This window comes from Mus musculus, chromosome X (assembly GCF_000001635.26).
Source record: "Mus musculus strain C57BL/6J chromosome X, GRCm38.p6 C57BL/6J".
NCBI classification, from domain to species: domain Eukaryota; kingdom Metazoa; phylum Chordata; class Mammalia; order Rodentia; family Muridae; genus Mus; species Mus musculus.
Genome location: NC_000086.7, coordinates 25,535,550 through 25,607,638, shown reverse-complemented (window position 1 = coordinate 25,607,638; position 72,089 = coordinate 25,535,550). Strand labels below are relative to the sequence as shown.

The 72,089-nt window shown below is 38.2% G+C and overlaps 1 protein-coding gene across 1 annotated transcript; it reads left to right on the top strand.

Moving 5' to 3' along the window:
• Window positions 1-37,189: 37,189 nt before the first annotated feature.
• Gm1993 (predicted gene 1993) lies at window positions 37,190-59,138 on the top strand. The gene is made up of 9 exons (NM_001102677.2): window positions 37,190-37,326; window positions 38,782-38,904; window positions 43,542-43,608; window positions 44,148-44,182; window positions 47,253-47,378; window positions 47,691-47,754; window positions 56,005-56,086; window positions 58,531-58,629; window positions 58,949-59,138. Exons 2-9 carry the CDS (start codon window positions 38,808-38,810, stop codon window positions 59,015-59,017), a joined length of 639 nt encoding a protein of 212 aa, NP_001096147.1. The 5' UTR covers window positions 37,190-37,326; window positions 38,782-38,807; the 3' UTR covers window positions 59,018-59,138.
• The last annotated feature ends 12,951 nt before the right edge of the window (window positions 59,139-72,089 follow it).

The window sequence follows — 72,089 nt, the reverse complement described above, 5'->3', positions numbered from 1 at the left end:
CATGATTGTATCCATAGTTTCTATTACTTGGAAGACCCTATTGATGTCAATGATCTGTTTTGCTTCATGAGAACAGACTGAATTCCAAGGTTCATATTGATGTACAAAGTTATACATTGAGGTGAATGTTCTGAGCTGGCATTGGGGATAAGCTTGATGTCTGAGAGCTTACCTGATGCTGAAAGCTGTGCTGATATATCTGATACATGAATGTATTTTCTTTTTGTAGACCTTGTTGTGGGTAATATTCTTGCTGCTGCAAGAAGAGATTTGATGTAATTGATCCCTCCTGCCACCAGAGAAAAGATTTATGTCCATAATTGAATCTTTTCAATATTAGTGATACACTTGTCAGCAGACACCAAACTATATCTACAATTCTTACCCCCAATAGCAAACATCATATTAGAGATTTGTGCTGCCACTTTGGACCATGATGATATCAGTGATTCTCAACTACCTATAGTAAAATTAAGATGATAGCCATCCATATTGCTACATGTAAATCTGTTCATATCTATAGACAGTGCTGCCTCTGAAGATCTTGCTAAAATCTATTATCCCTACTGCTAGAAGACTATGTCTTGAAATTCTTGGTAAATAATGTTGCCTAAGTCATATTTACTTAAGTGTACTGTGTTACAATCAGTTATGATTTTCATGCCTGTGACCTGACTGCCTTCTGACATCAGTAATCACGACAGTGATTATTGTACCTCTCAAGATATTATGGGGCACAGGAATCTATTAAATGTCCATGATTTATGCATATAGCCCCTCCTGGTTTTTTTTTTTTAATAATTTATACGCTCTTTACTGCAACCAGAAGAACTGATCACAGTATCATTGATCCATCCTGGCAATGGAGAAGACGCTTATGTTAATACTATTTCCAGGTTCTGAATCTATGCTGATGTCAAAGATACACCTGGAAACAGTAACCATGTTTTTTTCCTTCAAGATCTGTGCTACCACAGGCAACCTTGATTTCAGTGACCCCTGTTGCAAATGAGTACCATATTAATATCAATAATTCAAAGTGCAGTTAGAAAGTATTTTGATGTCCATAACCAATGATGGCACTAGCATCTATATTGAAATGTATGGTCTGTGTTGCTTCTGATGGAATTGTTCATATCAAGGAGCCCTTTGGCCACCAGAGTCTATTCTGAAGTTTAAGGTCAATACTGCAGCTTGAGGTCATGTTGTGAAGTGTTCTAAGATATGTTATATTGATTTCATTGATATAATGTGGGAAAAGATATCATTGTTTTATGTCCACAATCCTTGATACCAGGATCATCCAGGATCATCCAGGATGTCCATGTTCTCTGCTGCCACTTGGAACATTAATACAAGCTACTCCAAATGCCACCAAAATATATACTGATATCATCAATCCACACTTCTGCCATCTGACACCATGTTAGGTATATGATGTGTACTGCCAGCTCTAACCAATTTGATGTCAAAAGTCTATCCTGCCACTAGAGTGGACATTACTGTCTATGGTCTTATATGTCCTCTGAAACTGTGTACATGCCAATGATACCTCCTGGCATCAAACAACATGGTTCATCTCAGATGATTGCTTCCATTAGCCACAAGAAGATTAGGGATTCTTGCTGTCAGTTTGGACCCTATTGATTATATCATTGATCTCAGGTGCATAGGAAAATATCTTGATGTCACTTAATACTGCTGCCTTTGGTAACCATGTTGATATCCCTAGTCAGTTTTTGGTCTCAAGAGCTTGGTGATGTCTGTGAGCCCTACTGCCAGAAGAATCTAACTTGAAGTTCATGGACAGTGCTGCTACCTACTTCATGTGGAGTGTTCTGAGTTCCACCTCAGAGATGTGTGTGATCCTACTTGCAACTTGAAGCTCTATACTGATATCAATAATACCTGCTTTTACCAGCAAAAAAGATGGTGTACATAGGTATTATTGAGATCCTACCTGCCACAAGTAACTATAGTGAATTCCTTGATGCATGTATGCAGCCCTCAATGAAGATCATATTAATTAAATACCCTTTTTGACAGCAGATTCGCTATTGATGTCAATGATCCATCTTGCCACTGGAGAAGAAATTTATTTGCATGATCTCTTTTTCCCTCTGAGTCTACGATGATATCACTGATTTATCTTGCAATAAACACCATGGAATCTATACTGATGTTGGACCTGGACTCTGCAACAAATTTGTGTGAGCCCCAGGTTCAGCCTGTGTATGCTCCTTAGTTACTAGTTCAGCATCCGAGAGCCACAGTGATCCAAGTTGTTTGATTGTGTTGGCATTCCTTTGGAGTTCTTATCCCCCTTGGGGCCCTCAATTTTCTGCCCAAATCTACCATAAGAGACCCAAGCTCCATTCAATATTTACCTGTGGGTGTCTGTGTCTGTCTGAGTCAGCTGCTGAGTAGAGACTCCTAGAGGTCAACATGCTTCTGTCTGCAATCCTATCACTGTATCATTAATGCTGTCAGGGATTGGTTGTTGCCCATGGGATGGGTCTCTAGTTTGGGCAGTTATTGCTTTGCCATTGCATTAGTGTTTTTTCTATCTCTTGTCCATGCATTTCTCATAGATAGAAAAAATTTTAGGTCCAAAATTTGAAGATGTGTTGGTGTGACGATAGCTCCACTGGAGTTCCTACATAGACACAAGAGGTGGACCATTCAGATTCCATAGCACAATATTATAAGTCACAGTTAAGATCATCCACATTGATATTTGAGTGCCTTCCCTTTCCCAGGTCTCAGTTTCATCCTCAACATGCCACACCCCTACACTCTATACCCCTGCAAATTTCAGTTTTCCCTTCATTCTCATGGTCATCTAGACATCTACCCTGCCCCTACCCACACTGGATTCTGAAGACTGCCATGTCATTACCCATTCTTTCTCTCACTCACTTAATTTTGCCCATCTGCTGCCCATGATTTTTTTTTAAGTGAGATTCAAGCATCCTCACTTTGTCCTTTCTTCTTGTTTAGCTTCTTTGGGTCTGTGAAGTACAGAAATTTTATCCTGTATTTTAAGACTAATTTCAACTTATAAGTGACTACATGCCATACATGTCCTTTGGGGCCTGGGTTAACTAGCTCAGTATGATATTCTCCATTCCATCTATTTTCCTACTAAATCCATGATGTCTTTGTTTTTAATAGCTCTATTGTACTCCACTCTGTAGATGTGTCACATTTTCTTTATGCATCTTTCAGTTGAGGGACATCTAGGCTGTTTCCAGTTTCTGGCTATTATGAATAAAGCTATGGGCATGGTTGAGCAAATGTCCTTTTGGGGAGAGTGGAATATCTTTTGGGTATATGCACGGGAGTGGTATAGCTGGCTCTTGAATAGAACTTAAATAGAATATTTACAGTTTTCTAAGAAATACCAAATAGATTTCCAAAGTTGATGCAGAAGTTTGCAGTTCTACCAGAAATTGAGGTATGTTCCCCTTGATCCACATCCTAACTAACATGCATTACCACTTAAATTTGTGATGTTAGCCAATATGACTATAGTATGATAGAATCTCAGAGATGTTTTGATTTGCATTTCCCTAATGACAAAGCACATTGAACATTTCTTTAAGTGCTTCTTGGCCATTCAAGATTCTTCTGCTGAGAATTACCTGTACCTAATTTTTCACCTAGGTTATTTGGTTTTTTGGAGGTTAACTTCTTGAATTTTTGGTAAATTTTGGACATTAGTCCTCTATGGGATGTCCGTTAAGTGAAAAATTTTCTTTTTTTTTTTTCTTTCCATTTTTTATTCGGTATTTAGCTCATTTACATTTCCAATGCTATACCAAAAGTCCCCCATACCCACCCACCCCCACTCCCCTACCCGCACACTCCCCCTTTTTGGCCCTGGCGTTCCCCTGTACTGGGGCATATAAAGTTTGCGTGTCCAATGGGCCTCTCTTTCCAGTGATGGCCGACTAGGCCATCTTTTGATACATATGCAGCTAGAGTCAAGAGCTCCGGGGTACTGATTAGTTCATAATGTTGATCCACCTATAGGGTTGCAGATCCCTTTAGCTCCTTGGGTACTTTCTCTAGCTCCTCCATTGGGAGCCCTGTGATCTGCTAGGCCCCGGCATAGTCTCACAAGAGACAGCTACATCTGGGTCCTTTCGATAAAATCTTGCTAGTGTATGCAATTTTGTCAGCGTTTGGATGCTGATTATGGGGTGGATCCCTGGATATGGCAGTCTCTACATGGTCCATCCTTTCATCTCAGCTCCAACCCTTGTCTCTGTAACTCCTTCCAAGGGTGTTTTGTTCCCACTTCTAAGGAGGGGCATAGTGTCCACACTTCAGTCTTCATTCTTCTTGAGTTTCATGTGTTTAGCAAATTGTATCTTATATCTTGTGTATCCTATGTTTGGGGCTACTATCCACTTATCAGTGAGTACATATTGTGTGAGTTCCTTTGTGAATGTGTTACCTCACTCAGGATGATGCCCTCCAGGTCCATCCATTTGGCTAGGAATTTCAGAAATTCATTCTTTTTAATAGCTGAGTAGTACTCCATTGTGTAAATGTTCCATATTTTTTGTATCCATTCCTCTGTTGAGGGGCATCTGGGTTCTTTCCAGCTTCTGGCTATTATAAATAAGGCTGCTATGAACATAGTGGAGCATGTGTCCTTCTTAACAGTTGGGGCATCTTCTGGATATATGCCCAGGAGTGGTATTGCTGGATCCTCCGGTAGAACTATGTCCAATTTTCTGAGGAACCGCCAGACAGATTTCCAGAGTGGTTGTACAAGCCTGCAATCCCAACAAAGAATTCTCACCTGAGGAATTCCGAATGGCAGAGAAGCACCTGAAAAAATGTTCAACATCCTTAATCATCAGGGAAATGCAAATCAAAACAACCCTGAGATTCCACCTCACACCAGTCAGAATGGCTAATATCAAAAATTCAGGTGACAGCAGATGCTGGCATGGATGTGGAGAAAGAGTAACACTCCTCCATTTTTGGTGGGATTGCAAGCTTGTACAACCACTCTGGAAATCTGTCTGGTGGTTCCTCAGAAAATTGGACATAGTACTACCGGAGGATGCAGCAATACCTCTCCTGGACATATATCGAGAAGACGCCCCAACTGGTAAGAAGGACACATGCTCCACTATGTTCATAGCAGCCTTATTTATAATAGCCAGAAGCTGGAAATAACCCAGATGCCCCTCAACAGAGGAATGGATACAGAAAATGTGGTACATCTACACAATGGAGTACTACTCAGCTATTAAAAAGAATGAATTTATGAAATTCCTAGCCAAATGGATGGAACTGGAGGGCATCATCCTGAGTGAGGTAACATTCACAAAGGAACTCACACAATATGTACTCACTGATAAGTGGATATTAGCCCAAAACCTAGGATACCCAAGATATAAGATACAATTTCCTAAACACATGAAACTCAAGAAAAATGAAGACTGAAGTGTGAAAATTTTTCATAATGTGTAGGTTTCTGATTTGTACTATGGGCTATGTCCTTTGGTTTACAGAAGCTTTCCAGTTTCATGAGGTCCCATTTATCAGTTCTTGATCTTAGAGCCTGAAGTATTGGTGTTCTGTTCAGGAACTTGTTTCCTGTACCAATGTGTTGAACCTATTTCCTACTATCTCTTCTATGAAATTTAGTGTATCTGATTTATGTTGAGGTCTTTGGTCCATTTGGAATTCAGTTTTGTGCATGATAGATGTGGGTCTATTTGCATTCTTCTATATACAAGCATCCAGTTAGACCAGCAATATTTGTTGAAGATGCCTCCTTTTTCCATGTATTCTTTTATGTTCTTTGTCAACAATCAAATGTCCATAGGTTTGTGGGGCCATCTCAGGATCGTCCATTCAATTTAATTGATCCACCAGTTTGTTCCTATAGTAATAGAATGCAGCTTTTAATATTATTTCTCTGTATTATAAATCAAGGAGAGGTATGGTGGTACCTCTGGAAGTTCTTTTATTGGTTAAGATTGTTTTAGCTATCCTGTTTTTTTTTTTTTTTTTTTTTTATCTGTATGAATCTTAGAATTGTTCTTCCAATGTCTGGAAAGAATTGTGTTAGAATTTTGATAGGGATTGCATTAAATCTATAAATTGCTTTTGGTCCGATGATCATTTTCAATATGTTAGTCCTACTGCCCCATGAGCATTGAAGATCTTTCCATTTCTGATATGTTCATCAGTTTCTTTCTTCAGAAAATTGAAGTTCTTCTCATTTAAGTCCTTATACATGCTTGATTAGAGTTACAGAAAGATATTTTATATTGTTCGTGTCTATTGTAAAGAGTTGTATTTTCCTAATTTGTTTGTTGGCCCATTTATCATTTATCAAAGGAGGGCAGGCTATGTATTATTTTCGAAATAACTTTATCTTCAGCTGTTTTGCTGGAGGTGTTTATCAGCTTGCTTATGTTTACTATAATATCATCTGCAAATAGTGATACATTGACCTCTTCCTTTCTACTTTGTATCTCTGTGAACACCATCAGTTAACTTATTGCTCTGGGTAGAACGTTTAATACTATATTAAATAAATAGTGAAAGAGTGGTGTGCATTCACTTGTCTCCAATTTAGTGGAACTGTTTTAAGTTTCTCTACATTTAATTTTATGTTGTCCATTGGCTTTCCATATACTGCTTTGATTATGTTTATGTATGTGCCTTATATCCCTGATCTCAAAATTTTGACATGAAGGGGTGGTGAATTTTGTTGAAGGCCTTTTCATCATATTATGAGTTGATCATGTGAATATTTTCTTTCAATTTGTTGATATGGTGGATTATGTGGATTGGTTTTCATATATTGAGCCATCCTCACATCCCTGGGATGAAGCCTACTTGATCATCATGGATGATAGTCTTGATGTATTTCTGAATGGGGTCAAAGTCACACTTAAAGAAATGTTCAAAGTTCTTAGTTATATGGGACTGCAAATCAAAACAACCCCAAGATTCCACCCTAAACCAAACAGAATGCCTAAGAACAAGAGCTCATGTGACAGCACATGCTGGTGAGTATGTAGAACCCAAGGAACACTCCCTTATTGCTGGTGGGATTGCAGGTTGGTACAACCACTATGGGAAACAATCTGGCTATTCTTCAGAAAATTGGAAATAGTTCTACCTGAAGAACCAGCTCAACTAATTTGGGCATATATCCAAAATATGCCCCACCATTCCACAGGGCCATGTGCTCCATTATGTTCAAAGTAGCCTCACATGTAATAGACAGAAGGTGAAAACAACCCAGATGTCCCTCAATAGAAGAGTAGAGACAGAAAATGTGGTTTCTTTACATAATGGAATATTATTCAGCTATTAAAAATGAGGAAATCATGAGTTAGTCAGGCAAATGGTTAGAACTGGAATTTATCATCATGAGTTAAGTATCTCAGACCCAAAAGGACATTCATAGTATGTACTCACTAGTAAGTGGATATTAGCCAAAAAGTACAGAATACCTAGGATACAACCTACTGAACTTAAGAAATTTAACAACAGAAAGGCACAAGTGAGGATACGTCAATAACATTTGAGGGTGAAGAAAATAATCATAGGCGTCGGGGGGAAGGAGGAACCTGGGTGTGAGTGGGGAGATGGAACAGAAATGGGAAGAGGATCAGTTAGGTGGGACAGGAAAGAAGCCCAGAGTGGGAGAAGAATGCGTGGAAATATGCAGTTTTCAGGGTGGGGTCGACGTACCATGGACCTCTAGAAAGAACCATGGACCTTGGAGTTAAGACTCTCAGGACTTAGTGATATGCTCAACAGTGGGGAAAGGGAACTTAAAAAGCATCCACCTCCAGTAGATACACAGGGCTTCAGGTAGAGGGATGGGGTTACCAAAACACAGTTAAAATTTCTGACTCAGAATTGTTCCTGTGTAAAAGTACAAAAATGGAGAAGAGATGAAGGGAAAGGTGGTCCAGTAAAGACCCAACTTGGAATTCCTCTCAAGGGCCGGCTCAAAGAACTGACATTACTACTGATGCAGTGGTGTGCTGACAGACAGGAGCCTAGCATTTTTTGGCCTCCTAGAGGCCCAAAGAGCAGCTGAAAGATTCAGTTGCAGATACTTATACCTAGAAATTGGACTGAAGTCGAGACCCCTATGGTGAATTAGAGGAAGGATGGAAGAAGCTGAAGGGAAGCGTGACCAATAGGAATACAAGTAGTATCAACTAATATGGATGCCTAGAAGCTCTCAGACACTGAGCCACCAGCAAGGCAGCATGCCAGACCTGGCTGGAGTACCCTGACACTCATATAGCATAGGATTGCCTAGTCTGGCCTAACTGGGAGAATATGTGCCTAATCTTCAAGTGATTTGAGACTCCGTGGAGGATGAAGGTCCAGTGTATGTGTGAGAGCATCCTTTTGGAAGAGGGGCAAGGGGGAGGAGGAATGTGATGAGGAACTGTGAAGGGGGGGACCAGGAGCAGAAGCAAAGGCTGGATTGCAATATATATATATATATATATATATATATATATATATATATATATATATATATATACATACATACATATAATATTCAAGGTCACCTTCAGCTCCATAGTTAGTTTGAAGCCTACCCTGATATACATAAGACCCTGTTTCATAAAAATAATATTAACTATACTCACGCTAATAGAAATATAATTCCAGTTGGAATTGTCCCACTTAAATCTAGGATTATTAAGACATTTGTTGGCTTCTATTTGCCTTCAACTTATGATAACTAATGTTTTTCAACCTGTCAAGAAAAAATGAGACCTCTAATGTCCTACAATCAAAAGGTGTTCCTATGACATGGACACAGAGGGAAGTAAACCTATGATAAGCAGACTGGAGTTAAAATGTTTAAACCGCCCCCCACTGTGGAGACAGTGTCTTTTTGTGTCATTCTGACTTTCTTAAAAATTGGATATTTTATTCACTTACATTTCAAATATTATCCCTTTCCAGGTTTCCCCTCTGCAAATACCCTATTCCAACCCCCTTTACCCTACTTCCATGAGGGTGCTCCCCCTCTGCCCTATCTACTCCTGCCTCACTGCCCTAGCATTCCTCTACACTGGGACAGAAAACCTTCACAGGACCAAGGGCCTCTTCTCCCATTGATGCCAGATAAGGCCCCTTCACCTTCTTGAGTACTTCCCCTTACTCCTCCACTGGCGTCCCTTTGCTCAGTCCAATGGTTGGCTGTGAGCATCCACATCTGTATTGGTTAGGATGTAGAAGACCCTCTCAGAAGACAGCTGTATCAGGCTCCTGTCAGCAAGCACTTCTTGGAATCAGCTATAGTGTCTGGATTTGGTGTCTGCATTTGGTATGGATCCCCAGGTAAGGTAGTCTCTGGATAACATTTCCTTCAGTCTTTGATCCTCTCTTTTTTCCTATATTTTCTATAGAAAGCAGTAATTATGAATTAAAATTTTGGAACTGAGTGTGGGGCCCCATCCTTCAACAATGCCAACCTCTGGATATGGTCTTTACAGGTTCTCTCTCCCCTTTCGTTGTGTATTTTGGCTAATGTAATCCTGTTGGAGTCCTGTGAGTTCCTTGCTTTTTGGCATTGGGGACTTTCTGGTTGCTACACCCAGTTCCCCATCCCCTATTGCTATACACTGCTATTCAGGTTCCTGACCCACATTACATCTCTTCCATCTCCTCTAATATATGATTCTTCCCTCTTTTTCACCTACCCCTCTTCTCTTACATCCCAGTCCCTTTCACCCTCTATTTCCCATGAGTATTTTGTTTCCCTTTCTAAGTAGGGCTGAAGCATTCACACTGGTCTTTCTTCTGCTTGACCTTCATTTGCTCCATGAGTTGTATCTTGGGAATTCTATGTTCTTTGACTAATATTCACTTATCAGTGAGTACATACCATGTATGGTCTTTTGTGACTGAGTTACCTCACTCAAGACAATAGTTTTTGTTTTATTTGTTTTTTTTTCAATTTTTAATTAGCTATTTTCTTCATTTACATTTCAAATGCTATCCGGAAAGTCTCCTATACACTCCCCTGTGCACTGCTCCCCAACCCACCCACTCCCACTTCTTGGCCCTGCATTCCCCTGTACTGGGGCATATAAAGTTTGCAAGACCAAGGGACCTTTCTCTTCCCAATGATGGCTGACTAGGCCATCTTCTGCTACATATGTAGATAGAGAAAGAAGATCTGAGGGCGCTGGTTAGTTAAATTTTTGTTCCACCTATAGGGTTGCAGACCCCTTTAGCTCCTTAGGTATATTCTCTAGCTCCACCATTGGGGCCCTGAGTTCTATCCAATAAATGACTATGAGCATCCACTTATGTATTTGCCAGGCACTGGAATAACCTCACAAGAGACAGCTATGTCAGGGTCCTTTCAGCAAAATCTTGCCGGCATGTTCAATAGTGTCTGTGTTTGGTGGCTGATTATAGGATGGATCCCTGGATGGGGTAGTCTCTAGATGGTCCATCCCTTCATCTTAGCTCCAAACTTTGTCTCTGTAACTCCTTCCATGTGTGTTTTGTTCCCTATTCTAAGGAGAAAGGAAGTATCAACCCATTGGTCTTCCTGCTTCTTGATTTTCTTGTGCTTTCTAAATTGTATCTTGGATATTCTAAGTTTCTTGGCTAATATCCACTTATCAGTGAGTGCTTATCAAGTGACTTCTTTTGTGATTGTGTTACCTCACTTAAGGTAATATCCACCAGACACATCCATTTGCCCAAGAATTTCATAAATCCATTATTTTTAATAGCTGAGTAGTATTCCCTTGTGTAAATGTACCACATTTTCTGTATCCATTCCTCTGTTGAGGGACATCTGGGTTGTTTCCAGCTTTTGGGTATTATAAATAAGACTGCTATGAACGTAGAGGAGCATGTGTCCTTCTTACCGGTTGGAACAGCTTCTGGGTATATGCCCAGGATAGGTATTGCTGCATCTTCAAGTAGTACAATGTCCAATGTTCTGAGGAACCGCCAGACTGATTTCCAGAGTGGTTGTACAAGCTTGCAATGCCACCAGCAATGGAGGAGTGTTCCTCTTTCTTCACATCCTTGCCAACATCTGCTGTCACCTGAATTTTCAAACTTAGCCATTCTGACTGGTGTGAGGTGGAATCTCAGGGTTGTTTTGATTTGCATTTCCCTGATGATTAAGGATGTTGAACATTTTTTCAGGTGCTTGTCAGCCCTTCAGTATTCCTCACTTGGGAATTCATTGTTTAGCGCTGTACCACATTTTTAATGGGGTTACTTGAATTTCTGTGGTCCAGCTTCTTGAGCTCCTTATATATATTGGATATTAGTTTCCTATCAGATTTAGGATTAGAAGAAAATCCTTTCACAATCTGTTGGGACCCTTTTTTGTCTTATTGACAGTGTCTTTTGCCTTACAGAAATTTTGCAATTTTATGAGGTCCCATTTGTCAATTCTTGATCTTACTGCACAAGCCATTGATGTTCTGTTCAGGAATTGTTCCTTTTTGCCTATAACTTCGAGGCTTTTACCCACTTTCTCCTCTATAAAATTCAGTCTGGTTTTATGTGGAGTTCTTTGATATACTTAGACTTAAACTTTGTACAAGAAGATAAGAATGGATCAATTTGCATTCTTCTAAATGATAACCTACCCATTGTGCCAGCACCATTTCTTGAAAATGCTTTTTTTCCAATGGATGGTTTTAGCTCCCTTGTCAAAGTAAGTGACCATAGGTGTGTGAGTTCATTGCTGGGTCTTCAATTCTATTCCATTGATCTCCCTGTCTGTTGCTCTACTAGTACCATGCAGATTTTATCAGAATTGCTCTGCAGTACAGGTTGAGATCAGGCATGGTGATTCCACCAGAGTTTCTTTTATTTTTGAGAATAGTTTTTGCTATCTTAGTTTTTTTGTCATTCAAGATGAATATGCAAATAGACCTTTCTAACTCAGTGAAGAATTGATTTGGATTTTTGATGGGAATTGCATTGAATCTGTAGATTTCTGTTGGCAGGATAGCCATTTTTCTATATTAATCCTGCCAATCCATGAGCATGGGATATCTTTCCTTCTTCTGAGATCTTCAATTTCTTTCATCAGAGACTTGAAATTCTTGTCATACAGATCTTTCACTTCCTTAGAGTCACACCAAGGTATTTTATATTTTTTGTAACTATTGTGAAGGGTGTTGTTTCACTGATTTCTTTCTCAGCCTGTTTATCCTTTGAGTAGAGAAAGGCCACTGATTTGTTTGAGTTCATTTTATATACAGCTACTGCACTGAAGCCATTTATCAGGTTCAGGAATTCTCTGGTGGAATTTTTAGGGTCACTTATATATACAATCATATCATCTGCAAATAGTGATATTTTGACGTCTTTCCAATTTTTATCCCCTTGATCTCATTTTGTTGTAGTATTGCTCTGGCTAGGACTTCAAGTACTATATTGAATAGGTAGGGAGAAAGTGGGCAGCCTTGTCTATTCCCTTATTTTAGTGGGATTGCTTCCAGTTTCACTCCATTTGGTTTGATATTGGCTACTGGTTTGCTGTATATTGCTTTTATTTTGTTTAGTTATGGGCCTTCAATTCCTGATCTTTCTATGCCTTTTATCATGAAGGGTTGTTGGATTTTGTCAAATGCTTTCTCAGCACCTAATGATATTGTCATTTGATTTTTGTTTTTGAGTTTGTTTATGTAGTGGATTATTTTTTAAATTGTTGCTGTAGGTGTGATATGACACGGGCTAAATTGCAATAGTTTTGACCTGGCGCTGATTCCACTAGGGGTTGACAGAGGAAAATGGGATTAGAAAATTCTAAACAGGCATTTGTCTGCAATTTTCAAGAGCTGCTTCAGGCTAGAGGAGTAGGGATTGAAAAACAACTGTTAGAATATTTTCCAGAATACATTGATAGCTTTCCGTATATTAAACCATCCCTGCATCCCTGGGATGAAGCCTACTTGGTCTTGATGGATGATCGTTTTGATGTATTATTGGATACGGTTTTCGAGGATTTTATTGAGAATATTTTCATCGATATCCGTAAGGGAAATTGATCTGAAGTTTTCTTTCTTTGATGGATCTTTGTGTAGTTTAGTTATTAGAGTATTTGTGGCTTCATATAATGAATTGGGTAGAGTAACTTCTGTTTCTATTCTGTGGACTAGTATGAGGAGAGTTGGAATTAGGTCTTCTTTGAGGGTCTGATAGAACCTAAACGCATCTGGTCCTGGGCTTTTTTGTTTTTTTTGTTTTTTGTTTTTTTTTTTTTGTTTGTTTGTTTTTTTTTTTGTTTTTCTTTTTGTTTTTTTTTTTTTTTTGGTTGGGTGACTATTAATGACTGCTTCTATTTCTTTAGGGAAAATGGGACTGTTCATATCTTTAATCTGATCCTGATTTAACTTTGGCACCTTGTATCTGTCTGGGAATTTGTGCATTTCATCCACGTTTTCTAGTTTTGTTGAATATAGCCTTTTGTAGTAGGATCTGATGATGTTTTGGATTTCCTCAGGTTTTGTTGTTATGTCTCTGGTATCTGTCTGGGAAGTTGTCCATTTCATCCAGGTTTTCTAGTTTTGTTGAATATAGCCTTTTGTAGTAGGATCTGATGATGTTTTGGATTTTCTCAGGCTCTGTTGTTCTATCTCCCTTTTAATTTTTGATTTTGTTAATTAGGATACTGTCCCTGTGCCCTCTTCTTAGTCTGATTACGGGTTTATCTAACTTGTTGATTTTCTCAAAGAACCAGCTCCTGGTTTGGTTGATTCCTTGAATAGATCTTTTTGTTTCCACTTGGTTGATTTCTGCTCTATGTTTGAATATTTCCTACTGTCTACTCCTCTTGGGAGAATTTGCTTCCATTAATTCTAGAGCTTCTAGGTCTGTTGTCAGGCTGCTAGTGTGTGTTCCCTCTAGTTTCTTTTTGGAGGCATTCAGGGCTGTGAGTTTTCCTCTTAGGACTGCTTTCATTGTGTCCCATAAATTTGGGTATGTTGTGGCTTCATTTTCATTAAATGTTAAAAAGTCTTTAATCTCTTTATTTCTTCCTTGACCAAGATATCATTGAGTAGAGTGTTGTTCAGGCTCCACATGAATGTTGGTGTTCTCTTATTTATGTTTTTTCTGAAGATCAGCCTTAGTCCATGGTGATCTGATATGTTGAATGGGATAATTTCAATATTTTTGTATCTATTGATGCCTGTTTTTTGACCCATTATATGGTCAATTTTGGAGGAGGTACCATGAGGTGGTGAGAAGAAGTTACATCCTTTTGTTTTAGGATAAAATGTTGTGTAGATGTCTGTTAAATCCATTTGTATCATAACTTCTGTTAGTGTCCATGAGTCTCTGTTTAGTTTATGTTTCAAGGATCTGTCCATTGGTGAGAGTGGGGTGTTGAAGTCTCCCACTATTTTTTGTGTGAGGTACAATGTGTGCTTTGAGCTTTACTAAAGTTACTTTAATGAATGTGGCTGCCCTTGCATTTGGAGCATAGATATTTAGAACTGATAGTTCCTTTTGGAGGATTGTACCTTTATGAGTACGAAGCACCCCTACTTGTCTTTTTTGATAACTTTGGGTTGGAAGTCAATTTTATTCGATATTAGAATGGCTACTCCCACTTGTTTCTTCAGACCATTTGCATGGAAAATTGTTTTTCAGCCTTTTACTATGATGTAGAATCTGTCTTTCTTCTCGAGGTGGGTTATCTGCAAGCAGCAAAATGTTGGGTCCTGTTTGTGTAGTCAGTATATTAGTCTATGTCTTTTTATTGGGGAATTCAGTCCATTGATGTTAAGAGAAATTAAAGAAAAGTAGTTGTTGCTTCCTTTTTTTTGTTGTTGTTAAAGTTGGGATTCTGTTCTTGTGGCTGTCTTATTTTAGATTTGTTGAAGTATTACTTTCTTGCTTTTTCTCAGGTGTAGTGTCCATCTATGTGTTGGGGTTTTCCCTTTATTATCCTTTGAAGGGCTAGATTCATGGAAAGATATTGTGTGAATTTGTTTTTATCATGGAATACTTTGATTTCTCCATCTATTGTAATTGAGATTTTTGCTGGTGTATATTAGCCTGGGCTGGCATTTTTGTTCTCTTAGGGACAGTATAACATATGTCCAGGATCTTCTGGCTTTCATAGTCTCTGCTGATAAGTCTGGTGTTATTCTAATAGGTTTGCATTTATATGTTACTTGTGTGTTTTCCCTTTCTGCTTTTAATATTCTATCTTTATTTAGTGCATTTGTTGTTCTGATTATTATGTGTCAGGAGAAATTTCTTTTTTGGTTCAGCCTATTTGGAATTCTGTAGGCTTCTTGTATATTCATGGGAATTTCTTTCTTTAGGTATTGGAAACTTTCTTCTATACCTTTGTTGAAGATATTTGCTGGCCCTTTAAGTTGAGAATCTTCATTCTCATCTACTATTATCCATAGGTTTGGTCTTCTCATTGTGTCCTGGGTTTCCTGAATGTTTTGAGTTGGGATCTTTTTGCATTTTGCATTTTCTTTGATTGTTGTGTTCATGTTACCTATGGAATCTTCTGCATCTGAGATTCTCTCTTCCATCTCTTGTATTCTGTTGATGATGCTCACATCTGTGTTTCCTGATTTCTTTCCTAGGCTTTTTATCTCCAGAGTTGTTTCCCTTTAGGTTTTCTTCATTGTTTCTACTTCTATATTTAGATCTTGGATTTTTTTTAATTCAATTCCATCACCTGTTTGGTTGTGTTTTCCTGTAATTCTTTAAGGGATTTTTGTGTTTCTTCTACCAGTTTAGCAGTGTTTACCTGTAGTTCTTTAAGGACGTCTACTTGTTTAGCAATGTTCTCCTGTAATTCCTTGAGGGATTTCTGTGATTCCTCTTTAGGGGCTTCTACCTGTTTAGCAGTTTTCTCCTGTTATTTCTTGAGGGATTTCTGTGTTTCCTCTTTAAGGGCTTCTACCTGTTTAGCCGTGTTCTCCTGTATTTCTTTAAGTAAGTTATTAATGTACTTCTTAAAATCTTCTACCACCATCACGAGATATGATTTTAAATCAGAGTCTTGCTTGTCGGGTTTTTGGGGTATCCAGGACTTTCTGTGGTGGGCTTACTGGATTCTGATGATTCCCATTGTTCTTGGTTTCTGTTAGAAAGGTTTTTACCTTTTCCTCTCGACATCTGGTAATCTCTGGTGTTAATGTTGAAGCTGTCTCTGGCTGGAGCTTGGTCCTCCTGTGATTCTGTTAGCCTCTGTCAGTACTCCTGAGAATCCAACTCTCACCTGAGTCCCAGTCTCAGATTCTCTCTGCAGGCAAGTTCTCCACTTGCAGGCAGGTGTCCAGAAGTCTGGAGCTCTGATCCATCTCCTGAGTCCAGGTGTCAGAGCCCTCGCTGTAGGCAGAATCTCCTCTGACAAGGAAGGTGCCCAGGGGTCTGGTACTCAGCTCTGCCTCCTGGCTGAGAATGAAGGCCCGAAGAGACCCTTTCCAAGAAGCTCTGTTGCTTCTGTCGCCCACATGTCCTCCAGTGCTCAAGAGGTCTTGGGTGTGCTAGAGATCCTGCAGAGTGGAGAGTTCTCTGGGGCCCTCAACACCCTTGGATGTGTTCATGCAGAAGATGGTGTGGCTGGCCCCAACTGGAAAGAATCCCAGCCTCCTGTTGGGCAGGTTTCCTTTGTCCCTGTTCCTGCTGGCACACGACCCTTTTCGACTCTTTGGAGCTGATGTTGTGTTCCACTCAACTGTAGTCCAGAGGTCAAAGGTGTGCTATGAGTCCTGTGGCATGGAGAGTCCTCTGGGGCTCTTGGCACCCTCTGGTAGGTTCAGTCAGAAGATGGCAGGGCTGGCCTGACCTGAATGGATCCCAGCATCTGTTCAGATGGTGTTTCTTTGTCCCTGTTCCTGCTGGCACAAGACCCTCTGTGATTCTTTGGAGCTGATGTTGCATTCTACTCACCCATGATCCCAAGGTGATCCCGAGTTCCTGTGGCATGGAGAGTACTCTAGGGCCCTTGGCAGCCTCCGGCGGGTTCAGGTAGAAGATAGTGGGGCAGGATGACAGTTTTTGATCTTAGCCATTCCCACTGGTATGAGGTGGATTCACAGGGTTGTTTTGATTTGCATTTCTCTAATGACTACAGATGTTTCTTTAGGTGCTTCTTAGCCCTTCATGTTTCCTCAGTTGAGGAATCTGTTTAGCTTTGTTCATTATTTTTACTAGGGTTATTTGGTTCTCTGGAGTCTAACATCTTTTGTTCTTTATATATATAGAATCCAAATAACACTTGCAAGGAAGTTGTTTTTTTGCTCCCCAACAATGTCAAGCTTGGGCACATTCCCTCCAGCCTCACTATCAGGGTTCATGGGTATGGGTTTTCCTATTTTACCCCAATTTCAATGCTATATACATTGGGAAACATGGCTTTTGAGACACAGTGGCCCTCAGTATGTGAGTTTCACACATATTTAACCAATTACACACAGGAAATATCTGTAAGAAAATAAATCATCTGTATTGAATATTTCTTGACTTTTTTCTTTCATTCCCTAAATAATATGATACAACCATTTATATAGAATGTACATTTTATTATGTATTATAAACCTCCAAGAAGTGGTTTAGATTATGTGGTAGGATTGTGCAGGTTACAGGCAAATACTGTGGTATTATAGAAGGGACTTGACCACCTAGGGACTTTATTATTTCTAGAGATTTCTGAAGCCCACCCTTGAGAGGAACAAGTATATGATGTGGTCCTGAATTTGGGTTGAACAATATGAGATAGTAGCAAATAGTTGTTGCAACTCACAAAGATAATGCACATAGTGGCCTTCCAGTGGATAGATATGTGATGGAATTGAGCCTTTAGCATAAACAACTTTGCAATTCCCTTTAAGGCAGGTAGACCATGGTTCTCTAAATGCTGGAGAATCCTGTGGGAAGATCTTCAGAGGTAAGTGCTGGAGATGAGGCAGGGATGTATTGGGGAGGAAGCAAAGTCTCTTTTATTAAGGATTTCTTTCACTACTCTGCACACACCCTTGAGTTTGCTTCCTGCCAATCATCATCAATACAACTGATAGAGAAAATACATGGATCTGAACAGAAAAGTGAGTGAAGGTTAACATCACTTTTAAATAAAACTAAAGGAGCTAGAGAGATGGCTCAGCTGTTGAAAGCACTATTTCTTTTTCTAGAGGACTCACAGTGAATTCCCAGCACCCACATTGCAGGTAACAACTGTCTTTAACTCCAGTTTCAGGGAAACTAATGCCTCCTTCTGAGCTCTGCAGGCATAAGGCACAAGTGTGGGACCCATACATATATGTGAGCTAAGCATTTATATATACAATCTTTTTAAAAGTCTCACAAATTTTAGAATAAACTAAAGTAACCAAGATGAAAGCAGGAATCAAATTTTTTAAAATCTCTTTTTCCCTTCCTTCCTTCCTTCCTTCTTTTTTTTTAAAGTAGGGTATCACATATCCTAGAAGTTACTCAAAATCATTTTTTTTTCTAAAGATTTATTTTTATTCATGTGTATATGTGTGTTATTGTTTATATAAGTGTCACATAGGTACAGCTCTCCATGGTGACTAAAAGAGGGTGTCAGACCCATTGGAGCTATGGGCAGTTATGAGCTGCCCAATATGGGTGTGTGGGACTGAATTCTGGTACTCTAGAAGAGCAGCAAGCACTCTTTAATTACCCAGTGATCTCTCCAGTCCCTCAGACATACCATGCACTCAGAGTTAGCCTTTAATTTCTGATCCTCACACACCTACATCCAAAGATCTCCCTGTACCACCATGACCAGAAGGATGAAATCTCTTGAAAACCTGGAATAAGTTTGTTAATAACAGCACATGAGCAGGAGAGAGCTAAGTGTTCTAAATAAGTCAAGCATAAAGAAGAAAGTTAACATTACATTCTCCTTAAATATCAGAATACCATTTATGATACATTTATCCACTCTATATATGATATATATTTTGCCATATCCATATGATATCTCCATTCAATCACTAAAATGACATGTATGGTATGCATTTGTTTAAATATAGATCCTAGCATTTAAGTCTTTGATAAGTCACAATCCATATAAACACAGAGATTAGGTAAAGAGTATGGAACTAAAGTAGAGGGAAGAATATTCAAAGGAGGAAAAATAGAATTATAGACTTATGGGTGGGGATATATGGGGATTGGAAGTAAGACTAAATAAAGATGGGGAAGGAACAGGAAGTGCAGTCGAGTGCCTATGGCGAGGGAGAGTTATAACTAAGGACTATTTGTGGGTGGGTGTATGCAGTTAATGGATGTAAAGACTAAATAGAGATGGAGAAGGAAGAGGAAGGGCAGATAAATGCCTATGGAGAGGGAGAGTTATAACTAAGGGCCATTTGTTGGGTCTTATGAATCTTCAAAAAATATATATGCATATGTAAGAAATGTAAATGGAATCACCAAATAAAGAGTAAAATGAACCAACTGGACACCACTCAGTTATAAATGAATCCCCACTGGTTAGAATGGGTTACATATAAGTGAGTTTTTGGCCAAAAGGGACACACACAAACCCACAAACAAAGAATCCAGGCTATTGAAAATGCTGTTTATTTGTTTTCCACAAACCAATGGTAATTCCCTATTGGTGACAATAATGCCTACATAAACCTTTGAACCAAGAGAAATCAAGCTGGTGCTTAAATAGAGACCACACAAAATGACTAGTGCTGATGGTACTGGAAGGCACTCCTCAAGCTACCAATGGAGGAAGGTAAATATCAATCCAGCTACAAAAGTTTTAACCTTTAATAGAAAAGTGTCTGCCAGATATACTTGTATAATAGTTTCACAAAAGTTCTAAGAGCAACCAACAAAATTTTTTTCTTGATTTGAAGCCCAATCTGAAACCAAGAGAGGTATCTATACTCACGAGAACCTTTCTGTGTTTGCTTGCCTGTATCCTTCCTTTCCCTCCCTGCCTCCCCTATCTCCAAACAGGGACACAGACAACACAGGTCTTTTTACACTCTGCTTCTCCCTGTGAATAAAGAATTGGGAGACAAAGGTACAAAGGGCTCCAGACCAGGTAATTCATTGATATAAAGAGAGAAATATAACCTCTTGATACTTAGAGATGGCATAAAGATTTTCTCCTCTAATAATTCTTACAGGATACTCATATTTTGTCTAACGTGGGCACAAAAGGAATTGTGGGTTTAAATACTGGTTTGACAGGCTGCCTCTTATAAGCTGGTGTAGCACTTAAAGATGGGAAATTTCACCTGTGGTTTGGGACTAGCTAGGGAGTATTAGTCACTGACTCCAAGTAGTGAGAGCAGTTATAATCACCTGCTATGAATAGGTATTAATAATAAAGTCTGTGTCTCTAGGTAAAGAGCATAACAAATATTATAATAGGTATTAGTTAAATAGATGTCTGTGGCTCCTGGTAGAGAGCACAACAAATAGAAGGTTTAAATAAATGTCTGTAGCTCTTGGTAAAGAGCACAACAGAAAACAGAAAAGATAGCTGCTCTAGGAGGAAAGTGTATTATTCAAGGGAAATTTCACCTGTGGTTCAGAACTAGATATGGAACATTAGTCACTGACTCCAAGTAGAGCAGTGATAATCACCTGCTATGAACAGGTATTAATTAATAGAAGTCTGTAGCTCCAGGTAGAGAACATAACAGATAGCTGGTATAACAGGTATTAGTGGAAGGTTGAATTAATTCCTTTAAAGATGGTATAAAGATATACTGCTCTAATAAGTATTACAGGGTACTCATATTCTTTCTAACGTGGGTTTCTAGGAAATTTTGGGGTTAAATCCTGCTTATAAGCAAATATAGAAAGGAAGGAAAGGGGAAAAGGGAAAAGGGAAAAGGGAAAAGTGAAAAAAGGAAAAGGGAAAAGGGAAAGGGAAAGGGAAAGAAAAGAAAGGAAAGAAAGGGAAGAGGAAAGGAAAATGAAAAGGATAGGAAAGAGGAAATGAAAGGAAAGGAGAAAGGAAAGGGGAAAAGAAAGAAGACGAAAGAGGAAAGGAAAAGGAAAGAAAATAGAAGTGTGAATCATTTGTTTTAAAGATAGTATAATAAAGTTTGAAGGAGAGTCATATTCTGTCTAATGTGGGCTCCATGGGAATTTTGGGATAATATCCTGACATGACAAATTAGAAAGACCTAAATAGGCTTAAATGAGTGTGGTTTTGTGTATTGTGGTTGCTTTATTGTTCCTATGGGACAGAGGGCAACCTAAAGTTTTTCTTGGTTACCAGCTGAAGGACATGCTAATTTGTGGAACAGGTTTAGTCGTCTGTTTTCGGAAAAGGTGATGAAAGTACTTACACCTTCCAGAGTTATATGGATCAGATTTGGTAGAGGGAGACACCTAAGGTGTAGATTCCAGAGAATCAAATAACAAGTTTGTCTTAGTCAGGGTTTCTATTCCTGCACAAACCTCATGACCAAGAAGCAAGTTGGGGAGGAAAGGGTTTATTCAGCTTAAAATTCCATACTGCTGTTTATCACCAAGGAAATCAGGACTGGAACTCAAGCAGGTCAGGAAAAAGGAGCTGATGCAGAGGCCATGGTGGGATGTTCTTTACTGGCTTGCTTCCCCTGGCTTGCTCAGCCTGCTCTCTTATAGAACCCAAGACTAACAGCCCAGAGATGGTCCCACCGACAAGGGGCCTTTCCCCCTTGATCACTAATTGAGAAAATGCCTTACAGTTGTATCTCATGGAGGCATTTCCCCAACTGAAGCTCCTTTCTCTGTGATAACTCCAGCTCTGTCAAGTTGACACAAAACTAGCCAGCACAAAGTTCATCTTGATGATACTAAAATTTTGTTTTGAGATTTATATATTACAGAATATACAGCCTTGGTGAATTTCATCATCAGACATGCTGAACTGACCTCCCTGAACCCCTGTTGTCTTGGATGTTCATCTGTATCCAGTCAGGACACAGACATCAGTGATGAATACAATCATTGGTATGTCCTTCATAAGGTGAACTAACTCTCACATTTCCCTACTCTTCCCCCTACTTTCTAACATATCTCAACACCCATATTCAGCTTGAAGAAGTCATGAAGAGTTGTCATCCAAGTTCCCTAAGCTTCAGGTTTGGGGGTGGTTATTATAGGTTGTTTTAGATACTAAAAATTTTTAAGTTCAGGGCTTAGACCCAGTCCTTCTATTGCTGCTATTATAATCAGATCTGAGATGTTTAAGCAGGTGAGTTAAGGGCCAAATAGGAAATCCATGGTTATGAGGTTATTGTTTGGGTGTTTTCAGTTATTTTAATTAGTAATGGCTGAGATTAGTTAACAGACAACAGTCTAGATTACTTCACATAGATAGCTGGTTTTCAAAACTTCAGAAGTCCACAGAATGTGAGCTTTAATATTATTTATTCACATGTTGTTAATACAAGTCTGCTGCTGACAGCTTTCCCTTCTTTGATTCAAAGAAGAAACTGAATATCTTTGAGGTACTCCATTTGTGACAAAATAACCACTAGGCAAGAATTGCCTCATTTCATCTACAGATATAATACAGTTCAAAGAAAGGATACAATTACAGGTTAGGACAGCTTAATTCTGATGAGACAGAGTAGGCTAGTCCTTAATATTAATGTATCTGAAAGTCTGTCAGATGACCCTGGCCAGTAGGCTGAATACCGATGCTCCAATGTGTGGAAGTAAGGGACTATCCAGGTGATCAGTTGTCTCTATAAATTGGCTAAGTTTTGGAAGCTGTTTTAGGCTTCCTATATATTTTCAGTTAATATCAGTGTTTCTTGAATTTCTGATGGGGTTGAAAAACTACATAGTCTACTAGAGAACTGAGGCTTTTTACTTTAAGAGGAACAGATTTGAGAGGATGTTTTTCAGATGGCATTGTATCTAAAGCCCAGTGATAGCCAGGCGCAGAACCTGGCTTTACGTAAGGATAGATGACAGAGGTTCTATTTAATTAACAACCATAATGAACTGGGTGTTTGGTCTCTTGTAATTTATAAATAACAAAATAGTAATAGTTATGTTCTATTGTATCTGAGATAAAATAGTCTTTTAATTGGACAGAAAGGGGGAAACGTTGTGGGTAGCCATGGAGATAATTATATTTGATATTAACTCCATTCTCCTGTGAGTGGCTGCAAACAAGGAGTTAGTCAGCACTCAGGTCATTTCCTATAAACATGCTTCCCACCTTAATTTGTAAAATAAAGGAAAGCTGATGATTGGGCAGATAAAGGGAAGGTGGAGTGGAACTTGGGAGAGAGAAGAAGGAGAAAATGAAAGAGGGAGAGGATGCAGACGTGGAGGAAAACAAAGAAAAGCAGAGCAGAAGCCCATCGCCTGGGGAACTGCAAGTTCTAAGGGGTCTCATAAGCTGTGTAAGGTGATACCATAGTGGTAGATCTGTCCAATCTTGGTGCACAGCATGTAATCATATTAACTGAGTTGTGTTTTCATTGCTGGGGCATATTTGGGAGGAGATTTACCTCAACACCATGGTGTTACCACAATGCTGTTAAAAATGACTGCCTTGTTGTTTTCCTTATACTCGGTGGTCATCCTGATAGCTGAGGGTACCAGGCAAATGTCCAGTTCTGAAGGTTGTAATCCCCTAATGAAGCATAATGCAACTATAACCCTGTTTTCAGTGCCCATGATCTTATTTCTGACATATTTACACACTTGGTGAAAAAGCAAGCTTTAAGAATCACAAGCAATTTTACATGTATATTTTGATGGATAGAGCAAAGCATCAACCGCTTTACATATATACTCATATTTGATATGGAACACAGCTCCAATTTTAATTTTCTCACACTGCTTACTTATCTGTATAAAATCTTTCAGGTAGTATAAAATGCAAGGTGGTTACTTTTTGTTTTCTTCTCGTGAATAATTATGAGTATATGTAAGGAAAAGCATCTTCCAAATATATTTCCACAATGATCTGTTTATAAATTATGGATAAAAAAACAAATTTTCTCCTAGAATCCACATATATTTATATCTAAGCAACTTGTTATAGATTAACCATGTGTAAGCAAGCAAGGTAACTTTTTTTTTTCAGCCAGTTACTCTTACTGGTAGACTGCTATTTGCTGTTATAAAAAAAAAAAGGTCAATTACTTTATTATTTATCACAAAAATTAATGCTATAAAAATATTTTTATTAATTAGGCATTTTCCTAACTTAAATTTCAAATGCTATCCCAAAAGTGCCCCATACCCTCCCCACCAATCCCCTAACCACCCTTTTTGGCCCTGGCGTTCCCCTGTACTGGGGCATATAGAGTTTGCAAGCCCAATGGGCCTCTCTTTCCAGTGATGGCCAACTAGGCCATCTTTTGATACATATGCAGCAGGAGTCAAGAGCTCTGGGGTACTGGTTAGTTCATAATGTTGTTCCACGTATAGGGTTGCAGATCCCTTTAGTTCCTTGGGTGGTTTCTCTAGCACCTCCATTGGGGGCCCTGTGATCCATCCAATAGCTGACTGTGAGCATCCACTTATGTGTATCATCGATTGCCCCTGTCACTCATGGAATGTGTACACTTCAATTTTTATATGGTTCACCTCACCAAGAATCCATCAAAGCCCAATAGTTCAGAGGTAAAATGTACAGTCCTGAGAGCCCCTCTGCCATGTTTAATTTGTTTTTCTTTGTAGTAAAATTTAAAGTAAAGTAATTTCTCATATAATATTACCCTGCTTACTGTCCCCACAAATTTTACTCCCCACAGTTCTTTTTCCACTTCCCCTCGCTTCCAAATCTACTTCTTTTCTCTCATCATTCATCAAATGCCCCTCTCTTTCAACTATCTCTCCCTGCATTCCCTTCCTCAACGCCATCTCCCTCCACCATGTCACCTGATCTCTTTCTTGTCCACCTTTGTCCACTAATAAAACCATTCTATTTCCCCATACCATGGGCATCCATGGGTTTGTGCCAGTCCCTTCCTCTATATCTAACTTCCGTGAATCTACCAATTATATACTGGTCATCACTTATGTAATGTTGAATGTCTTAGTGTTTCTATTGCTGTCACAAAACACTATGACAAAAGAGCAAGTTGGGGAGGGTAGGACTTATTTGGGTTACACTTCTTCATTGTTGTTCATCATTGAAGACAGACAGAACAAGAACTGAAATGGGCCAGGAACCTGGAGGCTGGAACTGATACAAAGATCATGGATGGGTACAGTTTAGTGGCTGGTTCCACATGATTTGCTCTGTCTGCTTTCTCATAGATAACTCATAACCACAAGCACATTGATGGTAGTAAAAACAATGGACAGGATCCCTCCCCATCAAACACTTATTAAGAAAATGCCCTGCAGTCTTGCCTGAACAGCCTAATCTTATGGACATTTTATCAAATGAGGTTTCCTTCTCTCAGATGACTTTACTTTGTGGCAAGTTGACAAAAACAATACAGCCCAGTCAATATCAACATATAAATCAATACATAGCATATCTATCTTAATTGGACTAGGTTATTTTACTCAGGAAGATTTTTTTCTATTTCCATGCATTTGCCTGCAAATTCCTTATGTCAATTTTTTCATAACAGGTGAGTAATATTCCATTGTATAGATATACCACATTTTTACCAACTCTTCAGCTTATGGACATGCAGATTGTTTCCAGTTACTGACTATTATGAATACAGCAGCAATTAACATGGTTGAGCAAGTATCCTTATGGTAAGATGAAAGCATTTTGGTAATCTTTCCAAACTATCAGGTGTCTGTTATGTCCTGCTCTTGATTTCTGGTTTTAATAATTTGGTATTATTTCTTTGTCTTTTAGTTAATTTGGATAAGAGTTTTTGATCTTAGTGATCTTGTCAAAGAACCAATACTTATTTCATGGATTTTAAAAATATTTTTCTCTTTCTATTCTATTGATTTCCACCCCAAGTTTTGCTATTTCATGCCACCATTTCTTTTGGGTGTCATTTTTTTCTTTTTGTTCTAGAGCTTTTTTGGGTGTTCTTTTAAAGTGCTAATATGAAATTTCTCTAATATTTTATTGGATATTTTCTTTATATACATTTCAAATGGTATCCCCTTTACTGGTTCCCTCTCTGAAAAACACCCACCTCTTATCCTCTCTCCCCTTGCTTATCAACCCAGCCACTCCAGCTTCCTGGTCCTGGCATTCCCCCCACATTGAGTCATAGAACACTCATAGGACAAAGGGCCTCTCCCCACATTGATGTCTATCTAGGCCATTCTGTTCTGTATATGCAGCTGGAACCACGAGTCCCACCATATGTGCTCTTTGGTTGGTGGTTTAGTGCCTGGGAGCTCTGGGGGTACTGGCTAGTTCATTTTGTTGTTCCTATTATGGGTCATCAAACTCTTCAGCTCCTTAGGTCCTTTCTCTAGCTTCTTTAATGGGGACCCTATGTGCATGGCTGTGAGGATCCACTTATGTATTTGTTAGGTTCTGGCAGAGCCTGTCAGGAGAGAGCTATATCAGGCCCCTGTCAGTAAGCAGTTGTTGGCATCCACAACAGTGTCTGGGTTTAGTGATTGTATATGAGATGGTATATTAGTTAGGGTTTTATGGCTGTGAACATAAACCATGACCAAGGCAAGTCTTATAAAAAAACAACATTTAATTGGGGCTGGCTTATAGATTCAGAGGTTCAATTCATTACCATAAAGGTGGGAGCATGGCAGCATTCAGGCAGGCATGGTGCAGGAGGAGCTGAGAGTTCTACATCTTCATCCAAAGGCTACTAGTAGAAGACTGACTTCCAGGAAACTAAGGTGAGGATTTATGCCCAAAACCACAGTGACACACCCACTCCAACCAGGTCACACCTATTCCAACAAGGCCACACTTCCAAATGGTGCCACTCCCTGGTCCAAGAATATACAAACCATCACAGATGGATCCCCAGGTAAATCAGTCTCTGGATGGTCATTTCTTCAGTCTCCATTCCACATTTTGTCTCTGGAACTACTTCCATCGCTCTTTTGTTCCCAACTTCTAAGATTCATTGAAGTATCCATCAAATAACCGCATTAAAAATGGGGTTCAGAGCTAAACAAAGAAATCTCACCTGAGGAATACCGAATGGCAGAGAAGCACGTGATAAAATGTTCAACATCCTTAATCATCAAGGAAATGCAAATCAAAACAACCCTGAGATTCCACCTCACACCAGTCAGAATGGCTAAGATCAAAAATTCAGGTGACAGCAGATGCTGGTGAGGATGTGGAGAAAGAGGAACACTCCTCCATTGTTGGTGGGATTGTAAGCTTGTACAACCACTCTGGAAATCAGTCTGGCGGTTCCTCAGAAAATTGGACATAGTACTACCGGAGGATGCAGCAATACCTCTCCTGGACATATATCCAGAAGATGCTCCAACTGGTAAGAAGGACACATGCTCCACTATGTTCATAGCAGCCTTATTTATAATAGCCAGAAGCTGGAAATAACCCAGATGCCCCTCAACAGAGGAATGGATACAGAAAATGTGGTACATCTACACAATGGAGTACTACTCAGCTATTAAAAAGAATGAATTTATGAAATTCCTAGCCAAATGGATGGACCTGGAGGGCATCATCCTGAGTGAGGTAACACATTCACAAAGGAACTCACACAATATGTACTCACTGTTAAGTGGATATGAGCCCAAAACCTAGGATACCCAAGATATAAGATACAATTTCCTAAACACATGAAACTCAAGAAAAATGAAGACTGAAGTGTGGACACTATGCCCCTCCTTAGAAGTGGGAACAAAACACCCTTGGAAGGAGTTACAGAGACAAGGGTTGGAGCTGAGATGAAAGGATGGACCATGTAGAGACTGCCATATCCAGGGATCCACCCCATAATCAGCATCCAAACGCTGACAAAATTGCATACACTAGCAAGATTTTATCGAAAGGACCCAGATGTAGCTGTCTCTTGTGAGACTATGCCCGGGCCTAGCAAACACAGAAGTGGATGCTCACAGTCAGGTAATGGATGGATCACAGGGCTCCCAATGGAGGAGATAGAGAAAGTACCCAAGGAGCTAAAGGGATCTGCAACCCTATAGGTGGATCAACATTATGAACTAATCAGTACCCCGGAGCTCTTGACTCTAGCTGCATATGTATCAAAAGATGGCCTAGTCGGCCATCAATGGAAAGAGAGGCCCATTGGACACGCAAACTTTATATGCCCCATTACAGGAGAACGCCAGGGCCAAAAAGGGGGAGTGGGCGGGTAGGGGAGTGGGGCTGGGTGGGTATAGGGGACTTTTGGTATAGCATTGGAAATGTAAATGAGCTAAATACCTAATAAAAAATGGAAAAAGAAAAAGAGCAAACTATTACAGCCACTATGAAAATCAACATAATGGTTCCTCAGACTATGGGAAACTGTTTTGTCTCAAGATCCAGATATACCTATCTTGAGCATACACCCAGAATACTCTCCATATTACCACAAGGATACTTCCTTAATCATCTTCATTGCAGCTATACTCATAGTGGCCAGAAATTGTAAACAACCTAGATGTGCCTCAACTGAATAGTAAATAAAGAAAAAGTGGTGAATATACACAATGGAACACTATTCTGTGAGGAAAAAAAAGATACCATCCTTAAATTTGAAGACAAATGGATGGAAGTAGAAAAAAATTATACTGAATGAGGTAACCCAGACACAGGAAAACACACATGGAATGTACTCATTTATATTTGAACATTCGTTTTTCTTTAAAGGAAAATAATACTACAATCCTCAGATACAGCGAGCCTAAGCAAAACATGAAGAGCTCAAGGAGATGGAACTTATTGATCTCCTTAGGAAGGGAAACAAATTTTGTAGGTAGATTTGAGTCAGGTGCGGATGAAAACAGGAGGAATGAGTGAGTGCATGAGAAAGATGGAGGAACAGAGTACTAGGAGAGAAACTGATAAAAATAAAAGAAAAATGAACACCATTGAAATCATTTGACAGTAACAAAAAATGAAATGTCATTAAGGTACTTTGAAAACCAAAGGATACTTAATACTACTCTTACACTAATAAGCACTGATGGGAAAACAATTGAAGTAATATTTATCTAAATTTAATTTTTAATAAAGATATGTATCTTATGGTAGCAGGTTCCACGAATAAATAATAAAGCTTATATTGATAAAACCAAACCAACATAGCATATAATATTATATTCAACATGTACATTAAAACCACGAAAAGAACTTCATTGGTAAATAAAATATAAAAGTTTATATAATAAAGGAGTGGGGGTAGTGGAAGAATTGGCACAGTTACACACAAATGGGCAATTTAAACATCAGAGAGTAACTCTAAAGGGAGGGTGTTTATCTTGGTGGGCAGGACATCTGGCTAAGCTCAAACCATATCAGCAGGTGGTCCACTACTCATCTTGAGCTTGTCTGCAGGATTATCCTTGCATGCCTTTCTTACCTCAAAGGCTAGTTGGTTCCTGGGATGACTTTACAGCCTTTGTTCTTTGCTCTAAGCCCAAAAAGCCCTCCTAACTAGCAAGCTGCATGAGACATGGACCTTGAATAAACTTTCTGGGTAAGGCTTTAAAGTCTTGAATTTAGTTTTCTTTGTTTCAATAGGAACCAAATTTGAGATATTAACATAGTCTTTCCTTTTAGGGTTACATTATAATTGGCTATAAAGGAGTCTCCATTGTTCTGCACAACCTTGATAAAACATTTTACCATGAACAGATGAAACATTTTTTAATTACAATTATAAAAGAAGCAACAAATATATATATATATATATATATATATATATATATATATATATATATTTGTTTGGGGTGACCACAGAACAGTATTAAAGGATTGCCAGCATTAGGAAGGTTGAGGACAACTGCTATAAATGGTACAAATAAGCTACCAGATACAAGGTAATAACAAGTGAGTTTATAGTAACAGTCCTCTGAAAATACTACAGGCCTTGATACAATGGTCAAGATATGATTACATATTTACTAATAAACAGACTTGTTTTATCTAGTTGAAGTAAGACTACACAAACTAACATTTTCTGTACCTTGCCTTTTGTCTTGTTGAGAGTGTCCTTTGCCTTACAGAAGTTTTGCAGTTCCATGAGGTCCCATTTATGGATTGTTGGTCTTAGAGCCTCAGCTATTGGTGAGTTATATTCAGGAAATTTCTCACTATGCCAATGTATTCGAGTTTATTTTCCACTTTCTCTTCTAATAAATTCAGTGTATCTGATTTCATGTTGAGGTCCTTGATCCACTTGAATGTAAGCTTTGTGCATGGTGATAAATATGAATCAGTTTGCATTCTTCTACAGGCAGACTGCCAGTTAGACAAGCACCATTTGTTGATGCCTTATTTTTTTCCACTGTATGGTTTTAGCTTTTTTTGTCAAAGATCAAGTGTCCATAGGTGTATGTGTTTATTCCTAGGTTTTCGTTTTTTATCTCATTGATCAACCTGTCTGTCTCTGTACCAACTCCATGTGGGTTATTATTATTATTATTATTATTATTATTATTAATTTTTCTTAAGTGATTCTTCTAGATATTCTTTTATTGTTCAGAATTGTTTTGGCTATCCTGGTTTTTTGTTTTCCCATATGAAGTTGAAAATTGTTCTTTCCAAGTCTGTGAGGAATTTTATTGGAATAGTGATGGAAATTGTATTGAGTCTATACATTTTCAACCTAAAATTGTTCCTATGTAAAAGAAATGCAGGGGGAAATGAAGTAACAACTAAAGGAATGGCAGACCAGTGACCAGCCCAACTTGGGATCTATCCCATGGGCAGGTACCAAACCCTGACAGTATTAATGATGCTCTGTTGTACTTTCAGAGAGGAACCTAGCAGAGAGGAACCTGTCCTCTGAGATGCTATACCAACAACTGAATGAGACAGATGTAGATGCATATATCCAACTACTAGTCTGAGGTCAGAGACATGTATGGAAGATTTAGGGGGAGGAATGAAAAAACTGAAGGGGTTGGCAACATGGAAGACCAACAGTGTCAACTAATGTGTACCACTGGGAGCTCCCAAAGACTAGGTCACCAATCAAAGAGCAAATAAGTCTGGTCTGAGGCCACCAATATATATGTAGCAGTGGACTGCCTCGACTGGCCTTAGTGGGAGAGGTTCTGCCTAATCCTGTAAAGAGTTGCAGACCCAGGGAAGGGGGATGCCCATGGTGATACCCATCTCAGAGGCAAAGTGAGAGGGAATAAGGTGAAGAACTGTGCAAGGGGGTGCAGGAGCAGGACAGTATTTGAGATGTAAATAAAACAATGATAATGGTAATAATAATAATATGCTCTTTAAATAAAGATGAAAAATAACATTTTTCTGACTTCACTGGATCTCAGAACAAAGGAAAAAAAAGGATCAATGAAAAAAGAATATGAAAATATTATGGAAACATAGAAAGACAGACTATGTGTAAAAGAGAACTTGGTTGGCACAGCTGGAGACTTTGAAGTCTCAGTATATTTCTGCTGTGTCATACATGATCATTTCTGGGGGAATCTACTCTTCACCTTTATCCAACAGAGTCCTTTGAAAATATAAAAATTATGCCTTTTTAATAATAATAATCACATAACATATATGCACAGTGTGTATAAATAGAACCAATTGATATGAAATAATGATTATTAATTTTTAGGCAGATAAGGTAACAAAAGACCAAACAGTTAAAATAGTGTGTTCCTGGAGACATAAAAGCCTGAGTATCATTGGCCTTAGGAGGATTGCATCATAATACATTGTGACTGGTGCAAAAGCTAGAAGGGGAATTGGGGTTGGTATAAAATAAAAATAGAAGATAAAAAGATAGTAGGGGATAAAGACTGAGTATCCAAATACCACTCATGCATTTTTCTTACTGAGAGATTAGACCATGATTGATAGAGATTACACATGGATTGTCAATCTTTTCCAATTGTTAAAAAGCACCACAGAAAGACATAGGAATCAGTGGACTACTCATTGATAACTTGTGAGTTTGGAGATTTGATGGAATTCACTTTGGGAGTTGAATGTGTAGTGTGCACATGCTAAGTGTATAGTTCCATGAGAGAGATAAACAAATAATGCAAGAATAAAGCCAAAGCTCCTGAACAACAAACTATATTAACTATTCTGCTTCTAAGTAACTAACAAAATACACAGGCTGGATCTAGGCCTCTCAGCTCAAAGGTAATAGATGTACAGCTTGGTCGTCATGCGGGTCCTGAAGAACTAGAGTGGGGGATATCTCAAAAGAAACAATTTGAAAATTCATTGGGAATAACAAAAAGCCTAGGATAGTGTAAACTATTCTCAACAATAAAAGAACTTCTGGTGGAACCACATTCCCTGACCTCAAGTTTTATTACAGAGCAATTGTAATTAAAAAAAAAAAAAACTGCATGGTATTGGTACAGAGACAGGCATGTAGACCAGTGGAATGGGATTGAAGAACTAGAAATGAGTCAACACACATATGTTCACGTGTTCTTTGACAAGGGAGCTAAAAATAATCCAGTAGAAAAAAGACAGCATTTTCAACAGATGGTGCTGTTTCAAGTAGAAGTTAGCTTGTAGAAAAATGCAAATTGATCCATTCTTGCCTCCTCGTACAAAGCTCAATTCCAAATGGATCAAGGACCTCCTCATAAAACCAGATACATTGAAACTAATAGAAAAGTAAGTGGGGAAGAGTCTTGGGCACTTGGGCACAGGGGAAAATTTCCTGAACAACAAGAGTTAACAAATGGGACCTCATAAAATTGCAAAGCTTCTGTAAGGCAAAGGACACTGTCAATAGGACAAAATGGAAACCAACAGAATGGGAAAAAAATTTAACAATTCTACATCAAATAGAAACCTAAAATCCAGTATATACAAAGAACTGAAAAAGTTAGATGCCAGACAAAAAATGACCCTATTAAAAATGGGGTACAGAGCTAAACAAAGAATTCTCAACTAGGGAATATCTAGTGGCTGAGAAGCACCTAAAGAAATGTTCAACATCATTAGTCATCAAGGAAATGGAAATCAAAACAACCCTGATATTCCACCTCACACCATTCAGAATGGCTAAGATCAAAAACTCAGGTGACAGCAGATGCTGGCAAGGATGTGGAGAAAGAGGAATACTCCTCCATTGCTGGTGGGGCTGCAAGCTGGTACAACCATTCTGGGAATCATTTTGGTGGTTCCTCAGAAAATTGGACACAGTACTACCTAAGGACCCAGCTATACCACTCCTAGGCATGAACCCAGAAGATGTTCCAATTTGTAATAAGGTCACATGCTCCACTATGTTCATAGCTGTCTTATTTATAATAGCCAGAAACTGGAAAGAACCCAGATGTCCTTCAACAGAGGAATGGATAAAGAAAATGTGGTATATTTATACAATAGAATACTACTCAACTATTAAAAATTAATTTATTAAATTCTTAGGCAAATGGATGTCTCTGGAGGATAACACCTTGAGGGAGGTAACCCAATCACAAAACACATGATATGCACTCACTGATGAGTAGACATTAGCCCAGAAGTTCGGAATGCCCATGAAAAAATTCACAGACCACATAGGTGTAGATGAGAATGAAGAATTTCAACTTAAAGGTCCAGGAAATATCATCAAAAAATATATAAGAAAACTTCCCATACCTTAAGAAAGAGATGGCCATGACCATACACGAAGCATATAAAACTCCAAATAGACTAGACCAGAAAAGAAATTCCTCCTGACACATAATAATCAGAACAACAAATGCACTAAATAAAGAAAGAATATCAAAAGCAGTAAGGGGAAAAGCTCAAGTAACATATACAGGCAGAACTATTAGAATTACTCCAGACTTCTAACCAGAGACTGTGAGAGCCAGAAGATCATGGACAGATGTTATACAGACACAAAGAGAACACAAATTTTAGCCTAGGCTAATGTACCCAGCAAAACAATCAATTACCATAGATGGATTAACCCAAGTATTCCATGACAAAAACAATTTCACACAATATCTTTCCACGAATCTAGTCCTTCAAAGGATATTAATGGGAAAACACCAACACAAAGATGGAAACTACACCCTAGAAAAAGCAAGAAAGTAATCCTTCAACAAACCTAAAAGAAGACAGCCGCAAGAACAAAATCGCAACTTTAACAACAATAATAACAGGAAGCAACAATTACTTTTCCTTAATTTCTCTTAGCATCAATGGACTCACTTCCCCAATAAAGGACATAGACTAATAGACTGGCTACAAAAACAGGACCCAACATTTTGCTGCTTGCAGTAAACCCACCTCAGGGACAAAGACAGACAGTAATTCAGAGTAAAAGGCTGGAAAATAATTTTCTAAGCAAATGGTCCCAAGAAACAAGATGGAGTAGCCATTCTAATATGGAATAATATTGACTTCCAACCCAAAGTTATCAAAAAAGACAAGGTGGTGGGAATCACTCTCACAAAAGATAAAATCTACCAAGATGAAATCTCAATTTTAAACTTCTATGCTCCAAATGCAAAGGCATCCACATTCATAAAAGAAATTTTAGTAAAGCTCAAAACACACATTGCACTACACACTATAATAGTGGAAGACTTCAACAACCCTCTCTCATCAATGGGCAGATTCTGGAAACAAAACCTAAACAGACACACAATAAAAGTAACAGAAATTATGAAACAAATGGATTTAGTTAATGTCTATAGAACATTGTATCATAAACCAAAAGGATATCCCTTCTTCTCAGCACCTCATGATGCCTTCTCCAAAATTGACCATATAATCAATAACAAAACATGCATCAACAGATATAAAAATATTGAAATAATCACATGCATCCTATCAGATCACCAAAGACTAAGGCTGATCTTCAATAAAAATATAAATAATAGAAAACTCACATACACGTGGAAGGTGAACAACAATCTACTCTATGATCACTCTGTCAAGTAAGAAATAAAGAAAGAAATTAAAGACATTTTAGAGTTTAATGAAAATGAAGCTACAACATACCCAAACTTATGGGAAACAATGAAAGCAGTCCTAAGAGGAGAACTCATAGCTTTGAATGCCTCTAAAAAGAAAGTGGAGAGAGGATACAGGAGCAGCTTGACAGCACAACTAAAAGCTCTAGAACAAAAGGAAGCAAATTCTCCCAAGAGGAATAGAAGGCAGGAAACAATCAAACTCAGGACTGAAATCAACCAAGAAGAACAAAACGAACTATAAAAAGAATCAACCAAACCAGGAGCGGGTTGTTTGAGAAAATCAACATGATAGACAAACCCTTAGCTAGACTAACTACAGGGCACAGGGACAGTATCCAAATTATCAAAACCAGAAATGAAAAGGGAGACATACCAAAAGAAATTTAGGAAATGCAAAAAAAATCATCAGATCCTACTACAAAAGCCTATACTCAACAAAACTGGAAAATCTGGATGACTTGTACAATTATCTAGACAGATATCAGGTACCAAATTAAAACCAGGATCAGATAAACCATGGATGGACCTGGAGGACATCATCATGAGTGAGGTAACCCAATCATAAAGAAGTCACTTGAAATGCACTCACTGATAAGTGGATATTAGCCCAGAAACTTACAATACCCAATATACAATTTGGAAAAAAAAAACACACACACACACACACACACACAAGAAAATCAAGAAGGAAAACAACGCATGGACACTTCATACTACCTTAGAATAGGGAACAAAATACCCATGGAAGGAGTTACAGAGACAAATTTTGGAGCTAAGTCGAAAGGATGGACCATCCAGAGATTACCCCACCCGGGCATCCATTCCATAATTAGCCACCAAATGCAGACACTATTGCACATGCCAGCAAGATGTTGCTGAACAGACTCTGATATAGCTGTCTTGTGTGAGGATATGCCAGTGCCTGGCAAATACAGAAGTGGATGCTCAATGTCATCTATTGGATGGAACACAGGGTCCTAATGGAGGAGCTAGAGAAAGTATTCAAGGAGCAGAAGGGGTCTGCAACCCTATAGGTGGAACAACAATATGAACTAACCAGTATCCCCAGAGCTTGTTTCTCTAGCTTCATATGTAGCAGAAGATGGCCTAGTCAGCCATCACTGGGAAGAGAGGCCCGTTGGTCTTGCCAACTTTATATGCTGCAGTACAGGGGAGTGCCAGAGCCAAGAAATATGAGTGGATGGGTAAGGGAGCAGGACGGGGAGGGGGAGGGTATAGGGGACTTTCAGGATAGCATTTGAAATGTAATGAAAAAAATATCTAGTAAAAAAATTGAAAACAAACAAAAAACAAAGAAAAGGAATACACCTTACAAGGAAGTTGTACAAGGCGTGAAATAGGACAAAAGGAGTTATAGAGAAATATGCAAATTAAAAAATATCAGTGGGTTTTGTGTGTGTGTGTGTGTGTGTGTGTGTGTGTGTGTGTGTGTGTGTTAGGTCAACATTAATTTAAACACACCAGATGCATGCCTGGTACCTGAAGAAACCATAGGAATGCAAATAAGTGCACAAAACAGTGTTTGGAAAAATGACTCTTCTGTTAAAACCACCTGTTCTATGCAGATGACCAGGCACAAAACACCCACATCGTGGCTCACAATTTATGAACAGCTAAAGTTTCAGAGAATCAGTGCACACTTCCAGCCTCTGTAGGCAACAGAGGCATAAGTGAGAGAGAGGGCCAGAAGGGTCTAGCACGTTCTTGTAATCAAGGTCAGTACTAGGAAGGTGGAGACAGGAGGGTACCAGGGGATATAGGGGATCTGGATGCTCCCTTCTGATCTCTTAGGACAGAATAAACTCTTGTGGTGTGCGTATGTACATTCAGAAAGAGTCCACACACATTCAATGTTACGCACATGAATAAATACAAACCAAAATTGCATGCAAGGGCCTCTACTGTTGAAATAAAGTAGTGCCGTTTGCAGTGTTTCATATGTTTCACATTTGTTCAAGTTTTTCAAGTATGTAAGGGCTTATAAACCTAGAAATTGTCTTAAAGCCAGTAGTAGCTCATTCCCACCTTCTGAAAACTCCCTTTGAAGCGATGGTGCCTGGTACTCCATGTACGCACGAGGAGGATATATTCAGCCAATCAGCACAGACCTGATTTCTCCAGCTTGCATCACAAAGGGTCCTCAGAATCCTCAGTCCAGGCATCTCTGCTGACAACGGTTTTTTACCATTGAGGAGTTGAGCACGGAAGGGTGCAGTTGTGAAGGTGTTCACCTCTGAGATAACCTTTAAGTGATAATCGGCTCTGCTCAGGGTTGTTGGACAGTTAACCGAGGTATGACAGGGTGGGGCATATCAGGCCCAGGTGGCCACTAGGTGAGGAAATGCCTCATGATCGCCATTTCCTATGGCTTCTGATTGTTAACTGAAGGTGGAGGACCATATTCATGGCAGAGGATTGAACAGGTCAGGGCCTTAGAAGATTGTGAACCCTTGGAGGACACTATCATAGGGCCTTGGGATAGGATCAGAGAGCTGGCTGCAGGATTGTGGGTCGGGGGAGCATGGGGCTGTGAGTGAGGAGCCTTGGCGCTTGTCCTGTGTGCTGTAAGGAGCCTTAGGGTCCAACTTGGCGCTTGCCCTGTGTGCTGTCCGGGATCCATTAGAAACACACTGAGGATTCCTCCCTCTTCATTGTCTTCTCTACGGTGTGTTCCTTTGGTATAGACTGTATGGACATTGCAGAGAGGGGAGTGACGTAGGAAGAATGAATGAAAAGAAGAAGAGGAGACATTACAAGAGATTAATACGTAATCTGGGAAGGATTCTGAACAGGGATCCTCCTGTCTAATCGCCCATGTATTGGGATTAAAGACTTGGACCACCAAGTTCAGCTTTTTCTCTCAGTTTTAGTTCTGTAGGATGGGATCTTCCTTTGTAGCTCAGACTGGTCTGGCTTGGGCTGGCCTTTAACTTACAATCTTCAGATGTTTGAAATCCTCGGCTTCCCCCAATCCCAAATTTCTCCAATATAAGAATTTTCTGTGTGGGTAGTGGTGGTGAGTGTTTGTTGTAGACTGAGCATTGGGTCTTCTTGACATGAATATATAGTTACTATGTTCATCATCTTTCTGGATGTACTATGAATTTACTTTAAAACTGAGATATACTGAAAATCGGAATTGCTGATGTTTTGTTTAAAAAGAATCTTTGGGAGATAGTACCAAAATTCAGATGCCTCAAAGTTTAAATGCAAACACATTTTGCTCATCATTTTTGGTGAGAAAGGGAGGACTCACGTATTAAAGGCTGGCCTGTTTTTGCCTTTTTTAAACTGAGAAATGGCAGATTGTTAACTTGGGTTCTAAAGAAGGATTTAAAATAAGTAAGTTAAAGAAGATTTTAAAACAAAGTTGGGAGGGAGAGGGACATGATAAATGGGATACATGAAGGAAATTGTAAGGGGAAGCACATATATATATGTGTGTATGTGTGTGTGTGTGTGTGTGTGTGTGTGTGTGTATACATATACACATACATATACACATACACACACACACATACACATGTACACGTGTGACCTTATTGAATATGTATGCAAAACTCTCTGATAAAGACAAATTATTAAAAATATAAGTGTTAAAAAACAAAAGAAACAATCTTTCAATGAGCTAAGATAATTATATAATTATTTGACTTTTTGACATTTTTAACTATTTAAATGATACCTTTGGATTTAGATAACTACATTTTTTTCTTTTTTCCTTTTTATTTTTATTTTTTAACTAAGAAGACAACTGAGCACTTAAGAGAAAAATGTCTATTAAGAAACTGTGGGTGATACCAAAGGATGGTTACTTATTACTTCTTGACTTTGATTCAGATGAAGAAGAAGAGCAGGCTCATTCTGAAGGTATCCAGTCTTCAGTATTGATTGTTTCCTGAAGTTCATTAGACCTTTCCCAACTCACCTGCAATGGAAGAAGTCTTTTCTAAGTTTTCATATACTTCATTTCTAATTTTACCTATATCTATATATTCCTATACCTGAGTTTTAGCAGTGCATATACCTACTCTTGGCACTGTAGACATAATATGTTGAGAAACGATAACTTGCTATGATTTTACCCCAGAAAAATACATGAACGTTGTTCCTATATGTTAGGAAAACATAAATTTATTTCATAATACCTGCAAATAAATTATTTCATTCCTTTTTTCTATTGTATATTTTCTTTATTTACATTTCAAATATTATCCCCTTTTCTATTTCCCCTCTGCAAATCCCCTCTCCTCTCACCTCTCCCCCTGCCCCCAAAACACCCACCCCCAATTCCTGGCCCAGGCATTCCTTAATACTGGGGCATAGGACCTTTACAGTACCAAGGGTCTCTCCTCCCGTTGATGACATACTAGGCCATCCTCTCCTACATATGCAGCTGGAGCCATAAGTCCCACCATCTGTTTTATTTGATTGGTGCTTTAGTCCCAGGGAACTCTGGGGGTACTGGTTAGTTCATATTGTTCATCCTCCTATGGGGCTGCAAACCCTTTATGCTCCTTGGGTACTTTCTCTAGCTCCATCATTGGAGACCCTGTGCTCAGTACAATGGATGTCTGTGAGCATTCACTTCTGTATTTGTTAGGCACTGACAGATCCTCTCAGGAGACAGCTATATCAGTCTCCTGTCCCCAAGCTCTTGTTGGCATCTGCCATAGTGTCTGGGTTTGTTGGTTATTTATTGGATTGATCCCTGAGTGAGGCAGTCTCTGGATTCATTCAGTCTCAGCTGCAAACTTTCTCTCTATAACTCCTTCCATGGGCATTTTGTTTCCCATTCTAAGAAGGAATGACGTATCCACACTTTGGTCTTCCTTCTTCTTCAGTTTCATGGGTTTTGCAGATTGTATCTTGGTTATTCTGAGCTTCTGGGATAATATCCACTTATCAGTGAATGCATATCATGTGTGTTCTTTTGTGATTGGGTTATCTCCCTTAGGAAGATATCATCCAGATCCATCCATTTGTCTAAGAATTTCATGAATTCATTGTTTTTAATAGCTGTGTAGTATTTCATTATGTAAATGTACCACATTTTCTGTATCCATTCCACTGAAGAGGGACATCTGGGTTGTTTTCAGCTTCTTGCTATTATAAATAAGGATGAACATAGTGAAGAATGTCATTATTACAAGTTGGAATATCTTCTGAGAATATGCCCAGGAGGAGTATTGCTGGATCTTCCAGTAGAAATATGACCAATTTTCTGAGGAAACACCCGACTGACTTCCAGAGTGGTTTTACCAGCTTGCAATTTCACCAGCAATGGAGGAGTGCTACTATTTCACCACATTCTCGCCAGCATCTGCTGTCATCTGAGTTTTAGATCTGAGCCATTCTGACTGGTATGAGGTGGAATCTCAGGTTTATTTTGACATGCACTTTCCTGATAATTAAGGATGATGAACATTTTTTAGGTGCTTCTCAGCCATTCGGTTTTCCTTAGTTGAGAATTCTTTGTTTATCTCTGTCCCCATTTTTTAATGGGGTTATTTGATTTTCTGGAGTCCAGATTCTTGAGCTCTTTATATATATTGGATATTAGTCCCCATCTGATTTAGGATTGGTAAAGATTTTTTCCCATCTATTGGTTGCTGTTTTGTCCTATCGACAGTGTCCATTGACTTATAGAAGCTTTGCAATTTTATAAGGTCACATTTGTCTATTCTTAATCTTACAGCACAAGCCATTGCTGTTCTGTTCAGGAATTTTTCCCCGGTGCCCATGTCTTCAAGGCTCTTCCCTACTTCCTCCTCTATAAGTTTCAGTGTCTCTGGTTTTATGTGGAGTTCCTTGATCTACCTAGACTTGAGCATTGTACAATGAGATGAAAATAGATCAATTTGCATTCTTCTACATGCTAACTGCCAATTGAGCCAGAACCATTTGTTGAAAATGTTGTCTTTTTTTCCACTGGATGGTTTTTGCTCCTTTGTCAATGATCAAGTGACAATAGGTGTGTGGGTTCATTTCTGTGTCTTCAGTTCTATTCCATTTATCTACCTGTCTATCAGTATACCTGTACCATGCAGTTTTTATCACAATTGCTCTATAGTAAAGCTTGAGATCAGGCACGGTGGTTCCAGGAGAGATTCTTTTATTGTTGAGAATAGTTTTTGTATCCTAGGTTTTGTTCTTATTCCAGATGAATTTGCAAATAGCCCTTTCTAACTCAGTTAAGAATTGTGTTGGAATTTTCGTGGGGATTGCATTACATCTTTACATTGCTTTCGGCAAGATAGCCATTTTTACTACATTAATCCTGACAATCAATGAGCATGGGAAATCTTTCCAACTTCTGAGATTTTCTTTGATTTTTCTTCAGAGACTTGACATTTTTATCATACAGATCCTTCTTTCACTTACTCAGTTAGAGTCACACCAACGTATTTTATATTATTTGTGACTATTGTGAAGGGTGTTGTTTCCCTAATTTCTATTTCATCCTGTTTATTCTTTTTGTAGAGAAAGGCCACTGATATGTTTGAGTTAATTTTGTATTCAGCTACTGCACTGAAGCTGTGTATCAGATTTAGGATTTCTCTGGTGTAAATTTTGGGGTCACTTATATATACTATCATATCTTCTGGAAATAGTGAGATTTTGCCTTCTTCCTTTCCAATTTGTATTCATTTGTTCTCTTTTTGTTGTCTAATTGCTCTGACTAGGACTTCAAGTACTATGTTGAATAGGTAGGGAGAAAGTGGGCAGCCTTGTTTAGTCCCTGATTTTAGCGGGATTGCCTCCAGTTTCTCACCATTTATTTTGATGTTGGCTACTGGTTTGCTGTCTACTGCTTTTATTATGTTTAGGTATAGGCTTTGAATTCCTGATCTATCCTGGACTTTTACTATGAATGGGTACTGTATTTTGTCAAATGTTTTCTAAGCATCTAATGAAATGATCATGTGATTTTTGTCTTTGAGTTTGTTTCTATAGTGGATTAAGTTGATGGATTTCTGTATATTAAACCATCCCTCATCACAGGGATCAAGTGTACTTGATCATGATGGATGATCATTTTTATGTATTCTTGGATTCAGTTTGCAAGGCTTTTATTGAATATTTTTGCATCAATTATCATAAGGGAAATTGGTCTGAAGTTTCCTTTCTTCATTGGGTCTTTGTATGGTTTGAGTATAATTGTAATTCTGGCTTTATAGAACAAATTGAATAATGTTCCTTCTCTTTAGATTTTGCATAATGGTTTGAAGAGTATTGGTATTATGTCTTCATGAAGATCTGATAGAATTCTGTACTAAACCCATCAGATCCTGGGCTTTTTTTTTTTGGGAGACTATTAATGACTGCTTCTATTTCTTTAGAGGTTATGGGAGTATTTTTACGGTTTATCTGATCCTGAATTATATTTGGTACCTGATATCTGTCTAGAAAAGTGTTCATTTCATCCAGATTTTCTAGTATTGTTGAGTATAGGTTTTTGTAGTAGGATCTGATGATGTTTTTTTTTGGATTTCCTAAGTTTCTGTTGTTATGTCTCCCTTTTCATTTCTGGTTTTGTTAATTAGGATGCTGTCCCTGTGCCCTTTAGGGATTCTGGCTAAGGGTTTACCTATCATGTTGATTTTCTCAAACAACCAGCTCCTGGTTTGGTTGATTCTTTTTATAGTTCCTTTCTTTTTTTTTTTTTTTTGTGTGTGTGTTTGAGTCCACTGATATTAAGAGATATTAAGGAAAAGTCGTTGTTGGTTCCTGTTATATTTGTTTTTAGAGATGGAATTTTGTTCATGTGGCCATCTTCTTTTGGGTTTGCTGCAAGATTACTTTCTTGCTTTTTCTAGAATGTAATTTCCCTCCTTGTTTTGGTGTTTTCCCTTCATTATCCTTTGAAGGGCATGATTTGTTGGAAGATATTGTGTAATTTTGGTTTTGTCATAGAATACCTTGGTTTCGCCATCTATGGTAAAAGAGTTTTACTGTGTATAGCAGCCTTGGCTGGCATTTGTGCTCTCTTAGGGTCTGTATGACAATTGTCCTGGATCGTCTGGCTTTCATAGTCTCTGGGGAGAAGTTAGGTGAAATTCTGATAGGTCTGCCTTTATATGTTACTTGAACTGTTTTCCCTTACTGCTTTTAATATTCTCTTTTTTGTGTGCATCTGGTGTTTTGATTATTATGTGATGGCAGGAATGTCTTTTGTGGTCTAAAGTATTTGGGGATCTGTAGGCTTCTTTTATGTTCATGGGCATCTCTTTCTTTAGGTTAGTGAAGTTTTCTTCTATAATTTTGTTGAAGATATTCACTGGCCCTTTAAGTCTGAAACCTTACCTCTCACCTATACCTATTATCCTTAAGTTTTGATTTCTCATTGTATCCTCAATATCCTTTATGTAATTATTTCATTTATAAAAGCTGTTTGAAAAACTCACGTGGGCAGTTTTTCCAGAGAAATGCAAATTGAAAATACTTTATTAACTATTACTTATATACATACTTTCAAATGTTTCCATTTTCTATTGTCAATATAGTAAAGAGGCCAGCATTTGGCAAACATGAGAATATGCCACCTCACGTAGAAGCAGATGAAGATATAAGGTAATATTTTCAATTTTTCCCAGTTCAATAGAGTACTTCAAAAGTAGTGTTTGTGATCCCTTCACTGGAGGAGTAGATTCAGGAAAATCAACAATTCATGGACAGATGCAGCTATATATTGAGTTCAAGCCCAGCTTGGGGTCCTTAAGTCCTTGTCATCAGAAACACATAGCAACTAGGACAATATACCCACCTGCATGGGATCTTCCCAGATATACACACAAACAAAAGGAGAAACAAAATAAAAATAAGAGGGGGACCATCTGGGAAGAAGAAGGGTCTCAGCAAGTGTGGGAGAGTTATGAATAAACTACTGTGTGTTGTAAATGTATGAATTGTTAAAAGTAAATAATTCAGGTTCACTTTGGTTGTCTGGCATGTATTTTATATGCATATGACATTTGTTCCAAACCAAACATTATATATTTATTCTAAATAATTAAAAGAAGTTCCTGTGTAAAGTTTTGTGTGTGCTAGGCAAATGCTCTACCAGTCCACTATATTTCTAGCTTTAAAATTTTATTGTCCTTTCTTCACAGAGATGAACAAGACAGTATGTTGGATAAATCTGGCGGTAGGAGTTTTTGGAGATATTTGCCTGTTGTTTGAAGAGGACATGAGATGGCATCAGATCTCTATAAACCCTACAGCATGAGAGGATAATTTTAGGTTTCACAGTAATTGTAGTTTTCTTTAAAACACATACAGATGACTACTCACCCAACATTCAGAAACAAAGATTAGCTGAAGGTGTACCTCAGTGGTACAGCACCATGAAAAAGCTATGAGTTTCATCTTCAGGGGTGAAAAAAACAAAACAAAACAAAACCCAACCAACACATGAAATTAACAAAACACCTACCAAACAAATAAAACACAGCAATAAGCCTCGCAAATGAAATGTTAGTTTTCCCAGTTTGCCAAATTAACTGTAAAGTGAGCAAGAAATGCAATAGGCTATTATAAGGAAACAAACAAAACCAGCATTAAGCATTTTAGGAACCTAAATTTAGGCATGATTAGAAAAATACACCCCCCCCCCAAAAAAAAAGACAGTGGCTACAGCAACATAACAAACCTTGCAGAGGGGCTAGAATTATGGCTTACTTGGTAAAGTGCTTTCCTTGAAAATATATGGACTTAAGGTGGAGGCCTAGAATCCACTTTAAAAATGCAGGCTGCAGTCCAGTGCTGAGTAGGTAGAGATAGCTAGCTGGCTAGCCAGGCTAGTGACGTTGGTGAGCTGCAGATTCAGAAAGACCCTGTCTCTGAAGATTTAAGTTGGATCAGGCAGTGGTGGCGCATGCCTTTAATCCCAGCGTTTGGGAGGCAGAAGCAGGGGGATTTCTATGTTTGAGGCAACTCTGGTCTGCAGGTTGAGTTCCAGAACAACCAGGGCTATACAGAGAAACCCTGTCTGGAAAAACAAACAAACAAAAAATGTAAGTTGGAATATGATTGAGAATACAGCCTTCTTCTGCACACATATACTGAAATGTATACACATCATTTTTGCTGAATCTCTTTTTTGATTTACAGAATCCTTTAAAATTATGTTTTTTTTTTCTTTTTCTGGAAATAGACAATATTAGGAAAGTGTCATATTTCTATAATCTCCACTGTATATTAAAAATAAACAACTATGGAGAGAAATGATCCAGCATACCTTAAAACACACACAGGACAGGGATGGAAAGATAGCTTTCAAATTAAGACCACTTGTTGCTCGAAAACCAAGGTTTAGTTCCTAGGACCCATATAATGGCTCACAACCATTTGTAATTCTAGATCCAGGGGAATTGGCATCCTATTCTAGTTTCTATGAGCACCAGACATGCATGTTGAACAAATACAAACATGCAAAAGCACGTTAGTTAAATAAATAAAACAAATCCGAAATACACATAACTAGCCCCTTCAACTGAAACAAAGTAGGAGAGTCTTCTTTGGGGTTCATTTTATTTTAACTTTCAAGTTACTATTGCAAACTTGGAAAATGGAAAGCTTCTGGGTAGTAGTGGCAGCTAAAATACTACCTCTTTTTTGCTGCTTGGATGACAGATGACTGATAGAGCCTCTCTCACTTTTGTAAGCATGTGCAAACACGGCCAGTCAGCAAGGGGCTTGGCTGAGATTGTTTTACAGCTGCCCAAACCCTGTTACCCAGTATGCTTTGTGGTGGCCACGAAGCTGAGTTCTTGAGGAAGGGAAGTTTCTTGAGGAAGCATGGTAGGGGGAAGTCTCTGTGGAGGTAGTCAGTGACCTGTTAAAAGATGGTTAATAATGGTTCAGGTGGGGGTCCGGGTGGGGTGAAGGTGGCGGGGCGGAGGTGTTACTTCCAGAGTAAGGAGAGGAGGTGACCCTCCCTGGACTCCGGATAGCACTGCTGCTGGGTTCACAAACGACTTTACCCACTTAGACCTCTGCGGTGAAAAACGGAGAACTTCACTAAGGGCAGGAGTTTGAAAAGCCTAGCATCTAGCAGAAAGCAGGAAGGCCAGGGAATTGGAGACCCAGAAAGTCTTCCTTGGGCCTGGGGATGTGAAGTGTGAGTAAACTGGAGGTCAGTTTGTGGCAGAAACAGACTAGAACCTTTTCTGTGCTGCTGCTACCCGACAGAAATTCATTAAAAACAAACTGAAGACGAGTCTTCATTTTCTTTTACCTGGTGTTGAAAGGACAGATTGCCGAAATTTGTATATATAGGATCCAAACGGCCTCAAAATCCCGAGGCTCCTCTCAGCCTCTGAAGTGCTGGAACTTCAGACATACTTCAGGCCAGGCTGTGTTTATTTATGTGTTGTTTTGGCTTAGGGAAGTAAGCTCTAACTCTGTATCTCAGGAGTGTCTGAAACCTCATGTGCAGCTTGAACTGGCCTTGAAACTGAAGTCCTCAGCCTTACAAATGTACTGGGGCCTGAGGAAACATGCTTGTTTTATTTTTTATTTTTAAAATTTGTGGGGTTTTTTCATAGTTGAAGATTGAACCCAGAGCTTCTTGCTGTAGCAGTGAAATATATGTCCAGCCGGACAGAACTTTATAATTTAGATTTGTATTTCGATGAAAAAGATTGAGGAGCTTGGTTGTGATAATAGCAACTATGATTTTATTTGGAGATTGAGATGCAGACACATTTGCTCTAACTTATCAAAAACCTTGCAGGAATGGGACCAACATGAAGATCCTCCTATGTTTAGATATAAACCCACTTGAAGTCACAGTTAAAGCCATCATAGTGTGTGTGTCTGTGTGTGTGTGTGTGTAAGAGAGAAAGAGAGAGAGAGAGAGAGAGAGAGTTTTAAACTAAAAAATAACAAACCTCTATTCTTTTATAGTAAAGAAGACCAAGATACTTTATTCAACTTAAATAATTCTTTTTAAAAATGTGTACATATTAAAGTTAAGGTTATTAATGGCTATCTTTGAAGCCAACTATTGTGTTCCATGTTTAAATACTAAAGTCTTTAGTATTAAATCAGAGGGTAATAGAAATATGGTTTTATCTTTAAACCCTTCATGCAATTATGAAGTGCTGTTTTTGTAAAAATCATTCCTTAATGTTATTTTATATTTCAATTTTATTAGTTTATGTGATTTTTTATTCAAATGGCTTGAGAAAATTGCTTTTTTTATTTTAAATCAGAAAACGTAAGTTTCTCAGAGGAATGGCAGCGTTTTGCACGTTCTGTAGAGACACCAATGGAAAACTGGAATTTGTTAAGTGGTGATCAGCAAGTTAGGAATGCTTCAGAATTGGACCTTATGGAAGGTACCAGATATTTAATGATGGGCATTGATGTTACACTTCCTTTTTTTCTCAGTTGTTCTTCTTAGGCTTGTAAAGGAGATCAAAAATCTCATATTGTATCTCTTGTCTTTAATCACAACATATAAATAAATAGCTTAAAACATATTTTTAGATGACAATTAGACATTACTTGATTTTGTTTAACTTCTAAGCAAATAATAGATCTGCTTTAAAACCTAATGTTGGCACTATGCCTGAATGATCACAAAGTATTTCATTAAAATTTTCAAAATAACATAATTGTTTTAATATCTTGTTTTATTACGAACCCAGTACAGAATCCAGTAACTCATGATGATGGGAATGCAAATCCTGAAGAAGTAGTTGGAGATACACGGTAATATATTCAAACTTACTATTTCCTTCTTAGTGTAAGTAATTCCAGAAAAGTTTAATTGATTGTATAGCAAGTAATGTATATTAATAATTGAAATATGATATATACTATAAACAATATTTCTATTAGATTAATCCTTAATTTGAATGGTTTTCTTGGAGGGTGTAATGTTGTGGGTCAAACTCTCATCGTCCTGCTTGTAGGACAAAAGCTGAGCAATCAAACAGTATCCCCAGCATCCTTACTTTTTAACCTTTAATTACTTCACAGATCTCCAGTATAAAATATACTGGGAAATTTTGAAGGTACATTTTTGGATATGTAATTTGTTTAAAACTATATCGTATTAACATAATTTATATATTAGATAATATTGATTAATATACTATATGACATCTTAATGACTTATTTATATGTAGTATTTTGTGAATATTTTTATTTTAATTCAATTTATTTATTATTCGATATTATCTTTATTTACATTTCAAATAATAGCCCTTTCCTGATTTCACCCCAGAAACTCCCTATTCCATTATCCCTCCCTGTGCTTCCATGAGGTTGTTCCCCCACCCACCCAATCCCACTTCCCCACTCTGGCATTTGCCTACACTGGGGCATTGAAACTTCACAGGGCCAAGGACCTCTCCTCCCACTGATGTGTGACAAGGCCATCCTCTGCTATATATGCACTGGAGCCATGGGACCCCCTCTTTTGTTGATGGCTTAGTCCCTGCGTGCTCTGGTAGGTCTGGTTCGTTCATATTGTTGTTCTTCCTATAAGGTTGCAAACCCCTTCAAATCCTTCAGTCCTTCCTCTAACTCCTCCACTGGTAACCCTATGATCAGTCTGATGGTTGGCTGTGAGCATCAGCCTCTGTTCTTGCCAAGCTCTGTCAGAGCCTCTCAGGAGAAAGTCATATTAGGCTCCTGTCAGCAAGCACTTGTTGGCATCCACAATCGTGACTGGGTTTGGTGTCTGCATATGGGATGGATACACAGTTTGGGCAGACTCTAGATGGTCATTCCTTCAGTCTCCGCTCTGTACTTTATCTCCATGTTTCCTCCCAGGAATATTTTGTTCCCCATTCTAAGAAGGACTGAAACACCCACACTTTTGTCTTCCTTCTTCTTTAGCTTCATGTGGTCTGTGAATTACATTTTGGGTATTCTGAGCTTTTAGACTAATATCCACTTATCAGTGAGTGCATACCATGTTTGTACTTTTGGGATTGGGTTACCTCACACAGGATTATATATTTTAGATCCATCCATTTGCCTGTGAATTTCATGAAGTAATTGTATCTGTACCATTACCATACATTTTTATCATTATTTCTCTATAATACAGCTTGAGTTCGGGAATGATTCCCCCTGAAGTTCTTTTATTGTTGAGAATAGTTTTTTGATATACTGGATTTCTATTATTCCAAATGATTTTTCAAATTGCTCTTTCTATCTCTATGAAGAATTGAGTTTAAATTTTGATGGAGATTGCATTGAATCTGTTGATTGCTTTTGGCAAGATGGCCATTTTTACTAAATTAATTGTGCCAATCTATGAGCATGGGAGATCTTTCCATCTTTTGAGATTTTCAATTTCTTTCTTCAGAGACTTGAAGTTCTTATCATACAGATCTTTCGCTTGCTTGGTTCGAGTCACACCAAGGTATTATAATTTGTGACTATTGTGAAGGGTGTTGTATCCATAATTTCTTTTTCAGCCTGTTTATCCTTTGAGTAGAGGAAAGCTACTGATTTGCTTGAGTTAATTTTATATCCAACCACTTTGCTGAATTTGTTTATCAGGTTTAGGAGTTCTCTGTTGAAATTTTGGGGGTCACTTACATATACTATCATATCATCTGCAAATAGTGATATTTTGAATTCTTCCTTTCCAATTTTTATCCCTTTGACCTCTTTTTGTTATATAGTTGCTATGGATAGAACTTCTAGTACTATAAAATACTACTATATTATATACTACTGTGAATAGGTAGGAAGAGAATGGTCTTGTCTTGTCTGATATTAGTGGGATTGCATCAAGTTTCTCTCCATTTATTTTGATTTTGGATACTGATTTGCTCTATATTGCTTTTACTATGTTTAGGTATGGGCCTTGACTTCTTGATCTTTCCAAGAATTTTATCATGAAGAGTTATTGAATTTTTGCAAATGATTTCTCAGCATCTAATGAGATCATACTGTTTTTTTTTTCCTCAAGATTTTTTACATAGTGGATTACGCTGATGGATTTCCATATATTGAACCATCCCTGTATCCCTGGGATGAAGAACATTTGATCATGAAGGATGATCATTTTAATGTGTTCTTTGATTGGGTTTACCAGAATTTTATTGAGTATTTTTGCATCAATATTCATAAGTGAAACTGGTCTCAAGTTTCCTTTCTTCATTTGGGTCTTTGTATGTTTTGGGTATAAGTGTAATTGTGGCTTCATAGAAAATTGAATAGTGTTCCTTCTCTTTTGATTTTGCATAAAAGTTTGAAGAGTATTGGTATTAGGTCTTCCTTGAAGGTCTGATAGAATTCTGTACTAAACCCATCTGATCCTGGGCTTTTATTTTTTGTGAGGGGGTTGGGAGCCTATTAATGACTGCTTCTATTTCTTTAGGGGTTATAGGAGTGTTTACAGGGTCTATTTGATCCTGATTTAATTGGTAACTGATATCTGTCTAGACAGTTGTCCATTTCATCCAAATTTTCCAGTTTTGTTAAGTATAGGCTCTTATAGTAGGATCTGATAATTTTTTTTGGGGGGGCGGTTTTCCTAAGATTTTGTTGTTATGTCTCTCTTTTCATTTCTGGTTTTGTTAATTTGGATACTGACTCTGTGCCCTCTCTTTAGTCTGCCTAAGGGTTTATCTATTTTGTTGATTTTCTCAAAGAACCAGCTCCTGGTTTGGTTGATTCTTTGTATAGTTCTTTTTGTTTCCACTTGTTTGATTTCAACCCTGAGTTTGATTATTTCCTGCCTTCTACTCCTCTTGGGTGAATTTGCTTCCTTTTGTTCTAGAGCTTTTAACTGTGCTGCCAGGCTGCTAGTGTATGTTCTCTCCAGTTTCTTTTTTGGAGGCACTCAGAGCTATTAGTTTTTCTCTTAGGAATGCTTTCATTGTGTCCCATAAGTTTGGATATGTTGTAGCTTCATTTTCATTAAACTCTAAAAGTCTTTAATTTCTTCCATGACCGAGTTATCGTTGATTAGACTGTTGTTCAACTACCACGTGTATATATATGGGTTTTGTATTATTTATATCATTATTGTTGTTGTTGTTGTTGTTGTTGTTGTTATTATTATTATTATTATTATTATTATTTGCGGGGTTAAGACAGGGTTTTTCTGTGTATCTCTGGCTGTCCTGGAACTCACTTTGTAGACCAGGCTGGCCTTGAACTCAGAAATCCACCTGCCTCAGTGTCCCGAGTGCTGGGATTAAAGGCATGTGCCCCCATGCCTGGCTTATTTATATTATTATTGAAGATAAGCCTTAGTCCGTGGTGACTTGATAGGATGCATGGGATTATTTAAATATTTTATATCTGTTGAAGCCTGTTTTGTGACCCATTATATGGTCAGTATTGGAGAAGGCATCATGAGGTGTTGAGAAGAAGGCACATTCTTTTGTTTTATGATAAAATGTTCTATGATATCTATAGATATAGATATCTGTTAAAACCATTTGTTTCATAACTTCTGTTAGTTTCACAGTGTCTCTGTTTTGTTACTGTTTCCAGGATCTGTCCGTTGCTGAGAGTGGGGTGTTGAAGTTTCCCACTATTATTATGTAGGGTACAATATATACTTTGAGCTTTAGTAAAGTTTCATTTATGAATTTGGTTGCCCTTGCATTTGGAGCATGGATGTTCAGAATTGTGAGTTCATCTTTGTTGATTCACACTTTGACAAGTATAGTGACAGTCCTTGTCTTTAAAAAACAAAAACAAAAACAAAAAAAAAAACAATAACAAAAAAAACAATAAAAAAAACAATAACAAAAACCTTTTGGTTGTAAGTTGATTTTATTCCATAGTAGAATGGCTATTCCATGTTGTTTCCTGGAAATATTTGCTTGCAAAGTTTTTTCCAGACTTTTCCTATGAGGTAGTGTCTGTCTTTTTCACTAAGGAGGGTTTCCTGTATGCAGCAAAATCCTGGGTTCTGTTTATGTATTCAGTCTATTACTCTATGTCTTTTATTGGGGAATTGAGTCCATTGCTATGAAGAAATATTAAAGACCAGTGACTGTTGGTTGTTTCCTGTTACTTTTGTTGTTTGAGGTGGAATTATGTTTATATTGCTATCTTCTTTGGGGTTTGTTGAAAGAAGATTTCTTTCTTGATTTTTGTATGGTGTAGTGTTTCCCTCCTTGTGTTGTAGTTTTCCATCTATTTTTTTGAAGGTTTGGATTCGTGGAAAGATATTGTGTGAATTTGATTTTATCATGGAATACTTTGGTTTCTCCATCTACGGTAATTGATAGTTTTGCTGGGTATAGTAGCCTGGGCTGGCTTTTGTGTTTGCTCAGGGTCTATATAACATCTTTCCAGAATCTTCTGGCTTTTATAGTCTCTGGTGAGAATTCTGGTGTATTTTTAACAGGTCTGCCTTTTTATGTTATTTGACTTTTTTCCCTTACTGCTTTTAATATTTTATCTTTAGTGCATTTGTTGTTCTGATTATTATGTGTCGGCAGGAATTTCTTTTCTGGTCCAGTTTATTTGGAGTTCTGTAGGCTTCTTGTATGTTCATGTGCATCTTTCTTTAGGTTTGGGAAGTTTTCTTCTATAATTTTGTTGAAGATATTTGCTGGCCCTTTGACTTGGGAATCTTCTCTCTCTTCTATACCTATTTTCCTTAGGTTTTGTCTTCTCATTGTGTCCTGGATTTCCTGGATGTTTAGGGTTAGGAGATTTTTGCATTTTGCATTTTCTTTCACTGTTGTGTCAATGTTTTCTATGGTATCTTCTGTACCTGAGATTCTCTATTCTATCTCTTGTATTCTGTTGGAGATGCTTGCATCTATGTCTCCTTGGTTTTCTTTCTCCAGGTTCATCTCTCTTTGTGAGTTTTTATTCTGTATTTCCATTTTTAGATCTAGATGGTATTTGTTCAATTCCTTCAACTGTTTGATTGTGTTTTCTTTAACTCTTTAAGGGATTTTTGTGTTTCCTCTTTAAGGGCTTCTAGCTGTTTTCCTTTATTTCTTTAATGGAACTATTTTTGTTCTTAAAGACCTCTATCATCATCATGAGATGTGATTTTGAATCTGAATCTTTCTTTTCCAATGTGTTGGGGTATTCAAGACATGCTCTGGTGGCCAAACTGGTTTCTGATGACGCCGACTAGTCTTGGTTGCTATTGCTTATATTCTTGCACTTACCTCGTGCCATCTCATTTTCTTTGGTGCTACCTTCCCTTGCTGTCTCTGTCTGGAGCCTGTCCCTCCTGTAATCCTAGTTGTGTCAGAACTCATAGGAGTCCAGCTATCTCTGAGATCTTGGGATCCTGGGATCCTGATATTTTGGGTGTGTCTGAGCTCCTGGAAGTCATGCTGCCTCTTGGATCTTGAAATCCTGGTGTGACCAATCTCCTGAGATCCTGCTGTGTCAGAGCTCCTGGGGGTTAATCTTTTTCTTGGTGTTGCAAGATTTGGTGGGGTGCCAGAGCCCTAGGTTTTCTCTAGACACAGTTGCATAGTGCAAGGAACCTGTGCCTCTGGCCGGGAGGATGATTTTGTTTCCCTGGTTCTTGTGGGGTTCCCAGATACACAGGGTGTTGGGAAAGATGTTGTACCCTCTGCTGTGCTCTTCTGTCAGAACTCCAGTGTTCCTGGGTGTGTCTGATCTCCTTGGAGTCAAGCTTCCTCTGTGATCCTGTGATCTTGAGCATTTCAGAATACCTGGGAATCGTGCTCCCTCTGGGTGTTTTAAGAGTGGGTGCAGAGCCAGTACCCCAGGTCTTATCCAGGTGCAGTTTCAGACCAGAAGGAATCCATGCCACTGGAAAGGCAGGAGTTCCTGTGTCCCTGGATCCTTAGGGACTCAGTTACTCCTGATGTTGGGGTCATTCCTGTGATCCTGGGAGTGTTAGAGCACCTGGGATTTGAGCTTACTCTGGGTATTGTGGGACTAGGTCAGCACCCAAGATCTACTCATGACACGGACTCTTGCAAATATTTTTGATTTAGCATCATGGACTTATTTTTGCCTGTGGTACAGAAGTGAAAATGGTGCTTTTTCAACAGGTGTGACATTAATTAAACTTAATTTTAATTTTTTCGTGTATTTGTGTCTGTGTTGCATATATACACATGTGGAGGGCAGAGGAGGATGTTGGGTTTTGCTCTATTTCTTTCCACCTTATTCCCTTAAGACCTGCTCTTTCACTGAACATGTAGCTAGATAAGCAGCCAGCAAGTCCTACAAATTCTCACTCTGCCTATCACAGTGCTGCTATTGTAGAAGCAACCATCCATGGTTAGTTTTCTAAATGGGTACTAGAATCAAACTTGCGAACGTCCTCCTTTCACAGTAAACCCTATTTATTACTGAGGCATCTTCATAACTGCATTGAAGGGATTTTTAGAGGAAAAAAATGATGTAAACTTTTCTACATTCCATGTATTCAAAGCTAAGTGATATGTATACAAAATTCTGTACATGCAACAGTATTTCTTAGACCCAGTATTAATTTTATATTAAGTCAGTTTCTTTTCTAAAACTCCTCTGTGCTTTTCTTTATATGACACAATGGAAAAATGAATTCTTTAATATAACCCTTATTACTTATTTTTTTTTAAATTTTATTTTATGGGTATGTTTGTTTTGCTTGATTGTGTGTATGTACACAGCTTGTATGTCTTGTACCTGAGGAGGCCAGATGAAGGCATTGAATTCCCTGGAACTGGAGTTATAGGTTGTGAGCAACCTTGTGGATGCTGGGAATCCATTCTCAGATCTCTGGAAGGGAACCAGTACTCTTAACTGATGAATCATCTCACCAATCCCCTCACTGATTTTTATAAAATGAATTATGTAACTGAAAGTGAAAGACAAATTTACTAACCAGTGAGGGAATGAAACTCAGATCCCAAAGAATCTATTTTAAATTATATGTAATTGAATGTTGCATGAGCTTTCTTAGAGGATAATAATTTGTCTTTGATATATAGTCTCACTATGTATGTCAGGCTGGCTGGAATTTTCCTATGTAACCTATGTTGTCCTTTACACTGGAAATCTCCTGCTAAGCTTCCTAGACTAGGATCATAGACCCAAAACGTCTTAAATGGCTTAAGAAACACTGCTCTTAATACCTATTTTTCAGACATATTTGTGTATTAGTGTTTTGCTTACAGGTATATATGTGCACCACATATGTGCCTGTTGCCTATATATATAAGATGATTATTTCAGACACCTTGGACCTGGAGTCACATAAAGAGAAAACACATGGAAACTTATATCAAAGATTCTTTCAAAAAATGCAACCAGAAATTAGAATGACTTTGGCAAATGAACAAATGGGAGAGGTAGAGTTGTTAGTTTTGTAGGGTCATATTTGTATCATTTTAAAAATTATATGTGGCTGAAGTTGAAAAAGAAAACATTACTGAGCTTTTAGTAAAAATGTGTGTCTTTGATTTTGTCTAAGCAGTTAACCCTATAACTTCATGCCTTCAAGGAAACTAAATCTAAATCTTAGAAATCTGTGAAAACTTTTATTTTCTACTTTAAGTACCTGTTAATGAGATTTTAAAATTTGATTTACATTCATTGTGGAAACACAGAAGTCTTGCACAAAATCTTAGAAGTGTAATTTGTTGTTTATTATGTTTAACAATATGGAAAAAAATCAATTACATATGCAGACAATTTGTATATTTTAATTTACTTATGTTTTGCACTAAGTCTTAACTGAATCAATATAAGAAAATAAATTAGACATTATATTTGATAGAAAATAATGAAAAAATACTTTGAAATACAATTAATTTTCTAAAATAAGATATATATGTATTAAAACTTCTTTAATTTTTGAAAAGCTAAAACATAAAAGAAGACTTCTCTGATAATCTTTCAGGGAAAAAAACTATAATGATTTCCCATTAGATAATTTTTTACTGCTGTTTTTCTTTTTATAGTATGAAATGGTCAATTTATTTTGTTTTGAGTGTTCTTTTTCATATTGGTATGAAATGTGACTGCTTTTATTACTGTGCTTTACAGAAAGAAGATCAACAACAAATTGTGTGAGCAGAAGTTTGATATGGATATACAGAAATTCAATGAAGAGCAAGAAAAATCAGTGGTTGGTATCATAACTAACTTTATAATTAACCTAGAATAACTAAGTATCAAATAGGAATGGAGAAACTAGCCTTGTGTTGGGCACATGAAACGAAGTTAAGTTTCATTATCTATCTATACTTGGTTCTGTTCTAGTCCTACTGAATTGTAAAGCATAGAAGTATGATCACATAGTATATCAATGAAAACCACTAGGTATTTTCTGGTAGACCAGATTATAAATTTTCAAGAGGCAGACTTTTGCTAAAAGATGAAGAGAGGATTACCAGTTTCTACAAAAGGAAGCACACTATGTCAGCCTCAGGTACAGTTGAAAGGAGAGAGAAAACTTACTTACTGGTGTCATCTGGACTCTGTTGTTAATATTCGAAAGCCAACTCAAACTGGCAAATCAGTTCTTACAATCCTAAACTTAGTACAAATTTAGTAACAACAGTGGATAGAAACAACCTTTCTCAACAGCCCTGGCAGAATATTCCTGTGGAAGAATATCACCAAACTATTTTAGATCATCTCTCCATTACTGTACCAATGACTGTAGTCATCACATAGTTTCCAAGTAAGATCTGAGATGATGACCATATTAACTATTTTTTATTTCATTGGTTAATAGTTTGAGAAGTATTCAATTTGAAATGAACAGGAGATCCATTCCTGCCTGGGAAGGCATTGAGGAAGCTGCCATTATGAGTCAGTTCTGGAAAGAGATAGGGACTAAAGATAAAAAGTAAATGAATACTCCAATTGAAGGCAATTTTTAAACCTTGAACCCTGGATGAAATTTCAAGGGGGAGTAATCATCCATGTATATGAGGAGTCTAAAGACAGACTCCCAGAGTTCTTCAATATTTGTAATTCTGCATGAGGTGGGGGTGGGGGGTGAGAGTGAACCAGTAAGGGAAGAGAACAATTGGTACAAATAAAACTACCATGAGTGAAGGAAAACATTTAAGGAAGAAAAGTTCACTAATTTTGTCATATGCTGCTAATTGGCCAAATAAAATAGATTTGCAGGGCTGGAAGATGGTTTATTTGGTAATCTTTCTCACTGTAGGCATGGAGACTCGAGTTTATATTCCCTGAGTAAGCATGCACGCACACACCTCCACCACCACCACTACCACCAACACCACCAAGAACAAAACAAACTAGCAAAACTAAAAACAAACACCACAACAATAAAAGTTGGTGTGGTGGTGAGCATTTTAGAACCACCAAACTCAGATTTAGTTCAGAGATAAGAATATTCTCAGAGCTTCCTAGCCACCAGTTGTAGCCTAATGGATGAGCTCTAGGTTCACTGAGACCCTGTCTCCCAAACAGTGGGATGCAACCAAAGAAGACACCCAATATTAATCCTTTGTCTCCATATGTATGCACGTGTACATTTTTTAAAGGGAAACTTCACAAAGTGCAGGTCATTGTACTTAATCAGGATGATTTGAGTGGAAATGTGAGGTACAAAACTGATCACAGTGAATAAAGGACAAAATAGGAATCTAGTAGCACAATGAGAAAAGGTGGAAACGGCTTGTCATAATTTTTTTAAATGCAAATTACCATGGTTGTCTGCCAACATAAAGAATACAAAGAGAAATTTATATTACTTCTTCCATGTGTTACTTGAGATTGGAACCTAGAGAAAACAAATCTACCACTAAACTTTGTCCCCAGACATCTTTTTACACTTTATTTCGAGGCAGGGTATCTTTAAGTGATCAAGACTATTCATGATCTTGTGATCATTCTAACTCAAACTTTATAAAATTTAGTTTTATAGGCATTACACTGACGACCAGCTAAAGTCATGAATTTAAAATAACAGTTACAATTGCTGAAACTCTTGACAATAGTTGAGAAAAGTGAAGATGTTGGACTTAGTAAGAATAAGTATAAGGCATCCTTAAGAAAGGAAGAAAAAGTATAAGACATGGCACATACACCTTAGGTGGGGGCTAGATACAGAGATGAGGTAATGAACCACCTCCTGGGATTACTTCTGCTAGTTAGAAAAAGGAGGCCACCATATGGTAAAAGCATTAACACTAGCTAGAGTTAAGCTTCCAGGGCTAGGATTTTACCAAGTTCATGTTTACATGGTACACGCCTATAAACTTAAGTACTTGAGAGGCTAAGGCCAGTCTTTGCAGCATGGCAAACAATTTCTCATAAAAAAAAGTTTTATTAACCCACAATTGGTAGTATAATTGTATTTCATGTTACTTAAAAATATAAGTATATTTAGTCATAATAGTTGTTAAAATGTTAATCACTTGGAAAACTATTCCTTTTACTTTTCATATGGAATTATTTTTGCTCACGTAAACATTTTAGTATTGGAAATACATTAAGTGGTTGGTTGTTAGCCTAGCATTCATGCTGCATGGCAGTAACAACAAAAATGAACAGAATTGTTACAGTAATGTTTTCATATTACATTTGTAGAACAATTATCAAAAAGAACAAGAAGCATTAAAACTGTCCGAATGCAGTCAGAGACAGACCCTGGAAGCAATTGAAAACATGCATGAGAAGTCCATGGAGGTATGTTGCACATGGTCCATAAAATGTCCTTAGGAAACGAAATATGTTTTAGGAATCAAAAAGTTTAACTACTTGCTATTTTGAATTATTTCTTACTGAAGTGACTGATATTATCTGTAAAATCCTAATGACTTTGTAGGAATTATTCAAGACATGAAATGATAAATTGGGAATTTGACCTCAGATGTACCTCATAGTTTATTAACACTATAATTATCCTGCTTAACTAAACATAGCACATATATACATCATTTGCACAGAATCTTTCATATTTGTATCCTTGGGAGTTTGTTTAGTAAGAAGTGCTTTTCTGTTTTAGGGTTTGATGAACATGGAGACCAACAACTACGATATGCTTTTTGATGTAGATGGTGAAGAGACATTATGAAGCATACTCTGAAGTACTCTTCTCCTTTCCCATCTTCAGACTAATGAAGCATACATATTTCTCCCTTGCTGGTACATTGTAACCAAATAAAAAATTCACTAACATTTTTGTCTCCTATGAAACAGAGTTTGAAAGGCTCTTTAATCCTTGTAATTCAGATGATTCTAAGAAGGAAGTTAACCCCTGTGAAGTGATTACAAAGTTAACTAGGATGTATACCTTCAGAGTCAAAATAGAACTCCTTTATTTTTTAACATCTTTAATCATTTTCTTGTTTAAGTGTAAGAGCCTCTTTATATTAACTTCCAAACAAAATCTAAATGAATAAGTGAGTGGCAAATAGTCCTTTGTACCGAAATTCCACACACTAATGTAGTGAATTATTTAAAATTTATTCCATTATCTTTTTTTAAAGTCCAGACTTTATCCCCCTCCTTGTCCACCCTCTGATTGTTCCACATCCCATACCTCCTTGTCTCATGCTCCCACACCCCCACTCCTCATCTCTAAGAGGATATCCCCACCATCCTACCCCCACCCCACCAGACCTCCCTACTCCCTGTGGCCTCAAGTCTCTTGAGAGTTAAATGCACCTTCTCTAACTGAGTCCAGACCTGGCAGTCCTCTGCTGTATATGTGTTGGGGGCTTCATATCAGCTGGTGTATGCTGCCTGGTTGGTGGCTCAGTGTCTGAGAGATCCTGGGAGTTCCAGGTTATTTGAGACTGTTGGTCCTCCTCCTTCAACTCCTCTTCCTCAGCTTCTTCTAGCTTTTCCCTAATTCAACCACAGGGGTTCCCAGCTTCTGTCCATTGCTTGCATGTAAATTTATGCATCTGACTCTTTCACCTGCTGGTTGGGTCTTTAAGAGGGCAGTCATGATAGGCCCATTTTTGTGAGCACACCATAGCATCAGTAATAGTGTCAGGCCTTGATGCCTCTTATTGAGCTGGATCCCAATTTGCGCCTGTCACTGGATCTCCTTTTCCTTAGGCTTTTCTCCATTTTTTCCAGTAGTTCTTTCAGACAGAAACAATTCTGGGTTAGAGCTATTGACTGTGGGATGGCAACCCCATCTTTCCACTTGATGACCTGTCTCTCCACTGGAGGAGGACTCTACAAGTTCCCTCTCCCCACTGCAGGGCATTTCATCTAAGGTCCATCCCTTTGAGTCCTGAGAGTCTCTCACCTCCCAGGTCTGTGGTATACTCTAGAGGGTTTTCTAACCTCCTACATATCAAAGATGCCTGTTTCCATTCTTTTTGCTGGTCCTCAGCTCTTCACTCCTTTTCCCCACCCCCACAATACCTGATCATGTTCCTCTCCTCTTCTCCTTGTCTGCTTTCCCACCCAGGACCCCTCTAACCTCTCTGTAGTGATTTTTTTAACCTTCTTAACATTTCTAATTATTTTTATTCATAAGGATAATTGAAATTTATTTTTGATTCATTATCTTATTAGTTCCCGAAGGTACAAGATACAAATATAGAAGGCACATTGGTTTGGTTTTATTTCATTTATTTTATTTTTGAGATAGGCACTTAGTATTTTTTGTATGTCTAGTAAGGTCTAGAATGATTTGGTTCAGCATTCCATGTAGGTGCTATACAGGAATGTGACAAGATACCTGGCTTACATTGTTCTTAAGAAAATAGTCCCAAAAAAATCTCCTATAAACACTATAAAATTAACACTGTCAGCTCTGAGAGATGAAAATATTTCCTGTTCACTTACAAAATTCATTGACAGAAAGTATATTCATTTCTTGAAACAAACTAAACTGCTAATTGTGAGGCAGGATAAAAGAACTGATTAGCCCCATCTCACTGTTCCAGGCCCAGCCCCTTCTCTCTGTTCCCATTGTTCTTGTTTCTGAGCTCTCTGTCTCTGTCTTTGTTCTCAGCTTCCCCTCTATCTGTTCTCTGCCCTACTTTTTCTGACCTAATGACTTTGCTTCTTCTGTCTGTCTGCCTCTATCCCTTCCCCAGTTCCTCACTCTTCTCCCCTCCCCCAATAAATCCATTTTATACCAGGTCTGTTGCATGGTATAATTTCTCAGGGGCACACCTTGCATGAGCCCACCAAAGGTACACCCTTGCCATGTTATATTTCATAACACTAACACATTAAATGCAACTGACAAAATCTATAAATATTATTTTGAGACATGGATTTTTGTATTCTCATAAAGGCATCAAAACATCATTTCATTGTGCTTGGCCTTCAGATAAATGACACCTAACCTTACCTAATGCTTAAGAATGATTCATATATGTCTTCAAACATAAGTAATCAAGAATGCCTTCTATTTTCATGTTCAGCAAACATATAGAAGTTTGATTTTTAGATTCATTCTTTTTTTAGTATTAGTATTTTATTTATTCATGCAGATTCAACATCTTGCAAACTTTGTATGTTTCAGTATGGGGGAACGCCAGGGCCAAGAAGTGGGAGTAGGTGGGTAGGGGAGTAGGGGGAGGGTCTAGGGGGTTTTGGGGATAGCATTTGAAATGTAAATGAAGAAAATACCTAATTTAAAAAAAGAAATAATTCTGATAGGCCTGAATTTATGTGTTACTTGACCTTTCTCCCTTACTGCTTTTAATATTCTATCTTTATTTAGTGCATTTGTTTTTCTGATTATTATGTGTCGGAAGGAATTTCTTTTCTGGTTCAGTCTATTTGGAGTTCTGTAGGCTTCTTGTATGATCATGGGCATCTCTTTCTATAGGTTTGGGAAGTTTTCTTCTATGATTTTGTTGAAGATATTTGCTGGCCCTTTAAGTTGAAAATCTTCGTTCTCATCAACTCCTATTATCTATAGGTTTGGTCTTCTCATTTTGTCCTGTATTTCCTGGGTGTTTTGAGTTAGGATCCTTTTGCATTTTGTATTTTCTTTGATTGTTGTGCCGATGTTCTCTAAGGAATCTTCTGTACCTGAGTTTATCTCTTCCATCTCTTGTATTCTGTTGCTGATGCTCACATCTATGGTTTCAGATTTCTTTCCTAGGGTTTCTATCTCCAACGTTGCCTCACTTTGGGTTTTCTTTATTGTGTCTACCTCCCTTTTTAGGTCTAGTATGGTTTTGTTCATTTCCATCACCTTTTTGGATGTGTTTTCCTGTTTTCTATAAGGACTTCTACCTGTTTGTTTGTGTTTTCCTGTTTTGCTTTAAGGACTTGTAACTCTTTAGCAGTGCTTTGCTGTATTTCTTTAAGTGAGTTATTAAAGTCCTTCTTGATGTCCAATACCATCATCATGAGATACGCTTTTAAATCTGGGTCTAGCTTTTCGGTTGTGTTTTGGTGCCCAGGACCAGGTGGGGTGGGAGTGCTGCGTTCTGATGATGGTGAGTGGTCTTGATTTCTGTTAGTAGGATTCTTTTTTTTTTTTAAATTAGGTATTTTCCTCATTTACATTTTCAATGCTATCCCAAAGTTACCCCATACCCACCACCCCAATCCCCTACCCACCCACTCCCCCTTTTTGGCCCTGGCATTCCCCTGTACAGGGGCATATAAAGTTTGCAAGTCCAATGGGCCTCTCTTTGCAGTAATGCCCGACTAGGCCATCTTTTGATACATATGCAGCTAAAGACAAGAGCTCCCGGGTACTGGTTAGTTCATATTGTTGTTCCATCTATAGGGTTGCAGTTCCCTTTAGCTCCTTGGGTAATTTCTCTAGCTCCTCCATTAGGGGCCATCTGACCCATCCAATAGCTGACTGTGATCATCCACTTCTGTGTTTGCTAGGCCCCATCATAGTCTCACAAGAGAGAGCTATATCTGGGTCCTTTCAGCGAAATCTTGATAGTGTATGCAATGGTGTCAGCATTTGGAAGCTGATTATGGGATGGATCCCTGCATATGGTAATCACTAGATGGTCCATCCTTTCGTCACAGCTCCAAATTTTGTCTCTGTAACTCCTTCTATGGGTGTTTTGTTCCCATTTCTAAGAAAGGGTAAAGTGTCCACACTTTGGTCTTCATTCTTCTTGAATTTCATGCGTATGGCAAGTTTTATATTATATCTTGGGTATCCTAAGTTTCTGGGCTAATATCCACTTATCAGTGAGTACATATTGTGCAAGTTCCTTTGTGATTGGGTTACTTCACTCAGGATGATACCCTCCAGGTCCATCCATTTGCCTAGGAATTTCATAAATTCATTTTTTAAATAGCTGAGTAGTATTTCATTGTGTAAATGTACCACATTTTCTGTATCCATTCCTCTGTTGAGGGGCATCTGGGTTCTTTCCAGCTTCTGGCTATTATAAATAAGGCTGCTATGAACATAGTGGAGCATGTGTTCTTCTTACTGGTTGGGACATCTTCTGGATATATGCCCCGGAGAGGTATTGCGGGATCCTCCTGTAGTACTATGTCCAATTTTCTGAGGAACCGCCAGATTGATTTCCAGAGTGGTTGTACAAGCTTGCAATCCCACCAACAATGGAGGAGTTTTCCCCTTTCTCCACATCCTCGACATATATGCTGTCACCTGAGTTTTTGATCTTAGCCATTCTGACTGGAGTGAAGTGGAATCTCAGTGTTGTTTTGATTTGCATTTCCCGGATGATTAAGGTTGTTGAACATTTTTTCAGTTGCTTCTCTGCCATTCGGTATTCCTCAGGTGAGAATTCTTTGTTCAACTCTGAGCCCCATTTTTAAATGGGGTTATTTGATTTTCTGGAGTCCACCTTCTTTAGTTCTTTATATATATTGGATATTAGTCCCCTATCTGATTTGGGATAGGTAAAGATCCTTTCCCAATCAGTTGGTGGCCTTTTTGTCTTATTGACGGTGTCTTTTGCTTTGCAGAAGCTTTGCAATTTTATGAGGTCCCATTTATCGATTCTTGATCTTACAGCACAAGCCATTGCTGTTCTATTCAGGAATTTTTCCCCTGTACCCATATCTTCAAGGCTTTTCCCTACTTTCTCCTCTATAAGTTTCAGTGTCTCTAGTTTTATGTGGAGTTCCTTAAACCACTTAGATTTGCCCTTAGTACAAGGAGATAGAAATGGATCAATTCGCATTCTTCCACATGAAAACTGCCAGTTGTGCCAGCACCATTTGTTGAAAATGTTGTCTTTTTTCCACTGGATGGTTTTAGCTCCCTTGTCAAAGATCAAGTGACCATAGCTGTGTGGGTTCATTTTTGGGTCTTCAATTCTGTTTTATTGGTCTACTTGTCTGTCACTATACCAGTACCATGCAGTTTTGATCACAATTGCTCTGTAGTACAGTTTTAGGTCAGGCCTGGTGATTCCACCAGAGGTTCTTTTATCCTTGAGTAGCGTTTTATGCTATCCTTGTTTTTTTGTTATTCCAGATGAATTTGCCGATTGCCCTTTCTAATTCGTTGAAGAATTGAGTTGGAATTTTGATGGGGATTGCATTGAATCTGTAGATTGCTTTTGGCAAGATAGCCATTTTTACAATGTTGATCCTGCCAATCCATGAGCATGGGACATCTTTCCATCTTCTGAGATCTTCTTTAATTTCTTTCTTTAGAGACTTGAAGTTCTTATCATACAGATCTTTCACTTCATTAGTTAGAGTCACGCCAAGGTATTTTATATTATTTGTAAGTATTGAGAAGGGTGTTGTTTCCCTAATTTCTTTCTCAGCCTGTTTATCCTTTGTGTACAGAAAGTCCATTGACCTAATTGAGTTAATTTTATATCCAGCTACTTCATTGAAGCTGTTTTTCAGGCTTAGGAGTTCTCTGGTGGAATTTTTAGGGTCACTTATATATACTATCATATCATCTGCAAAAAGTGATATTTTGACTTCTTCCTTTCCTATTTGTATCCCTGTGATCTCCTTTTGTTGTCTAATTGCTCTGGCTAGGACTTCAAGTACAGTGTTGAATAGGTAGGGCGAGAGTGGACAGCCTTTTCTAGTCCATGATTTTAGTGGGATTGCTTCCAGCTTCTCACCATTTACTTTGATTTTGGTTATTGGTTTGCTGTAGATTGCTTTTAACATGTTTAGGTATGGTCCTTGAATTCCTGATCTTTCTAAGACTTTTATCATGAATGGGTGTTGGATTTTGTCAAATGCTTTCTCAGCATCTAAGGAGATGATCATGTGGTTCTTGTCTTTGAGTTTGTTTATATACTGGATTACATTGATGGATTTCCGTATATTAAACCTTCCCTGCTTCCCTGGGTTGAAACCTACTTGGTCAGGATGGATGATTGTTTTGATGTGTTCTTGGATTCGGTTAGCAAGAACTTTATTGAGGATTTTTGCATCGATATTCATAAGGGAAATTGGTCTGAAATACTTTATCTTTGTTGGGTCTTTTTGTGGTTTAGGTATCAGAGTAATTGTGGCTTCATAGAATGAGTTGGTTAGAGTACCTTCCGTTTCTATTTTGTGGAATAGTTTGTGAAGAACTGGAATTAGGTCTTCTTTGAAGGTCTGATAGAAGTCTGCATTAAACCCGTCTGGTCCTGGGCTTTTTTTTGGCTGGGAGACTATTAATAACTGCTTCTATTTCTTTAGGTGATATGGGACTGTTTAGATGGTCAACTTGATCCTGATTCAACTTTGGTACCTGGTATCTGTCCAGAAATTTGTCCATTTCGACCATGTTTTCCAGTTTTGTTGAGTATAGCCTTTTGTAGAAGGATCTGATGGTGTTTTGGATTTCTTCAGGATCTGTTGTTATGTCTCCCTTTTCATTTCTGATTTTGTTAATTAGGATTTTGTCCCTGTGCCCTCTAGCGAGTATATCTAAGGGTTTATCTATCTTGTTGATTTTCTCAAAGAACCAACTCCTCGTTTGGTTAATTCTTTGAATAGTTCTTCTTGTTTCCACTTGGGTGATTTCACCCCTGAGTTTGATTATTTCCTGGCGTCTACTCCTCTTGGGTGAATTTGCTTCCTTTTCTACTAGACCTTTTAGGTGTTTTGTCAAGCTGCTAATGTGTGCTCTCTCTAGTTTCTTTTTGTAGGCACTCAGAGCTATGATTTTTCCTCTTTGGAATGCTTTCATTGTGTCTCACAAGTTTTGGTATGTTGTGGCTTCATTTTCATTACACTCCAAAAAGTCCTTAATTTCTTTCTTTATTCCTTCCTTGACCAAGGTATCATTGAGTGGAACACAAAAGTGCCCCTCCTTGTCTTTTTTTGATGACTTTGGGTTGGAAGTCAATCTTATCAAATATTAGGATGGCTACTCCAGCTTGTTTCTTCATACCATTTTCTTGGAAAATTGTTTTCCAGCCTTTCAATTTGAGGTAGTGTTTATCTTTTTCTCTGAGATGAGTTTCCTGTAAGCAGCAAAATGTTGGGTCTTGTTTGTGTAGCCAGTTTGTTAGTCTATGTCATTTTATTGGGGAGTTGAGACCATTGATATTAAGAGATATTAAGGAAAAGTATTTGTTGCTTCCTGTTATTTTTGTTGTTAAAGTTGGCATTCTGTTCTTGTGGCTGTCTTCTTTTAGTTTTGTTGAGGGATTATCTTCTTGTTTTTTCTAGGGCGTGGTTCCCATACTTGTATCATGAGATATGCTTTTAAATCTGGGTCTAGCTTTTCTGTTGGGTTGGAGTGCCCAGGACTAGGTGGGGTGGGAGTTCTGCGTTCTGATGATGGTGAGTGGTCTTGATTTCTGTTAGTAGGATTCTTACGTTTGCCTTTCGCCATCTGGTAACCTCTGAGGCTAGCTGTGATAGTTGTCTCTGGTTAGAGCTTGTTCCTCAGGTGACTCTGTTAGCCTCTATCAGCAGACATGGAAGGCTAGTTCTCTCCTTAGTTTCAGTGGTTAGAGTATTATCTGCAGGCTAGCTCTCTTCTTGCAGGGAAGGTGCCCAGGTATCAGGTGTTCGAACCTGCCTCCTGACAGAAGTTGTGTTATACTCACCAAAGGTCTTAAGATCCCATGGAGGGTCCTGTGCGGACCTTGGGGATCTCCAGAAAAACTGCGCCCAAAGAACTTCGGTGCTGGTATGGACTGGAAGGGAATTGTGACCCTGATCAGGCTGGTATATCTGCTTCCCTAATTAAGGCAGTCTCAGGTCCTCCGTGATTGGATTGGAGTAGATGGTGTGTTCCACTCACCAGAGGTCTTAAGATCCCATAGGGGATCCTGTGGGGGTCCCTGCAGGTGTCCGGAGACTCTGTGGGCAAGGAACCCCGGTGCTGGAGTGGACCAGCAAGGCCACCAGTAGCTTTCTTGAAACATATAACCTACGTTGCTTCTGGAGGTATTGTTAATGCTAAGGCTCCCTGAGACCATCAGAATAATGTGAAGTTCAAGTTCAATAATGTTGCCTATTTTCATGTTGAATTACATATTCTGGTATGTGCAATGTTGAAAACATATCAATTGTGGTACCAGACACCGGTATATGTCCATGTTACTTCAGGCCTCAAGCATTCTTGATGCCAATTGGGACAATATTGATATGATGGTGTCCGACAGTCAATGGAATTATTACAGATGGATGTTATCCATTTTTCTGCTCAATTTGTGTGAAGAATCTTACCATCTATAATAATTTTGATGTCACTATGGATCCTGCCTCTTGAATTACCTTGATGTCCCTTATTCTTCTTGGCAACAGACTTTACTTTGTATGCCAGATGCCTGGTGTCATAGGCATCCAGGTTAGGGGTGAATCTTACTCCCACTTTAGACTAATTAATGACACCAGAGACCCCAAAGCAAAGTGAAGCTTGCTCTTACTTTGGACTAATTAATGACATCAGAGATCCCAAAGGCCATATAGTCATTCATCCATGATGTCACTGGTAACCATGTTGAGATTTATAGTCAGAGTTTGTAGCAGGCATGGTGTTTCAACAAGTGTTACCTTTGAAGGGGTCCATGACACCTGAGATGCCCCAATCATAAATATCTATTGTGAACATCATTGTCAGTACTGCTGCCTAAGTTTATAATGACAAAAGAGTTGTGTACTGTTATTGAAGTTCCCTTTGATGTCAGTGATCACATCTGAATGCTGAAGCTATGCTGATATCATTGCTGTTTGCTGTGATAAGCATGCATAATGGTATCTATTACATGAATTTCCTATTATTAATGGAGACCCTGGTAATGGTTATGAGCAGTGTTGTTTCTGGAGAAACTGCTGAATTCCAAGGTAAATGCTGATACACAATGCCATATTGAGGTAAGTGTTGTTATCTGACACTGGATAGAAAATTGATGTCTGAGATCCTACCCACCACAGGAAGTTCTGTTGATGTCCCTGATGCATTCATGTAGCTCCTGTTGTGAAACATGTATGGTATTTTCATTATTATGATTCTACCTGTAAAAAAAAAAGAAAACTATGTTGATGCCAGTGATGTATGCTGTGATCAGCAATTTTGATGGAGTCCAAGTTTGATTTTATTCCTATTGCTAATGGAAACCCTAGTGGTGGCTATGATCTGTGCTACTGCTTGAAAATATAATGAACCTCAAGGTCCACAATAATGCCCAAGTTTATTTTGAGGGAAGTATTCTTATCTGGTTCTGGAGATCAGATTAAAATCTGGAAACCTACCTGCAACAGGATCATCAGTTGGTATTTCTCATGTATATGTGTAGTTCACAATATCTAACATGTGATAAATATTGATACTTGTGATCATGCTGGAAACCTGAAGCTATTTTGAAGTCAGTGATGCAGCTATGACCAGCAATCATGATGGGGTCTTTTATTCCTGTTGCTAATTGAGACCCTGGTGATGGCTATGATCTGTGTTGTTTCTTGAGAACCTGATGAATTCAAAGGCCCATAGTGAAATGATAGGTTATATTGAGGTAAGTGTTCTCAGTAATGGAGATCAGATTGATATCTAAGATCCTAACAGCCACTACAAATTCTGATGATGTCACTGATACATGAATACATTGCATGATGTTGACTAAGTAATGTGCAAGATCCTTACTGCCACCTGAAATAATGTGGATATCAGTGATTTATCCTGCAACTAAATGAGGCAATTATGACAATGATTTATTCTGCTCTGTGATTTGAGGTTGATATCATTAATATATAACTGTCTACACACCCCATGGGATTGCCCTAGGTCCATGCTACCATTTGCAACCTGGTTGCCAGTGATCCCTGCTGTCCCTGGTTACCATGTTAATATCACTATTACATAGTTCCTGTAGAAACTATGGTGATATCAATCATCCATTCTGCCTCAAGTAGCCATGTTTAAACCCAAAGTCCATGATGCTTCTTGGATTATTGTTAATGTCAAGGATCCCTGAGGCTAGCAGAGACTTAGGTGAAATTTTAGATAAATTCTGCTGTGTCACATCATGTTGAATTACATGTTCAGAGATATATTATGTGGAGGTCACATATAGTGTGGCAATGGACACTGTTGCTTGTTACATATACTTCAAGCATCCAGCAGCCATGGCAGTGATACCTTCTGCCTTATGGGACCACATTAATATCACTGTCTCCTACTGCCAATGGAATCATTGTTGATGTCTGTTATCAATGCTTCTGTCAAATTTATGTCAAGTATCCTGCTACCTGTAAACATTTTGATATCATGATTCAAAGTGCCACTAGGGGAGTTTCTTTACATGTTAATATCTACATTTGAAACTCTCTTGATATCCCTGGAAACTGATACAATGGTATATTTCAGATTCCTACTCACACAGGCAACCAGGCAGTGAGTGATCACTACTAACACTTTGGAACAAATTGATATCAGTGATCCCAAATGCTAGGGAAACTGGCCAAGGGAATTGGGAAATTGATGTCACTCATCCATGCTGCCACTGGTAACCATGTTGAGATCCTCAGTCAGTGTCTTTGAAGATGTTGTGATGTCTGTGATAAATCAACAAGAATAATGTGTTCTGAAGTTCATTGTCAGTACTGGTGCCTAAGGTCATAATGATATAAGTGCTGTGTGCTGCTACTGGACACATGTTTGATGCCACTGAACATATTTGCAACCTGAAGCTATGTTGAGGTCAGTGTTGTATTCTGCAACCGGAAATCATGATGAACTCAATTCTTATTGCTTATGGAAACCTTGGTGATGTCTATGATCTGTGCTTTTTCTAGAGAACATACTGAATTCCAAAATTCATAATGACAATTGGTGTCATGTTGAGGTAAGTGTTCTTATGTAGCACTGGAGATCAGATTGACGCCTGAGATCCAATCTGCCACAGGTAATTTTTTTGATGTCCCTGATACTTTCATGGAGCACCTGCTATCATGCATGAAATGGACAATATTCTTACTACCACCAAAAGAGGTAGTGATGTCAGTGATCTATCTTGTTCCTGGAAAAGCATTTTATGACCCTAAATTTTTTATGCCCTCTGAATCAATGCTGATGTCACTAATATATACATGGCAACAGACCCCATGGTATTGTCTGAGAATATTGTTGGCAATGGCAAAATTATTGTCAGTGATCCTAGTTGACACTGGAACCATGTTGACTTCACTAATGCACAGGTGCCACAGAAATGTGGATGATGTGAATCATGCATCCTGCCTCTAGTAGCCATGTTGAAATCCATTGTCTGTGTTGCTCCTGAAGGGATTGTAAATGTGAAAAATCCCTGAGACCATCAGAATCTTCAATGAAGTTCAGTCAATAATGCTATCTTAGGTCATGTGAAGTTACATGTTCTGAGGTATGTTATGATGAGGTATATATATATATATATATGTGTGTGTGTGTGTGTGTGTGTGTGTGTGTGTGTGTGTGTGTGTAGTGGCATCAGATACCACTGTATGTCCATGATACTTCAGGCCTCTAGCAGAAAATATGTCAGTGATCCCTGATGACTCTTCTGCCCAAATTATGACTTTCATTAACTGAAAATGGAATTACTACTGATGACTGTTATCTATTCTTCTGTATAAAATCTCAGAAGTATCTTGCCATCCATAAGCAATTTGATGTAACAATGCACCTGGCAATTGGAAAAGAGATTTGTTTACATGAAACCCTCTGAAAGTATTTTTATGTCCCTTGTACTTACTGGCAATGGATACTATGTTATATCAGAGATCCCTGCTGCCATAGACAAACAGATTAGGAGTGTTTTCTACTCCCACTTTGGACAATATTGATGATATCTGTGATCCTGACTACCAAGGAAAATATATTGGCATTACTGATTCATGCTGTCACTGGTAACTATTTTGACACCCATAGTCTGTGTGGTCATTGAAAAGCTACATGATGTCTATGATAAATCAACCATAAGAATCTGTTGTAAATTCCATGGTAATTATTGCTGCCTAAGTTCATAATGAGGTAAGTGCTGTTCGCTGTTACTGGAGACTATTTTGATGCCTGTAATCCTAACTGAAACCTGAAAATACCTTGATGTGAGTGCTGCATTCTGTGACCAGCAATAATGATGGAGTCCATTTATTTTTCTATTGCTGATGAAAAACCTGGTGATGGCCATGATCTCTCCTGTTGTTTGAGAACCTTCTGACTTACAAGGTTCATTTTAATGGTAGAGGTCATATTGATGTAAGTGTTCTGAGGTGACACAGCAGATCAGATTGATGTCTGAGATTCTATCTTCCATAAGAAATTCTGTTGATGTTCCTGCCTGCTATCAACCATGTAATGTACATGGTTGTTACTGCCCCTGGAATTGAGCTGTCAAGATAAATATTGCCACCTGATAAGAGGTTTATGATCATAATTTTTCTTCCCTTTTAATCTATGCTAATGCCATTGACATAAATGGCAATAGATTCCATGGTATGGCCTTTGTTACTTGCTGTCATTGGCCACCTTGTCATTAGTGATCTCTGCTACCACTGAGAACTATATTAATGACACACACTCAAAGTGCCTACAGAAAATATGATGATATCCATTATGCTGCCATCAGTGGCCTTGTTTAAACCCACAGTCCATGATGCTTCTGATGAGATTGTTAATGTCCAGGATCTATGAGACCATCTGAACATAAGGTGAAAATTTAGGTCATACTGTTCCTCCATGTCATGTTCAGTTTCATATTCTGTTACATTGAGGACACATAATGACAAAAGATACCATTTTTATATTCATGACATTTCAGGCCTCA

Excerpts from the sequence above, each read along its gene's own strand:
- Gm1993 (NM_001102677.2), top strand. The coding sequence starts at position 38,808 with ATGTCTATTAAGAAACTGTGGGTGATACCAAAGGATGGTTACTTATTA. Across the intron at positions 43,609-44,147 it reads GAAGCAGATGAAGATATAAG|AGATGAACAAGACAGTATGT; the intron begins GTAATATTTTCA and ends CTTTCTTCACAG. Across the intron at positions 47,379-47,690 it reads AGAATTGGACCTTATGGAAG|TACAGAATCCAGTAACTCAT; the intron begins GTACCAGATATT and ends TTACGAACCCAG.